This window comes from Schistocerca gregaria, chromosome 2 (assembly GCF_023897955.1).
Source record: "Schistocerca gregaria isolate iqSchGreg1 chromosome 2, iqSchGreg1.2, whole genome shotgun sequence".
Classification (NCBI taxonomy): domain Eukaryota; kingdom Metazoa; phylum Arthropoda; class Insecta; order Orthoptera; family Acrididae; genus Schistocerca; species Schistocerca gregaria.
Genome location: NC_064921.1, coordinates 146,659,041 through 146,731,129, shown reverse-complemented (window position 1 = coordinate 146,731,129; position 72,089 = coordinate 146,659,041). Strand labels below are relative to the sequence as shown.

General features: G+C 40.7%; 1 protein-coding gene across 1 annotated transcript; it reads left to right on the top strand.

Annotated features, from left to right (window-relative positions):
* Nucleotides 1-29,269: 29,269 nt before the first annotated feature.
* LOC126335605 (uncharacterized) lies at nt 29,270-62,123 on the top strand. The gene is made up of 3 exons (XM_049999058.1): nt 29,270-29,361; nt 44,113-44,274; nt 61,819-62,123. Exons 1-3 carry the CDS (start codon nt 29,307-29,309, stop codon nt 61,947-61,949), a joined length of 348 nt encoding a protein of 115 aa, XP_049855015.1. The 5' UTR covers nt 29,270-29,306; the 3' UTR covers nt 61,950-62,123.
* Nucleotides 62,124-72,089: the final 9,966 nt, after the last annotated feature.

Genomic DNA, 72,089 nt, shown 5'->3' with positions numbered 1-72,089 from the left:
GAGTGTTCATGTGAGCTATGTCATATCTTAAGTTGTTTGTGTAATCAATCACCTGTCACAAGAACATTCCCAGACTGGCTTAAATATGCTGAACTTACACCTCTCCATAAGAAAGGGGACAAAGAAATGCCGTCAAATTACCGACTGATCTCACTTTTGCCAGCTTTTTCAAAAATCCTTGAAAAGGTTGTGTTCAAGGGTTTACTTAACCACCTTAGTGAAAATAACATACTGTCAAAGTCACAGTTTGGGTTTCTTAAGGGTTCTGATATTGAGAAAGCTATTTACACTTACAGCAAAAATGTCCGTAATTCATTGGACAACAAATTAGAGGCAACTGGCATATTCTGTTACCTGTCAAAGGCGTTTGACTGTGTGAATCACAGCATTGTTTTAAGTAAATTAAAATATTATGGTGTCACTGGTAGTGCTCCAAAGTGGTTTGAGTCATATCTTACTAAGAGAAAACAGAGGATGTCATTACATAACACATCAGCAGTAGACAATCATTCATCATCTAACTGGGAAGAAATTACATGTGGTGTTGCTCAAGGTTCCATATTAGGTCCACTACTGTTTCTTGTGTATATTAATGACCTGTCATCTGTTACATTACCAAATGACAAGTTCGTCTTATTTCCAGATGATAAAAACATTGCAATAAATAGTAAATCAAATATAAATTTAGAAAGGGCAGCTAATCAAATTTTTACTGACATTAATTAGTGGTTCGTAGCCAATTCACTGTCATTAAACTTTGAAAAGGCCCACTACATGTAGTTCAGAACTTCCAAGGGATTTCCATCTGGTGTGTGTATAAAATATGACATTGAAATAGGAGAAGTTTAGAGTGTAAAATTCTTGGGATTACAACTTGACAATAAATTCAGTTGGGAGCAACATACTAACGAACTGCTAAAGCACCTAAACAAGTCTGTGTTTGCAATGCGAATGATGTCAGACATAGGAGATATAAATATAAAAAAAACTGGCATATTTTGCTTATTTTCAGTCTGTTATGTCATATGGTATCATATTTTGGGGTAACTCCACAAACAGAGAAAACATTTTTAGAGTAGTGAGTAGCGTAAATCCAAGAACATCATGTCGAAACCTATTCAGAGAATTGGGCATATTAACCACAGCTTCTCAGTACATTTATTCCTTAATGAAGTTTGTTGTAAATAATACATCTCTTTTTCCAACTAACTCTTTAGTACACAGTACCAATATTAGGAATAAGAACAATATACATAAAGATTTAAAATCACTTACTCTTGCCCAGAAAGGAGTTCAGTATTCAGCAAAGCATATTTTCAATAAGTTACCAGCAACCATTAAGAGTTTAGTTTCGTACAAGGCACAATTTAAACATAATTTAAAATAATTTTTGGTGGCCAATTCCTTCTACTTCATCCACGAGTTTCTCAACAAGTGCAGTAGACGATTTTAATGAAAATTTACTATACTTTAATTTTTGACAATACTTGGTTGTAACAGCCAAGTAATTACCCACTGTTTGGATGATGAATTATGGAAAGCAGATGGAAGTCTTAAGTCAGTAAATAGTGGAAGTTTAATTTTAAATCTTGTACATAATCTGACTGTTCTTAACTGAGGATCACAGAAATTAATAATTTACTTTAATTTTTGTCAATACTTAGTTGTAATAGCCAAGAAACTAGCAAATGTCTGAATGATGGATTTAATGATTGCAGATGTAAGTATTAAACATGTATTTAAATCGTGTACATAATTTTACTGTTTACTGACTGAGGATTATTTAAATTAATGAAACTCAAGTTTTTCTAATTACATTTTTGTAATGTGTTTATCTGACATGTTCTACACCCAGGAGGATTCCCTCTTTTATTGGTCTACGGAATGAATAATTAATCTAATCTAATATAATCTAAGGTCCATACGGAGGTGGTTTGCCATTGCCTTCCTCTGACCGTAATGGGGATGAATGATGATGATGAAGATGACACAACAACACCCAGTCATCTCGAGGCAGGGAAAATCCCTGGCCCCACTGGGAATCGAACCCGGGACCCCGTGCATGACAAAGACTTACCGCGTCTGTCCCAGTGCGAATGTCGATTATTGTCAAGTTCGCGCGCCTGGCGCTCTCTTGTTGCATCTCGTAAATGAAATAAATTATTTTCTTCAAAACCCGCTATCTGTGATTCTAAATTTCTTCTACTGTCTTTTCCTACGATTTCGCTTTCAATTTGTTTAACTTGCTTTCGTCATACCTCAAATTCCCTTTTAAAGCGTTCATTAAATTTTCCTGGATTTTCAACATGTTTATGTATGTTCTGGTACTATTCTGTTTCTGCAAATGGCAATGGAGCTGTATCATCTGAATCTCTGTCCCCATTTAAACTAAGATTTGTCAAGTTATCTGAAATCTCCTCCACTCTTTCCGATAAGTCACCTATTTGTTCTTTCTGTTTATTTACGTCTTCGGTAAGTGTCACGACTTGGGTTTCAGTATTGACACATTTAGTAGTTAACTGTTCATATTGTTGTGTTAGGTTATTTATTCTTTCATTTGGTACGGATTCCTCGATTATTTCAAATATTTCTTCCTTATCGTGTGCACGTTGTAAATTTAACTCTGAAAATTTTTGTACTATCACGTGATCTCTTTCTTCCTGTTCTCTATCCTGTTCCTTTTGTCTAATTTCTTTTTAAATTAATCTGTTATTGTGAGAACTGAAAATCGGTTTTACTTCTTCTCTAATTCCTTTCTTTAATTCATCTTTCATGTTTCTGAAACATGTCCCTATTCGTGAGTCTAACCGTGTTTCCATTAATCCCATATCAGTTTTACTTGTTCCTATTTGTGAATCTAACCATGTTGCCAATGTTCCCATCTCGGTTTTAATTGTTCCTGTTTGTGAGTTTAACCGTGTTGCCAATGTTCCCATATCAGTTTCTAACCGTGATCCCAAATTTAATATCGCACTCATTAACTGCTCCATATTAATTGGTTCGAAATTCGTTTTATTAACCACCGCTTACACAAGTTGTTCACTATGAGCTCCAGAGACTTCGACGAGGTACTGCATCTGTAAAACGATGTGATCAACAATTACTCACAGTAGTTCCGGTGCAATCTGAGCAACGTGTTTCTGTATAATAGCCTTCAAATCAAGCAGGTGGAACGTGTTCCTGTCAAACGCCTTCTTTTAGATATCACCAGAGCCAAAAGTCGAACAGATTCGCATCAGGTCATCTTGCAGGCCACACATCTGGAAAATGTCTATGGCGTAACACGTTCGTGGAAAGCTGCATGAAGCACATCTTTCAGTGGGCGAGCGACGTGAGGTGTTAACTCATCTTGCATGAAAACAGTGGTTTCCACACAGTTGTGCTCTTCCAAAGCACGAGTGACAATCTGTACAAGGAGGCTTCACTAACGTGCACACGTCACGATACGTCTCAAAGGCACTGTGTATGTATTCTTTTCAAAAGAGAACGGACCGAGAACAAAGGTGCTTCCGAATCCTCACCTCATCATACACGCCGACTGCACAACACGCGGTTTAGCATTACTCCAAATTCGGCAATTCCGTGTATTCTCTGCACCTTGTAATGTAAAATCTACCTTGTATACCCATAGAATATTACCTGATCACGTGTCATCAACTTCGACCATTGCCAGGAACTGAAGAATAAATGCAGAACGTTGCTGTGGATCATAATGTTTCAGTTGCTACACCGTCGGATTCTTACCAGTACCACTGTAAAATAGACCACAAAATTTTCCGTACTGTTGATCGTGTGATATACAATTCTCGTGACACTGCACGAGCTCTTACACTACCCGGGGCACACTCTGCTTGCTCAGTTGCAGCAACATCCTCAATTATTTCCATCGGGATAGGACACCTTCTTCTTTCAGGTACATGCTAAGTTCACCCGTGTTTTCGAATTTAATTATCATCTTCTTGTCCGCCCCCGGTAGCTGAACGACCAGCGTCGCGGATTGTCAATCCTCTGGGTCCGGGTTCGATTCCTGGCTGGGTCGGGGAATTTTCTCCGCCCAGGGACTGGGTATTGTGCTGTCCTCAGTATCATCCTACCATCCTTATCCACTACAGGTCGCCAAAGTGGCGTCAAATTGAAAGACCGGCACCCGGCGAGCGATCTGCCCGACGAGGGGCCCTAGCCATACGATTAAATAAATAAAATCATCTTCTTTAAACCATTAAATGACATCAGGCCTCTTCTCAGACATGTCAGTCGACGATATTCTATCAATGCCGCACTTTAATTGATGCCACTCCTATAAAACAGTTTCACAAAGAGGGTATGGTCTCTCTTCCCGACAGCCATATTGTTAACTCAGTTATGGCTTGTCAAATGACAGCGTGGATATTATACCATCACACAAATAACGTACAGCGCCAGATCTGCACCAGAGTAAATCGGTTCCACATTACCGCATTAGCAAATTTCGCTGTCATACGATAATTACAGCCCAGAACTGCATCTTCGTGAGTAGCAGCACTTCAATTATAACCACCCAGTTGAATAACAAATAACTGAGCACCTACGGTGCAAGTGCTACGACGAGGTGGTGTTGAAGAAGACGGCACAGGAGGAAAAATTCTTGGCGGATGCAGCAAACCTGTCTGAAATCAGATAAAAAAAAATGGATAGCTTCCAGTACTGTACTTTTTCCCACTAGTGTCTGTAGACCTTCTAACAACCCTACCACAACAAAGGTTAGAAATTAATTACGATTGTATGATGTGGAAGGTGTCATTAGAGCACAGTTAATAAAGTCATTTCATGAAATAATGGATAAACTAGGCACTCATCTTTTCGTGTTTCCCAAACTGGTCTCGTTGTGAATTCATGGCTCAATCGTCGGAATTCCAGGTGGTGATGATTCCAAGCTCGGATGCAAAGAGGCCTATGTGTTATTCTGCGATATTCAAAAGTATTATAGAAGTGTTTCATAAACCATTCTTGAAGATTAAACTTTTGCAAGTTAGCACAATGGTGATGTAAAAAAGTAATCAGCACTCCGAATTTAAGTTACACTTCTTTTTTATTACTTTTGTTGCAACATCACTTCACAATATAAAACATACTTGAAAATATCTTCCTCACTGTGAAAGTTCACATTTCATAAACTGACTACAATTTGCGTCTTTTCAACATGACGACCAAGACTTGACTCTCTAGTTTCCGCTTACGCGGTACGTCAAAGATCATAGTTACAAAAGAAAGAATACACATAAGAATAATATCATTGCAACATAAACTTCTCGATGTATCAAAGTACCTCTACATTAATGAAATCAAATCTGAATGTTGTCTCAGAAATATGTTAACTACTTCACAGAAACACAGTAGAATATTGCTGGTATCGAGAGGTTGAGGTGACGTGCCGCAATGGTTACGTAATTCAAGTACCATTACAACCTGTACATTGTAAACGTCGGCGAGTGGCAGTATATGGTGGAAGCAGCCTGATGAAAAATGGCAGGTCCTAAGGACCGGCTTCGGGACCTGAACTCACTCCTTTGTGGCAGCGAGGTCGCCACTTGCGGTGACCACCTGCGCCTCGGTTGCCTTCGCTTGCGTGCAGAGTGCCATTGTCCTTGGCGTCGCGCGGAGCAGATGTCGCACGAGCGCACCTGCCTCGGGCCCACCACGCCTGCGTCACCCGCCACCTGCCGTCGTCTCGTTGTTCGCGCTTCGAACAGCCACTCAGCTCCATCCAGGGCTGCCAGGTCCAAAAATAGAAAAGCCGGACTCGGCGATACACGCTGACGGAAAAAAAAATCACAACGGCAAGAAAGTTGATGGGCCCGTTTCTACCTCTGAAAGATGACCTCTATTCAAATTTCGCGCCAGTCGCATCAGAGCTGCGCTGGTAGCTCAACTATGAAGGTGCAAATAAGGCTTACATTAAATACGCGCTGTAACGGTTGTAAACGTCATATACTTTTGAGATTGGACGTGGTGAATTGATATTAGTGAAGAATACCTTTAAGGGGGGTAGGACGTCAAACGGGCCGACTTGTAGCAGGAGAGGCACCACACGACATTTTAATTTCCACTGTCTATACTTTTACAAATAAATTCATAAAACTTTGTCAACACGACCAGGAGGCATGCAGGAGTCAAACTCATAGCTATGTAAGTTCAAAAGTAAAACAAAATAAATTTTTTTTACGTGTGACATTTCTTAATTTTTTCACTTACTACTGGCTGCATTTGTTGCTATAGGTACACTTTTCTTCACAAGTAAGAGAAATTCTTCGATGAATTTTTCACAGCATACAAACCATACTTACAGGTGTATGAAATTCTAGAATTTATTTAATTAATGAAAAAATAAATGAGCTGTTACATTTTAAACTTCATGTTTAGAAAAAATTCAAATTTTATGGTTAATTATCTCTATTTTTAGCATAGTTTTTAATAGATTTGGAAAATTGTAGACTTTCCTACACTGTAAGTATGGTTTGTATGCTGTGCAAAATTCATCGAAGAATCTCCCTTACTTATGAAGAAAAGTGTACCTATAGCAACGAATGCAGCCAATAGTAAGTGATAAAATGATGATATTTCACATGTAAAAAAATATATTTTGCTATATTTTTGAACTTCCACTGCTATGAGCGTAGATCCTGAATCCTCCATGGTCATGTTGACAAAGTTTTATGAATTTATTTGTAAAAGTACAGACAGTGGAAATTAAAATATCCTGTGGTGCCTCTCCTGCTCCAAGTCTGCCCGTTTGACGTCCTACCCCCCTTAAGGCGACAAAGACGCCGTTATCAACACCTCACTGAGTTTGAACGAGGTCGTGTAATTAGGCTAAGATAAGCTCGGTGTTCCTTCTGCGATATTGTAAAAGGACTTGGTGGGAATGCAGCACCGCACATGATTGCTAGCACCGGTGGTCACGAGAACATATTGTCGCAAGAAGACTGGGCTGTGGACTCCCACGTGGCACTACCGAGAAGGAAGACCATCGTGTTCGGCTCTTTCGGATCGTACTGCATATGCAGCAGCAACATGAGCAGCAGTTAGCAATATAGTGAACCTCGTCGGTTACTTCAAGGACAGATCCGAGCCAAACGCCCTGTACAGTGCATTCCACTGACCCCAAACCACGGCCATTTGCCATTGCAGTGGTGTCAAGCGAGAGCTCATTGGAGGGCAGGGTGAAGGTCTGTTCAGTTTTCTAATTAAAGCTGGTACTGCCTTAGTGTCAGTGATGGCCGAGTGTTCATTAGGAGACAAGCTGAGGGTATGCAACGAATCTCTCTGGGTGCTGGGCGCACTGGTCCTTTACCTTACGTATTTACAGTGTCTGATTTCGTATAACAGCAGGAACAGGTTCGTGGTTATCTAACGAACGCTGACTCCAAAACTGTAAGTCAATCTGGTGATTTCGGCCTGCCGGAGTGGCCGAGCGGTTCTAGACGCTACAGTCTGGAACCGGGCGACCGCGACGGTTGCAGGTTCGAATCCTGCCTCGGGCATGGATGTGTGTGATGCCCTTAGGTTAGTTAGGTTTACGTAGTTCTAAGTTCTAGGCAACTGATGACCTCAGAAGTTAAGTCCCATAGTGCTCAGAGCAATTTGAACCATTTTTTTAAGTGATTCCACCTGTTGTGCGGCCATTCGTGAACAGCATTTCAGGTGGTGTTTTCCAACAGAATAATTCTCGCCCACAGACCGATGTTTAAACCAAACATACTCTAGAGTGTCGACGTATTGCCTTGCCACCTGTGCAACACAGTTCATGGACGTCTGCATGTTCGCATTCAACATTTCAGTAGGTACACCTGTTATTAATGAACCAGCGTTTTTACATTTGCAATGGCTTATGTTGCCCTCACATTAACCTCCGATCTTGCAATGTTATTTACTTAAATACGTTACCTAGGCAGATGTAATTCCGAAATTTCATTCCTCTACATTAACTATTTTTTCGTGTTTAAATTTTTTTCCGTCAGTGTGTTTAGTCGGACATTTTGCTCCAAAAGGAGGACTACCCATTTCGAGTCGAGTCCGCTGGATATTTTACTTTGTTTATTGATAATTAATTACTGTCAATGTTATTACAGAAACAACTTTAAAAGTGCTTAAACTAAAATGAGTCAGTAGACAGCTTTACAACTTGCCGAGTGTGATAACGACTTTTTAAATGCTCCTTTCTCTCCCCAAGAACATAATGTATCTAAATTAACTAAAATTTCTTCCTTACATGAATGGATATTTATTTATTTTTATAGGATGATAAACGCAAATTGTTCAATTACTCTGATCATTTCGATAAGACTTACATTAATAAACAATAAATGGTAAGTTATACAATGTAGAGCCGAAGAAACTGAGACACCCGCCTAATATCGTGTAGGGACCCCCCTAGCACGCAGAAGTGCCGCAACACGACGTGACATGGACTCGGCTATGTCTGAAGTATTGCTGGATGGAAGTGACACCGTGAATTCCACAGGGCTGTCCATAAATCCGTAAGAATATCTGGGGCTGAGATCTCTTCTGAACAGCACGTTGCAAGGCATCCCAGATATGCTCAATAATGTTCATGTCTGGGAAATTTCGTGGCCAGCAAAAGTGTTTAAACTAAGAGTGTTTCTGGAGTCACTCTGTAGCAATTCTTGACCTGTGGGGTGTCGCACTGTCCTGCTGGAAATGCTCAAGTCCGGCGGAATGCACAATTGACATAAATGGATGCAGGTGGTCAGACAGGAAGCTTACGTACGCGTAACCTGTTGTAAGTAGGCTGTTTAGGTTTCTTTATTGGTAACGCCAATTAGCGCTCTGTATGAAAATCGCTGGCTGTGCTGTGTGCAGTCTGTGGCTGGTTGGCATTGTTGTAATACTCGCCATTGTAGCGTTGGGCAGATGGATGTGAACAGCGCGTAGCGTTGCGCAATTGGAGGTGAGCCGCCAGCAGTGGCGGATGTGGGGAGAGAGATGGCGGAGTTTTGAAATTTGTAAGACTGGATGTCATGAAGTGCTATATATATTATGACTATTAAGGTAAATACATTGTTTATTCTCTATTAAAATCTTTCATTTGCTAACTATCCCTATCCGTAGTTAGTACCTTCCGTAGTTTGAATCTTTCATTTAGTTAGCAGCAGTGGCGCTCGCTGTATTGCAGTGTTCGAGTAACCAAGATTTTTGTGAGGTAAGTGACTTGTGAAACGTGTAGGTTAATGTTAGTCAGGGCCATTCTTTTGTAGGGATTTTTGAAAGTCAGATTGCGCTAAAACATATTGTGTGTCAGTTTAAGCACAGTTATGTATAATTGCACTTTTGATGACCCACCAATACCATTATTTCTACAAGGACTGCAGTGGGTCTGCACCTCTGGTGGCCCACCAATACCCTAATCGCTACCAGGACTACAGTGAGTCTGCTCTGTGATGACCTACCTACCAATATTCTTCAACTTCGACTGACTCTGCTGTGGGTTTGCTCTGTTGTGGCCCATTACCTGTCTGCATGTCAAGAGTCATCACTGTCTTTCCGTTGGAAGGACAACACTGCTTCTTCAAGACTGCTTAGAAATCCACTACATCCAAGTGCAATTTCTTTTATTGCTCAGACTTTGAGAAAAACACTGCAATTTTACTGTGATGAACGATCAGGACTCTCTTTATGCACTGTGAGAAAATTTTAGCTTTTGACCAACATTGTATTAATAAGTATGTGCATTTGATATCTTTGTTATTGTAATTATGAAAATTTTTTTCAAATCTGTATTGGCCACTGCCCAAACAATTTGTAAAATTTTTTGTGGGGAGCATGGGGGCTATGTAAGTAGGCTATTTAGGTTTTTTTTATTGGTAACGCCACTTAGCGCTCTGTATGAAGATCGCTGGCTATGCTGTGTGCAGTCTATGGCTGGTTGGCATTGTTGTAATACTCGCCATTGTAGCGTTGGGCAGATGGATCTGAACAGCGCGTAGCGTTACGCAGTTGGAGGTGAGCCGCCAGCAGTGGCGGATGTGGGGAGAGAGATGGCGGAGTTTTGAAATTTGTAAGACTGGATGTCATGAACTGCTATATATATATTATGACTATTAAGGTAAATACATTGTTTATTCTCTATTAAAATCTTTCATTTGCTAACTATCCCTATCCGTAGTTAGTACCTTCCGTAGTTTGAATCTTTTATTTAGCTAGCAGTAGTGGCGCTCGCTGTATTGCAGTAGTCCGAGTAACGAAGATTTTTGTGAGGTAAGTGACTTGTGAAACGTATAGGTTAATGTTAGTCAGGGCCATTCTTTCGTAGGGATTTTTGAAAGTCAGATTGCGTTGCGCTAAAAAATATTGTGTGTCAGTTTAAGCACAGTTATGTATAATTGTTCTAACGGGACGTTTCACTGTCACAGCCGTATATAGACGTATCAGGAGTCCCCCCAACTACACACGCTCCACACCATTATAGAGCGTCCACCAGCCAGTCCAATGTAGGTGTTTACAGGCCCAGGTGATACGTAAAGTTTTGCGTCGTGCATTCATCAGTGGTACACGAGTGGGCCTTCGGCTCCGAAAGCCCACACTGAGGTTTTGTCGAATGGTTCACATGCTGATACTTGCTGATTGCCCAGCATTGAAATCTGCAGCAGTTTGTGTGAAAGGGTTGTACTTTTGTCACATGGAACGATTCTCTTCGGTCGTCGTTAGTCCAGTTCTCGCATGATCTTTTTCTGGCTGTAGCGATGTCGATGATTTGATGTTTTACCGGATTCCTTATATTCACGGTACATTCGTGAAATGGTCGTATGTGAAAATCCCCACTTCATCGCTACCTCGGACATGCTGTGTTTCATAGCTCGTGCGCCGTCTAGAACACCACGGTGAAACTCGCTTAAATCTTAATAATCTGCCATTGTAGCAGCAGTAACAGATCTAACAACTACGCCAGACTGCAGCGCCGTATTGTGCCTGGTTACATGTCTCTGTTTTAGAATACTCATGCCTATAACAGTTTCTTCGGCGCTTTAGTGTATTTCAGTAGTCGATGTAGATACTGCTTTTTGTTACGTAATCAGAAGGTGGCCATTTTACAGGTTGAAACTAGATATCGAAATAACCTTCCCTGCGATCCTGGCAAATAATGTTGTCATAAATAAGACTAGAACACTAGATTTAACAAATTTACCAAAAAATGAATTCTTTTGTAATTTTATTCCCATTTACAGAACAGTAAGTCAGATTATGCAGTTTGATGCTACCTTCAAGAGACGTCGTTTGAAATTAACATTTTGTGATATTTTGAAAACCGTGATAAAAGACCTACTCCCAGTCTGAGCATTATTGAATCGTGTCATTCATTGTGCGAAATTATTATTTACGACATAAAACATGTAAATAATTCATTATTTCTATGAAAGAACATACTCGTCAGGTAAAGGTACTCTCTACACTGGCTGTGTTGAATAGTCTAATTTACAGTACGGTACCTACTTCATTCACACGGGACTGATCCACCATAGTACACAAAACACGTCAGAAGCTACAAAAAAAGCATGCCAAATTCAGAAGAACGCAAAATCCCCAAGACTGGCTAAGTTTCACGGAAGCTCGAAATTTAGTGCGGACGTCAATGCGAGATACTTTTAATAGTTTCCACAATGAAATATTGTCTCAAAATATGGTAGAAAACCTAAAGAGGTCCTGGTCGTATATGAAGTACACCAGTGGCAAAAAACAGTCAATACCGTCAATGCGCGATAGCGATGGAAATGTTACCGATGATGGTTCCACTAAAGCAGAGATACTAAATACAGTTTTCCGTAATTCCTTAACGAAAGAATTCGAAACCAGAACAGCTGATAGCATGAGTGACATAAAAGTAGATATCTTAGGTGTTGCGAAACAACTCAAATCATTAAAGAAAGGCAAGTCTTCCGGTCCAGATGGTCAGGTTCCTCTCAGAGTATGCAGACACAATGGCACCTTTCTTAGCAATCATATACAACCACTTACTTGAAAGGTCTGTTCCTAAAGACTGGAAAGTAGCACAGGTCACACCAATGTTCAAGAAAGGAAATAGGAGTAACCCATTGAATTACAGACCCATATCACTGACCTCAATTTGCAGGGGACCATATACTGTACTCGAACATCAGGAGTCACCTTGAAGCAAATGTTTTATTGATACATAACGAACACGGGTTCAGAAAATATCGTTCTTATGCAAAACAGCTATATCTTTATTCCCATGAAGTAATGAGTGCTGTCGACAAGGGACTCAGATCGATTCCAAGTTCCTAGATTTCCAGAAGGCTTTTGATACCGCTCCTCACAAGCGACTATTAATCAAATTGTGTGCATATGGAGTATCGTCTCAGTTGCGTGACTGGATTCGTGACTTTCTGTCAGAGAGGTCACAGTTCGTAGTGATAGACGGTAAATCATCGAGTTGAAGTGATATCTGGCGTTCCGCAAGATAGTGTCAGGCCCTCTGCTCTTCCTGATTTCTATAAATGATCTAGGTGATAATCTGAGCAATCCCCTTTGATTGTTTGCAGATGACGCTGTAATTTACCATATAGTAAAATCATCAGACGATCAATTCCAATTACAAAATGATCTAGAGAGAATTTCTGTATGGTGCGAAAAGTGGCAATTGGCACTAAACAAAGGAACGTGCCGGGTCATCCACATGGATACTGAAAGAAATCCGATAAATCGCACAAATCTAAGGGCTGTCAATTCGACTAAATAACTAGGAATTACAATTACGAGTAACTTAAATTGGAAAGACCATATGTATAATATTGTGGGGCAGGTGAAAAAAAGACTGCGCTTTGTTGGCAAAACACTTAGAAGATGCGACAAACCCACTAAAGAGACAGCCTACATTACACTTGTCCGTCCTCTACTGGAATATTGCTGCGCGGTATGGGATCCTTACCCGGTAGGATTGACGGAGCACATCGAAAAAGTGCAAAGAAGATCAGCTCGTTTCGTGTTATCGCGTAATAGGGGTGAGAGTGTCACTGATATTATACGCGAGTTGGGGTGGCAGTCACTGAAACGAAGGCGGCTTTCTTTGGGCCGAGATCTATTTACGAAATTTCAATCACCAACTTTCTTTTCCGAATGCATAAATATTTTGTCTACACCCAATTACGTAGGGAGAAATGTTCATCATAATAAAATAAGAGAAATCATAGCTGGAACGGAAAGATTTAGGTGTTCCTTTTTCCCACGCGCCATTCGAGAGTGGAATGGTAGAGAAGTTGTATGAAAATGGTTCGATGAACTCTCTGTCTGGCACTTAAGTGTGAATTTGCAGAGTACCCATGTAGATGTAGATGTAGATCTATCAGTATGCACTACTGTCAAAAATTTGAAAGGTTGACAACAATAACGGGCAACACCTGGATAATCTCCTGATAATGCAGCAGCGGGACCATATAAATACCACCACTTCGCGACCGTGACCTGAAGTCTCCAAAAGAGACCAAGGGGCTGTGAGGACACTAGTTGACATCCCTGTTTATCGTTCTGGTTTCTCTCTTTGCTACCCCAATCCTTTTGGGTTAAAAATAAACTGACCAATAACATGTGTAGACTTCTTTTCTGGTTTTCGACATGTCTAACACTTCAGGGATTGATATCAAGGAGTTTGTCCACCTGCCCGTAACAAGCATTCCTTATCACATCTCTTCACCAAATATCAAAAGCAGAAGTTTTTGACTTTCATGACTTTCGATTTTTATCACTGGGATGAGCTGAGAACAGTTGACAGATAAAAACTGTTGTGTATTCACGTTGCAGAATATTAATTAGCGTTCAGAATAATGATTTATGAGAAATGCACAGTCGAATTGCGAAGGGGAGTTGTGGGGTTGCACAGTAATGCGATAATCTGTTTGGCCGTGCGGTCTAACGCACGGCTTTCCGGGCGGGAAGGAGCGCTTGGTTCCCGGAACGAATCCGGCCGGCGGACTTGTGTCGAGGTCTGGTGAGCCGGCCAGTCTGTAGATGGTTTTTCGGCGGTTGTCCATCTGCCATGGCGAATACAGGCTGGTTTCCCTTATTCCGCCTCAGCTACACTACTTCGGCGATTGCTGCGCAAACAAGTTCTCCACGTACGCGTACACCACCATTACTCTACCACGCAAGCATAGAGGTTACACTCGTCTGGTGTGAGACTTTCCCTTTGAGGGATCCGAACCACCTAATACCCCTAGGTTCGGTGTGGGGCGGTGGAGGGGTGAAGTGGACTTCGGTAGCCGTCATGCAGTTGTGGACCAGTGCGGCTGCGGCGGAGACAGAGCCTCTCCGTCGTTTCTAGGCCTCCGGTTAACATACAACACAATACAATCTGTTACTTTTATCACCTCCGCCAAGAAGTGGCACTGTGCTATGGAAATTTTTACTCGTCTACAGCAAAGTGTAAATATACGGTATACTGTTGTGATGAACAACCATGAGTATCGCTTACGACATTGTCGGGCCGGGACCATGCATCCAGTAGGTAAATACTGAAAATTAGCTTCTCACCACTTCATGCAGTTACTACCAACAAGTCCACTTGCCTAAATTTGTTTACGGGTGCGGACATAGTCTGCCGTCAAAATGGCATGTAAAAGGCCTTAATATTACATATCGTGCCACATTTCAGTGCTGACATTGGTGCTCAGTTAACATTAAAAATGGTTCTGAGCACTATGGGACTTAATTGCAGTGGTCATCAGTCCCCTAGAACTTAGAACTACTTAAACCTAACTAACCTAAGAACAGCACACACATCCATGCCCGAGGCAGGATTCTTACCTGCGACTGTAGAACTTAGATACATAATGATGCAGGAAAAACTTGTGAATTTTTACAAAACGACTCCTCTTATTTTGTCTCAGCATCATCCCCACAAATATTAATACACTTCGCAAGCAATGAATTAATTTTTTATACCTTGAGCCACTTTACCCCAAAACACTGTTCCATGCTTTGTCTTCCGGTCTCTGGTTCAGAATGGTGAACCTAAGTTCCATCACACGCTAAAATCCTGTTTAGAAAAGTGTCACATTTCCTTTCATAGTCTTCCTTTAAGGTTGTGCACTTTGAATCTCGATTATTTGTGTTGTGGCTTGCGCTGATTTGCGAAATCGTAGGGAAAGACAGTAGAAGAAATTTGGAATCACCGATAGCAGCGGGTTTTGAAGAAAATAATTTCATTTACGAGATGCAACAAGAGAGCGCCAGGCGCGCGAACTTGACAATAATCGACATTCGGACTGGGACAGACGCGGTAGGTCTTTGTGGCCACGAGGCGAAAACTTTGACTATAAACACTTTTTAACTGTTCAGAAATTTAATATCTTTCGCAATTCTAAGAATGAAATACATCCATGTTCATGGTTGGATCAATTTATGTACGCACTTCCACCAAATTGGCCACTAAGTCATATACTGGAATGTATGTGCGGCTATTTATATCCTCAGGGGATTCGCTACACTAAGTGAATATTTGCCGTAGCGTGCACAGGGCCCCGAGCTGTAGTGGTGCTATTTCCCTTTTAGTTGTCTGCACCGCAGCCTACTCTTTTACTAATCTTTGTATCTATCAAAACAACTCTTCAACTATCAATCTATCTAGAGAGTCGGTAAAGAATAACCGGATATGACTATTTTACCCAAAAGTGATTTCGGAAATGACCGGTTGGACTTACCATATCTTCTGCAGCATTCATTCGTGGCTTAAACGAAATTTTACCTGTTTATCTTCGTGACAATATTACTTCATATGTTGACGATATTCTTATTGCTAAACGTTCTTGGAGTGAGCATAACAAAATTTTGGATTCATTATTACGCATTTTTGCCAGAGTTGGCATTACAGTGAACTTGGAAAAATCTGAATTTGGTCGTTCTCAGGTGAAATTTTTTGGTCATATTATTTCTACAGAAGCTATTCTTTCTGATCCAGAGAAACTAGACGCTATTCGTAATGATGCTGTTCCTACCACAAAACGTGATGTTCGTAGTTTCATTGGTGTCTGTAATTTTCTTAGACCCTTTGTTAGATTGGACAATTTGGCCACACCTCGTTTATGTGAACTATCTGGAAAGAATTCTAATTGGTGGTGGGATGAGGAAGCTCAATCAGAATTTGAGCATCTTCTTGATGCTTTAGTTGCTGCTCCACTTCTTTCACATCCGGATTTATCTAAAGATTTTTGTTTGGCGACGGACTCATCATACAAAGGCCTAGGTGCACACTTATTTCAAGAGGTAGAAGAAAACGGCGTTGTAGTACAGAAAACTATTGCATTTGGAAGTCGTGTTCTCTCTAAATCAGAAAAGAATTATTCGATTACAGAACTAGAAGCTCTGGCTGTTGTTTGGGCTTTCATAAAATTTCGCATATTTTTGTATGGCAGACATACTAAGGTTTACACCGATCATCGATCTCTGGAATTTCTTATGTCAACAAAATTAACACGTGGAAGATTGTCACGATGGGCGCTGTATCTACAGGAATTTGATTTTAGTATTGTTTACATATGTTGTTGTTGTTGTTGTTGTCTTCAGTCCTGAGACTGGTTTGATGCAGCTCTCCATGCTACTCTATCCTGTGCAAGCTGCTTCATCTCCCAGTACCTACTGCAACCTACATCCTTCTGAATCTGCTTAGTGTACTCATCTCTCGGTCTCCCTCTACGATTTTTACCCTCCACGCTGCCCTCCAATGCTAAATTTGTGATCCCTTGATGCCTCAAAACATGTCCTACCAACCGATCCCTTCTTCTAGTCAAGTTGTGCCACAAACTTCTCTTCTCCCCAATCCTATTCAATACCTCCTCATTAGTTACGTGGTCTATCCACCTTATCTTCAGTATTCTTCTGTAGCACCACATTTCGAAAGCTTCTATTCTCTTCTTGTCCAAACTAGTTATCGTCCATGTTTCACTTCCATACATGGCTACACTCCAAACAAATACTTTCAGAAACGACTTCCTGATACATAAATCTATATTCGATGTTAACAAATTTCTCTTCTTCAGAAATGCTTTCCTTGCCATTGCCAGTCTACATTTTATATCCTCTCTACTTCATATAGGGTTCTTCAAATACTATTGCTGATGCTTTATCACGTGCACCTATGGGTTTGAAACAAAGTGCTGAGGAGGACTGTAAAGAAAACAATTATTGTTTGATGTATATTCAAGGTGTTGCGTTTGAAAATTTTATTTCGTCTTCGCTCCAGGACATCGCTAAGGAGCAAAATAAGGATCCAATCTGGAAGGACATTAAGGAGAAGTGGAGGAGAAAGGAAAGCGTAGCGATTAGACAGTATTATTTAGTTCGCAATGATATTCTTTTTAAACGAAAATCGGTCCACAACTCTGTTTAGTTAGTTTGCATTCCTGATGAGTGGGTTAATAAATTGATTTGATATACACATTTCAGTTATGCACACTTTGGTCCTAGAAAATGCTTTCATAAATTACGAGAAAATTGCTTCTTCAGTAATATGGAAAAACCTATTCGATTGTTCTTGCCAAATGCAAATTATGTCAAAAGGATAAACTGCCAACTATTTCTCACAGAGCATCGTTGTTTCCTATCATTCCAGTGAAATTAAAGGAGATGGCTGCAGTCAATTTGTTCGGTCCAGTGGTTCGTTCTACTAATGGTTTTGCGTACATTTTGGTAGAAGTGGAATTGACATTAAAATATGTGTGTTTTACACCTTTACGCAAAGCAACAGCTGGTTCAGTGTCTAATGCTTTCATCAAACATTTTCTTTAAGAAGTGCGTCATGTTGATAAGGTTATATCAGATAATGGATCACATTTCGCTGTAAAATTTGGCTTCTTTCTCTACGGCGTCGTAAGATTAAACCAATTTTCATTTCACTTTTTCACCCTCAATCTAACGCTTCAGAGAAATGGATGAAGGAAATCGATAAATTGTGTCGACTTTATTGTCGTCAGAATCACAGAACGAGGGATCAGTATCTTCATATTTTTCAAAACATTCTAAATGAACTCCCTAATGATTCAACTTCTTTACCGCCTATATTGATATTAAAAAATAAAGCACCGACAAATCGCATTTCTGAAATCGTTCCTTTTCCGCCTTCGCGGAAACTGCGGCATACTGAAGTTGTCAACCTGGCTCTACAAAATATTGCATCTGCAACTGCTAGAAGAGAGAAATCAGCTAAACGTCCTGGTCGTTTAAAAACCTTGTCAGTTGGTCAAAAGGTGTTAATTAAATCTCGCCGTTTGTCTCACAAAGGAAAAGGCTTGTGTCGCAAATTTTTTCTGCTTTATAACGGTACATATAAAGTTCGCAAAGTTATTCATGATAACACTGTCGAAGTAGAAACTCTTAAATCCCGGCGCTCTAAGGGAATACATCATATATCGAACGTTAAAACTTTTGTCGAATGACATAGTTTTGAGAAACTAACAGTTATACGTAAACACGCAGAGAATACAAGGATACCGCGCCGTGTTCTGGCGGCGGCACATACTCAAAGCAACAGTCACGTCTGCGCGCCGCACAAGGCAGTCGTTGACCGCAAACAATTACTTCCTACGTCACGCCTACCTACAGCTGATCGATCGCTCAGTGCGAATGCACTGACAGCCATAAACAAATACACAGTCTAATTTCTCCTAATAAATTCAGTATAAAGCTATAGTGACTTTATAAATTATGTAATTAACGTTCAGTATATTTCAGGATACGGTTGTATAAAATATTTAAGAACTCCAGGTAAATTCTGTGTGTGTCCGACGTTAAGAGGACTTGCTATCGGGAAAATTTCAGGAAGAATGTAATTTCGCAGAAAAAGTAATAAACTAAAAAGGTAACTATTAATTGAGTTCGCTGCTCGCGATTGCGTGATTTGTACTTGTGTTAACTGATTTTGACAATGATTAGTTAATGAACAGGGTTGTTACTTATGTATATTATGCATCGCTTGTCTGCACTGCTTTTTCACTGATGTCACATTTTTTTAAATATCTGCCTGCTGTGCTTATTTATTTAAATTATAATTGTCACCTGATTAGTTGTGCTGATATGGTTATGTATGTAAGTTGTACTTTGTGATTTGTCTGCTTGCACCTTCATGTTTACTTATTAAGATTACATATGAACATTTATTTGCTTATGCTGATATGATGCTAATGACCTGTTTATTAAGTAAGATATAAATTTGCTGCTTTCCGTATGGATTGCATATTTACACATTTCTGTTTTGTTGTCATAACTACTCTTTAATTTGGTATATAGAAATGCTGATATACGATGTATGAACATGGAGTTTAGGCCACAGTATGGTATTAATTATAGCTTGTTCGCTTGGCAGAGCCTCGGTATTGTGCTACATCCATTTGTTAACATTCTGTTCTCTACTGGTATATTTACCCGCTATTGCATGTTTTGCTTACGCTCAGTGCCTTATATTTTAAGATAAGTAAATGAACTGCTATAATTCTACGAAAGACATTGGTACAAGAAACTTCATTGAGGTCACATGAGCTGGAGGTTTTACGGAAGCTGTACAAATTTATGCTAATAGGAAGGAAGCTAACGACATGACATACCAACACTAGGTTTAGACCATTGACAGTTATTACACTCCATTCTTCGTGAGCAATTGAAATAGCAAGTGACAGTTGACACAAGAAACACTCCACATGTTTGCTTCTGTTTTGCCATGATTCTTAAAGTGGTGTATACACTGTGAAATATTACTATCATTCACACTCCGTACTCGTACTTACTTACTGAAAGTTATTCAAACTTAAGGCTGTTAGAGGTGAAGTATGCATTTCTTTTATTTAATGATGGACAAGGTAACCAAAATGTATTTTATAATTCATAATGAGTAGAAGAATTGGGTCAGATGGATTACACAGAGGTTGTGTGTGGACATTGTGTCTTCGGATTGTATGAGATGATGAATTGAAGTTTGCACTATGATTTTATCTGTACTTGTTCGCGGAGACTGACTAGAAGAAAGAGTTGTTCTGGAAGTGAAATGATATTGGCAATAAGGTTTATATGTATTGACGTATTGAAGAGGTATTATTGAGGCATTGAGACTGTGTGAAGTTGATGATGATTGGAGTTTTGGTGGACAAGAGGTAAGGTAAATGATATTGATGATGAGGTTTATATGTATAGACGTAAGAGGTATTATTGAAGTATTGAGATTATGTGATGCTGATTATTGGAGTTTTGGTGGACAAGAGGTAAAGTAAGTGAGGAGCATATTTTTTTTGTTGGTTTATATGGAACAAGGAGGTTGAAGATGGCAGACTAGAAGACTCAAGTAGAAGGAAGATTGTCTACACATGCACTTTGTTAAATAAATAAACAGTATATACCTTTTTTTTGGAGAGTGGAAGTATTTGCATATCTTGGCTCACTGACAGTTGTTCAGCAACTGTACATTTAATTTGTCTTGGCAAACATTGGTCTTGACATGATGACTATGACGTTGATTAACTATTTTTGACTGTTATACACTGCTGCCACTACTAATTGATACACATGTTGAACATCAAATTTATGACAGAATTGCATTTACACAGTTAACTCTATTCAATTAGAAAGATGACTGTGTTTTTTGTGTTTTCCTTTCCTAATCCCAAATAATTGGTACCGACCTACCTCCTAAATATTATTTTACTTGTTTGTTGTGGCTTGCACTGGCACCTATAAATATTACAGGTTTACTGATATTGTGTATTTGTAATAGTTAATACGACAATTATTTGATATAATTTGTGTGTTTATTATAATTTGTATGTTTAGTGTAAGAGCATTGATAACAATTTTGTAAAAGCAATTGTTGGTGCATTAAAACTGTTGTTCGTGCTTACACGTATTAACATTGTTGGGTGCACTTGGAAATGTTTAATTTCTGCTGATAAACTCTGATGAACTGTCTGATTAGTGATAGTGAATATTATGGACTGTTACCTGCACCTGTTCAACATTGCTGGGTGCCACTGATGGGCTGCTTCTACTGAGATGATGTCACTTGTTGCTGTCTGCACCTGCTCAACATTGCTGGGTGCCACTGATGGGACTGTTTCTACTGAAATGATGTCACTTGTTGGTGACTGCATCTGTTCAACATTGCTGGATTCCGGAAACAGCGATCGTGTGAGACCCAACTCACTTTATTTGTTCATGAGACCCAGAAAACATTAGATACAAGGCTTCCAGGTAGATGCTATTTTCCTCGACTTCCGGAAGGCGTTCGATACAGTTCCGCACTGTCACCTGATAAACAATGTAAGAGCCTACGGAATATCAGACCAGCTGTGTGGCTGGACTGAAGAGTTTTTAGCAAACAGAACACAGCATGTTGTTATCAATGGAGAGACGTGTACAGACGTTAAAGTAACCTCTGGCGTGCCACAGGGGAGTGTTATGGGACCATTGCTTTTCACAATATATATATATATATATATATATATATATATATATATATATATATATATATATATATATATATATATATGACCTAGTAGATAGTGTCGGAAGTTCCATGCGGCTTTTCGCGGATGATGCTGTAGTATACAGAGAAGTTGCAGCATTAGAAAATGGTAGCGAAATGCTGGAAGATCTGCAGCGGATACGCACTTGGTGCAGGGAGTGGCAGATGACCCTTAAAATAGACAAATGTAATGTATTGCGAATACATAGAAAGAAGGATCCTTTACTGTATGATTATATGATAGCGGAACAAACACTGGTGGCAGTTACTTCTGTTACATATCTGGGAGTATGTTTGCGGAACGATTTGAAATGGAATGATCATATAAAATTAATTGTTGGTAAGGCGGGTACCAGGTTGAGATTCATTGGGAGAGTCCTTAGAAAATGTAGTCCATCAACAAAGGAGGTGGCTTACAAAACACTCGTTCGACCTATACTTGAGTATTGCTCATCAGTGTGGGATCCGTACCAGATTGGGTTGACGGAGGAGGTAGAGAAGATCCAAAGAAGAGCGGCGCGTTTCGTCACAGGGTTATTTGGTAACCGTGATAGCGTTACGGAGATGTTTAGTAAACTCAAGTGGCAGACTCTGCAAGAGAGGCGCTCTGCATCGCGGTGTAGCTTGCTCGCCAGGTTTCGAGAGGGTGCGTTTCTGGATGAGATATCGAATATATTGCTTCCCCCTACTTATACCTCCCGAGGAGATCACGAATGTATAATTAGAGAGATTCGAGCGCGCATTGAGGCTTTCAGACAGTCGTTCTTCCCGCGAACCATACGCGACTGGAACAGAAAAGGGAGGTAATGACAGTGGCACCTAAAGTGCCCTCCGCCACACACCGTTGGGTGGCTTGCGGAGTATAAATGTAGATGTAGATGTAGATGATGGAACTGCTTCTACTGAAATGACGTCACTTGTGGTGCCTGCACCTGTTCAACATTGCTGGGTGCCACTGGTGGAAATGCTTCTACTGAAATGATGTCACTTGTTGGTGTCTGCACCTGTTCAACATTGATGGGTGCCACTGATGGAACTTCTTCTCTACTTAAATGATGTCATTTGTTGCTGTCTGCACCCGTTCAACATTGCTGGGTGCCAATGATGGAACTGCTTCTACTGAAATGATGTCACTTGTTGCTGTCTGCACCCGTTCAACATTGCTGGGTGCCAATGATGGAACTGCTTCTACTGAGATCATGTCACTTCTTGGTGTCAGCACCTGTTAAACATTGCTGGGTGCCACTGATGGAATTACTGATATAATGTCACTTGTTGGTGTCTGCGCCTGCTCGTCATTTCTGGGTGCCACTGTTGGAGCTGGTTAAATACTGCTGATGAAATGTTATGAGACTGCTATTTGCACCTGTTGACCATTGCTGGGTGCTGCTGTTGGAACTATCAGCTACTGTGAGGAGTGCTACTTGTTTATTGAACAATTGAAAAGATTTTATGCGAATATTTGTATAAACAGATTTTTTTGTGTATTTACTGTTTATGAAATGTTATGAGACTTACCTACACCTATTCGTCATTGCTGGTGCCATTGATTGAATGATACTTGTGTAAACTATTATGTAAAAACACATGTATGCAAGCATTTGCATTCCTTACTGTATTTTATTTTTTAGGTTTTTGAGAGTTTAGTGCAAAACCAAAAGTTATTTAGTTATGTGATATTTACTTATTAATATTATCTTTTATTTTTGTCTGTATTTTTTTGGACGAATTTGGTGTTATTTTCACCACCAATACTGGAAAAAATACCATCAAATTCTAGCCGGTGGAGGTGGGGCATATGAAAGGTGGCTACACTGAGTCACAGCGCCAGAGATTGCGCCAAAGTGTATGACTGCGCCGCCTCCACTGAGTAGTTGTAGTTCAGAAGTTGCCGTGGGCAGTTGTAGTTCAGAGGTTGCCGTGGACAGTGCTTGTTGAGAGGATGTCGACAGGAGTACTAGTTGAGGGTAAGTCGTGTGCAGTTGTTCTGTTGGGCGAGACAGCAAATGTTGTTCGATTGGGGATGTTGCAATGATCACAGTGTATTTTTCGTCAATATATTGAAGGTAACAATGTTTTTTTTATTTCAAATTTCCTAAATAACAATCCCTCTTGGTCACAGGTTCAGTTAACAATGCATCTGGCTTGTGTTCATGTATTAGACTGTAATTCTGGTTTTTATATGCAATTATAGTATTTCTGTTTTTTTTAATTACTTCATTGTAAATAGTGTTTAAAATATCTTGTCGTATTGAGGAAGAACCGTGCCAGATGTGTACGTTGAATCACACTTCCACACACAGAACAGTTACACTTGTGGTTTGTTGTTTCGTATCTTTTATAGTTGCTGGGGACTTACTTAATTAATTGTGTTAACGCAAATTTCCTTTCATTCTTTATTGTTATTCTATGCAGTCAGATTGCGTACTAATACTACTCAGGGCCAGCCGGTTACGAGGCTTCGTAACCGGACATACAGCTTCTAAAATTATTTTTATTGTGTTATAATCAAGCCCCCATGCATTTGGTGCCCTTGAGCTTGTTATTAATAACGTTATGAACTATGCCAAGGGAGCGATTGCTTTTGTAGTCTGGTACCTTCAACCCCCACAAACCAACCAACCAACTATACCAACACCTATTGGAACTGATTTTGCTTTGGGTTCAACCGTAACACGTCGGATCATGTCATCAAAGCGGGTTTCAAGGGAAGGAGCTGACACTTCTACTGCCTAGCCAAGACCTTGCTCGTCAGTCACTGACGTTCGACAATTTGTGAATTGTTCTGCCCACTTACAATAATTTCAACGATTCATAAAACTTTCACCACAATACAGCAGCATTGGTGAATAGATTTTCTCCCTTAGAACGCAAAAAAATATCACTGAACGTTGTTCAACAAAAAATATGAAAGCTTAAGCGCCCAAGACATTGTACTGAGGTTATAAAAAGCAGTTTTTATCCTCTAACTGTTCTCAGCTCATACCAGTGATAAAAATCGAGTCATGAAAGTCAAAATCTCCTGATAAAAACTTTTTATGCGTCAGTTTTTCTCTTGAATTGTTGAATGTCCCTCGTATATGTCAGTATTAATCATCTTTTCTTGGCTACTGCCGTCGAGGAAAGAGAAGCTATGTGTGAAATCCTTTCAAATGATGTTGTGATAATGGCTACGTTCGAAACAAGTGAACAAATTTTTAAGAGTAAGGAGACCGTTATCATTAGCTACCGAATAAAGAACTGAAAAAAGATATACTCAGTATTAACTACTATAGCATGGGACAGTGCAGTGCTGATGCCGTTCACAAATTGTTGAGAAAGTTTGAGTAACCATTTGGCTGTACGGTGAACAATCTTAGTGACTTGGGGTATTTTAACATAGTACAGCTACAACTTACATAGTCTGTACACATTCTAACACCCACTGGGTATCCAATGTTTAGCATCCCCAGACATTGCTGTGGGTCGCTAATATGAATACGCTCATAATTTTGAGACTAAAGCAGAATCAAATTATGATAGCTACTAAGAGAAAGTCTGTCCGTTTCATTTCTCCAGCTCTTAATTTACGTTGCTTTTGTTGAATTACGTCCGTAATTCACGTATCTGTCAATTTGCGAGATGCTTCTTCTGTGTCTCTGATGCGCGAGCTTTACTCTTAGATTAGTAGCCTGCTAAAAAATTTCATCGGATGTGGAAACGTATTCCTTCCTTCTGCCAGGGTGATTGTCTGGCAACATTGTAGATCGTCTGGCAATCCTGTCATAGTCAAGGAACTTCCAGAAGTGACACTGAATTACCCCGTTAATTTCACTTGATATTGTGAAAGAGCACATTGTGGAAGAGCAGTTGAACGGAATGGACAATGTCTTGAAAGGAGGAAATAACATGAACATCAATAAAAGCAAAACGAGGATAATGGAATGTAGTCGAATTAAGTTGGGTGATGCTGAGGGAATTAGATTAGGAAATGATACACTTAAAGTAGTAAAGAAGTTTTGCTGCCTGGGGAGCAAAATAACTGATGATGGTCGAAGTAGAGAGGATATATAATGTAGACTGGCAATGGCAAGGAAAGTGTTTCTGAAGAAGAGAAATTTGTTAACATCTAGTTTAGTTTTAAATGTCAGGAAGTCGTTTCTGAAAGTATTTGTATGGAGTGTAGCCATGTATGGAAGTGAAACGTGGACGATAAATAGTTTAGACAAGAAGAGAATAGAAGCTTTCGAAATGTGGTGCTACAGAAGAATGCTGATGATTAGATGGGTAGATCACATAACTAATGAGAAGGTATTGAACAGAATTGGAGAGAAGTGGAATTTGTGGCTAAACTTGATTAGAAGAAGGGATCGGTTGGTAGAGTATATTCTGAGGCATCAAGGAATCATCAATTTAGTATTGGGGGGCAGCGTGGAGGGTAAAAATCGTAGGGATGAGTTCACTAAACAGATTCAGAAAGATGTAGGTTGCAGTAGGTACTGGGAGATGAAGAAGCTTGCGCAGGGTAGAGTAGCATGGAGAGCTGCATCAAACCCGTCTCTGGACTGAAGACCACAACAAAATTGTGAAAGGTTTTCACTTACAGTGTGTTATCTATCAAATGTATATTTTTAGAGTAGGTGGGAGTTGCGTTGCGGTTCTAGGCGCTACAGTCTGGAACCGGGTGACCGCTACGGTCGCAGGTTCGAACCCTGCCCCGGGCATGTATGTGTGTGATGTTAGGTTTAGTTCTAAGTTCTGGGCGACTGATGACCTCAGAAGTTAAGTCGCATAGTGCTCAGAGCCATATATTTTTAGTCCGGCAAGGGCATTCCACGCAGAAACTGCAACCAGTTTCGTCTTCGTTGTGATTTCTCTCTCTTAGCCATCACTAGCACTATGAGGGAGCACTCAATGCTGCAGTATGTCGCAAGGTCAGTGGAAACGATATCGCATTGCGAAACTGAAGTTGCATCGTTTCTAGGTTCTAACCTGACAACTCGCTAACATATTAATTGTACCTGTTATAGAGATACATGGTTTCGGATTGCTAAATGTGGCAAATAAGTGATGTTAAAATCATCCTACATGACACAACAAAGCTATTATCTGACTTCATTCCTTCGATAACGCTCATCCCGTATAGGGCACAAATGTTAGAGCTTCTTGCCTTCCCCGTTGTATTAAATCCGAAATCGCTACAAGCCTGTGCACCAAGCTCCTCCTCCATGGCAAATTTTGACCGCAATAGTAGATTACACACAGAGTGGTCCACACGTCATATGCTGGGGGAATACTAGATACAGTGTCGTTGTTACTGCATGGTTTACACAGAGTTTCCAGGAAATACACTACTGGCCATTAAAATTGCTACACGTCGAAGATGACGTGCTACAGACGGGAAATTTAACCGACAGGAAGAAGATACTGTGATATGCATCGATTAGCTTTTCAGAGCATTCACACAAGGTTGGCGCCGGTGGCGATACCTACAACGTGCTGACATGAGGAAAGTTTCCAACTTATTTCTCATACACACACAGTAATTAACCGGCCTTGCCTGGTGAAACGTTGTTGTGATGTCTCGTGTAAGGAGGAGAAATGCGTATCATCACGTTTCCGACTTTGATAAAGGTCGGATTGTAGCCTATCGCGATTGCGGTTTATCGTATAGCGACATTGCTGCTCGTGTTGGTCGAGATCCAATGGCTGTTAGCAGAATATGGAATCGGTGGGTTCATTCGGGTAATACGGAACGCCGTGCTGGATCCCAAGGGCCTGGTATCACTAGCAGTCGAGATGACAGGCATCTTATCCGCATGGCTGTAACGGATCGTGCAGCCACGTCTCGATCCCTGTGTCAACAGATGGGGACGTTTGCAAGGCAACAACCATCTGCACGAACAGTCCGACGACGTTTGCAGCAGCATGGACTATCAGCTCGGAGATCACGGCTGCGGTTACCCTTGACGCTGGCACTTTGAACAATGGACGTTACATTTCAGATGTGTTACGACCCGTGGCTCTGCCCTTCATTCGATCCCGCGAACCGCTACATTTCAGCAGGATAATGCACGACCGCATGTTGCAGGTCCTGTACGGGCCTTTCTGAATACAGAAAATGTTCGACTACATCCCTGGTCAGCATATTCTCCAGATCTCTCACCAATTGAAAACGTCTGGTCAATGGTGGCCGAGCAAGTGGCTCGTCACAATACGCCAGTCAGTACTCTTGATGAACTGTGGCATCGTGTTGAAGCTGCATGGGCAGCTGTACCTGTACACCCCATCGAAGCTTTGTTTGACTCAATGTCCAGCTGTATCAAGGCCGTTATTACGGCCTGAGGTGGTTGTTTTGAGTACTGATTTCTCAGGATATATGCACCCAAATTGCGTGAGAATGTAATCATATGTCAGTTCTTGTATAATACATTTGTCCAATGAATAACCGTTTATCATCTGCATTTTTTCTTGGTGAAGCAATTTTAAAGGCCAGTAGTGTATTTCACTCTGAAGATCAAACTACTGTATTAAATAATCGTATGCCTGTAGATCACAGGCTCAAGGCGCGATCCGTTGTGATCATCTGGACTGACGCCGGCTAGGGACAGGCGGCCGCCACGTCGGCAGAGCAGAAATTGTACTGATGAGGACAGGCAGCCAAGAGGTATTGACGTTTCCCCAAGGTTTAACTGTAACTGGCGCGTTGTAAAACGAGGTATACTATTTCTGAGCTTCCAATAGACTGAGACTGCCTGTAGACCGAGAGTAGTAGTTTACTGAATTACGTGAGAATCGTATTGAGTGAATCAGCTTTCCTTTTGCACTGTGCGACGTTACAACGGAGAGTAGCTTAAGAGGAAGGAGCACGCCCTGTGGAAACTCCGGCATCCTTCAGTGTTGGCAGTGTGCGTAAGTGGCCGTCATGTGATATTATTCCAGTGATTACAGACAAACAAAAAAAAATGGAGATTAACTCCAGCAAGGAATGAATGCATTGAACCGATTGTAATCTACTCCAGGGAGTCAGGAAGTCAGAATTCTCTCCAGTCTGCCCACCAGTGCTATGAGAAAATCATGAGCCAGCCATGAGACTCACATTCCCAACTCATGTGAGTCTCATGGGAAGCGGGCAAAGGATAAGTCCCTGCAGTCGCGCTATTCATCTGTGTACTCGGTGGCTCAGATGGATAGAGTGTCTGCCATGTAAGCACGAGATCCCGGGTTCGAGTCCCGACCGGGGCTCACATTTTCAGCTGTCCACATCGAGGTATATCAACAACACCTGTCGGAAGCTGAGGGTTTCAGTTAGTCATCATCTATTACAACTACTAGTATCTGAGTATTTGCTTCCTCTTTAACTAAAGTAATACAATCGCAGTAACAACACTGACAACAATGAAGATAACTGGATGCTGGAAGGTGCAGAACAGGGGAAAATTGCAGCGATGAACATTGATTTGAATATAAATAAGTGTTCTAGAAAGAAATGGGAATAATGGTTAGGTGGGGCTGAACAAATTTAGAAAAGGCTGGAAGAGATGGAGTTCATCTAACTAACTGACAGAATGACGACTTCAGAAAATTAGGCACTCCTGAGACCGGACAGAATAGTTATGCGAGTTCCAAAGCTGGCGACCTTGTCTGGCAGTCAGTGATAGCCAAGGAGGAAAGTAGCTGCTATCGGTCGGACGCAGGTGGCTGCTCTGTCTTGACTGGTGCAAGGCTATCAGCTATCAGTGTGAAGGGTCAAGGCTGGTCCCCAGTCGCCACAGCGTACGACAACCGTCTGCTGGCTGGTGAGGATTAGTCTTGCAAGATGCGCCGACTATTGCTGCTGGTTTTTTTCTCTGTCGCTGTGGCACGTGTGTTGGGTGAGTCGTAGGTTCCACTGGCGTATTTGACGGCTTCCTGCTCTTCGCAATGATGCCTGCGAGGATTCTTAAAAGCATTATAGAGGGTGGTGACATGGTGGTACAATCCACGATGTCTTCTCGAAGTCCCAGTGGACAAATACCATTCTCTGACACGAGAATGCTGCTCCAAATGTCGAACTTAGTTGTAAGAATGTAAGTAGCAATTATGCAATACATGCAATGTATTCGCAGTAGCGAATATGGACAGTGACCAGTTGTATAATGGAATGACAACAATGAAAACCTGTGCCTGGAAGGCCCCGCTTGTCGCGAGCGGTCACATTACCATTAGGCTGTCTGAGCACGATTCACGGCCAGACTCAAACCTCCATATGTAGTCACCTATATGTCTACATCTCGTACTTGTACATCCATTATGTATAACACATATAGGGGAGTCATTTTATGCAGTTATTTTTCCAATATTGTATCTCGTTTGTGTTGATATGTATGATTATGAAGATGTAACGAGGTGTTGTAACCAGGTGACAGAGTAACTAGTGTTGTCGAGCTTAAGGTATCAATCCGACAGACTTTGTACTCTACAGAGCCGACACCCGCCCACATTTCAATAGACGATAGGGAAAGGTATCAGGCTTAATCCAGGATAGAGATACACAATCTCTGGACTACGAACTACAGACCAACAACAATCCTCTTTCCTGCAAAATACGGATAGTGAAAAATTTTTCCAACGGCAGTATTACTGCCGGTTACCTTTTTGTTCGACGTTATAACGTTACCGTGTGTTCTGTTAATGACAGGAGCCGCAATCTATGTTTTTTTACCTGTTTTCAATCTGGGAGGCAGCTTCATTATCTCCACACAATGACAAACGGTAGAACATCTAAGCCCAACACTTTGTCTAGTTTCTTCAGGCTCCTGGAGACAATATATCTCATTTTGATGGATAATATCTGAAATAAATATTGTCTCACGAGCAGCGTTAAATTTGTGATGTAAGTTGAGGAGCTGTTGGTGAGTGTTATAAGCTGAGGATGAGTTCAGGTGATGGTGGTGATTTTGCCTGTCGGAGGGAAGTTCGTACTTCGCTGTGAGCTTGGTGTTTGTAGTAGCGAACACTTCTTCCAGCACTAAAACTTCTGCCATACCTTATCTCTCAGAATGTGTGCAATCAACCGATCACATTTTTCAATCACGTTGGGGAACAAATTTTTTGTATCTACAATTCTGTTCAGTATCTCCTGATCAGTAACGCGGTCTACCCATTTAGTATTCTGCATTCTTCTGTAGCACCGCATATAAAAAGCCTTTATTCTTTTTTTCTCTAAACTGTCTACTGCCAATGATTCACTTGCACACCTGGCTACACACCTAAGAAATACGTTCAGAAAAGAATTTCTTGTACCTATATTTATATTCAATGACAAAATATTTATCTCATTGAGAAACGGATTTCTTGCCACACCCAGTCCACATTTTTTATCCTCTGTACTTCGGTCATCAGTTATTTTGCTGTCCAAATAACAAAAAAAATTAATTTCGTCAGTATCACCTAATTCAATCCGACTACATTCCATTATACTTGCACTGCTTTAATTGATGTTCATATTATTGACTCCTTTCAAAACGCTGTCCATTGCATTTAACTGCTCTTCCAAATCCTTTGCGATCTCTCAAAGAATTACAATTTCATCTACAAACCTCAAAGTTTTTATTTCTTCTCCGGAATTTTAATTCATTCTACAAATTTTTTCTTGGTTACCTATGCTGGTTGCTCATTGTACAGATTGCATACATAGGCGATAGGCTACCAATCTGTCACACTCTCTTCTCAATCACAGCTTACCTTTAATGCCCCTCCACTATTGCAACTGCCGCCTGGTTTTAGTACAAGTTATAAAGAGCCTTCCGCTCCCGCCAATTTACCCTGCTACCCTCAGAATTTGAAAGAAGGTATTAAAGCTTTCTCTAAGTCTACAAATACTGTAAACGTTGGTTTTCCCTTTCCTTAACCCACAATTTAAAAAAAGACGTAGGGTCAGGAATGCCTCACGTGTCTGCCATTTTCTCCATTTTTAGGTAAAGAATTTTGTAACCATGATTTGTAAAACTGACAGCTCGATAATATTCACATTTGTCAGTGCTTGCTTTTTTTGGAATTTGGAATTATTACGTTCTTCTTGAAATCTGAAGTTATTTCGCCTGTCTCATACATCATACAACCAGATGGAATAGCTTTGTATGTCTGGCTACCCCCAAGGCTATCAGTATTTCTAAGGAAATGTCGTCTACTTCACGGACCCTGTTTCGAGTTAGGTCTTTCAGTGTAAACTGAGAAGTAGATGTGCCCTCCTAAAAGTGGGTATAACGTAATAATCTCTGTGCTATATGATTCACCTTTTCTTGCGAACTATTTGAACATTTGTCAGAGATATTCCTTCATTGTCGCATGTATTTTGACAAATGCAAAATATTTGTAACGACCTATTAGAAACTCCGACTGATACAGTATAAGGGTGCTGAATGTTTTTCGACTTGTTCTTTTTCATAACAAGCATCACACATGTAACATTGTGTTTTATGTACTTATTCATTTATTTCTCATTATCAGAGAGCTTAAATACCAAACAGTTCCAACGGGTTGAAAACTGATCTAAGTCTAGACCGCTTGCTGTGTGGTACGCAATTATTCTGTGGCTTCTGATCTGAGAAGGACAGAGAGTTGGAAATGTTCTCTGACTAGCTGAAAAGGAAAACGTAATACATGTAGAATGAAATTAGAGGGAAAGCATGAGAAAGTAATACCACTGTATTGCGTGTATGATACTTTTGTAAGGAAGGCAGTGATTTCACGGATATTGTTTGTAACTATGAAGTGTCCATAGGCATGGTAACACTGCCTAATTGACACGCACCACACACACACACACACACACACACACACACACACATACGCCCGCGCGCGTGAACACACACACATACAAACCACCAATTGTAGAGTGGAAATCAATAACGGGCTGAATACCAAAAGACTGATTACGAATTATTCAGTTTTTTTGTTTTGATAAAAATATTTAATGAAAAAACCTTAACATTATTTTGAATTTATTATCTACAGTAAGAGTAACAAAACTGTTGCCAATTTTTTTAAGGTTCCCTTCCTTTTATGAAACAAAATAAATATTCTATTCTCAAAAACACAGAACGTGCTACATTCCATAGATATATTGGCAAACACGAGGTAAGGGCCAACGAAAGAAATCTCAAGTATTTATCAGTTTTTTTGATAATAAACGTTTTTCAGATGCACTTTACAGATATACTACGCTGCGGTTAAATATTTTTAATCCTTCTTTTATAGAGCACAAAGCAATTTTATGTGATTAACTGTTCGCAAATTGTTATATTAGCTACTTTCAAATACGGCAGCATCTTTTACAAAACCTTTTTTCTTTTCAGCTGCCAAGTTATTTTTACTTTGTTGCGACGGTAAAACAATGTTCTTTATTATGTCTGTGGTAATCCCCTTCCTGTAAATCTTGTTCTCGTAGATGGTCCAGCCTTTGATTTCGTTAAACACTGTTCTCATCTTGAGAGCACCAGGTGCAATTTTTTCCACTTGAATCCAACTAAATTTGGAAATATTTATTTTCGTTGTTAATAAGTGTATGGGCTGCTTTTATAAAATAAAAAGATCCTCATGCTGGAACATAGTACCCACAAGTGGACTGTTAGGTGTCGCATTCTCCATACGTTTTACAAGTTCCTTAGGTACCAACAATGTAACATGATTCCAGCCTCTTACGTTTTTCAATTTGGGCAAAATCTGTGTCACTAACTGCAAACAATTACAAAGCTTTGTGACACTTAGCCCGCTATAGCCTCACCAGCGGTCCACATATACCGCTCATGTTGATTTTTTAGGGTCTAACTAAACAAAAACGTTTTTGACATTTAGGCCATTGTTGATTTCCACTCTACAATTATTCACGCATGAATGCATGCAGCGAAGGTAATATTTGGAAGGGAAAAGGAGTAACAAATGGACAAAGAGAGAGGGGGGAGGGGGAGGGGAAGAGAACGGGCCGGCCGCAAACCTTTTAAAACTCGCCCCTTCTCAAGTAAAGCGGTTCCTCTTTTCTTGTTAAGGGTATTTCCCGTGGCAGAAGGAAGATAGAAGGGACCTCTGCTAAAAGTAGATGCCTTAATTCCGAAAAATAGAAGAAACACCGAGTAATTACTTTCTTATTTCAACGTCCGTGTTACAACGAGATGACTTATATCACAGAACTATGGAGACGGTGGTGCGACGTAGTCCACGTGACACATTATCTCGCAAGACCGGTTCGAGAAAATGCTCTTCGGATGTACGCATAAGTTCTTAATTTTTTTGTTAGTGCCATTCTTCACCAATAATGTGAGCAATTTTCGAATACCTCACATAATGTGCTCCGGAAAAGGTGATGAATGGTGCTTACATTGTATTACAAAAATTAATATTTGTACTCGCGACTTCTAGCGATCTGTTTTCACACAATTCTAACAAATTTCTTAATCAACGACTTACATGTTACGCTGATGGAAATGGTCGAATGTGAGAAAGCCAAAGCTAGCCAAAGAATTAGATCGCGAATTATGGGATCGTATTTTCGTTTTACTTTGTATGACAATAAGAAGTGTTGTCAATGAGATTTATGATGAATGTATTGATTGCCTAACCATATGTGCTTTCTTTTCTACTCTTCTTTGGGTCACAGGTCTTACGACTGATTTAATGTGGATTACTGCAATTTCATCTCAGAGTAACATCTACATCGAAAATCCAAATTATTTGTCACATTTATTCCAGTCTCTGTTTTCACAATTGTTTCTTCTATGCTCTCTCTTGTACCACGTAAGTGATTGTGATTGGTTTAGTTAGGAGCAATGTTGTGAAGCTGAGTTATATAGCAATAGATACAGTAAAGGCTCCACTTTGTGCATCAGTATTGTAACGATGAGTTTAGACAAACCCCACAGTTGAGTTAATTAATGTCGATTTGATTCATAGTTCATAAGATAGGGGAAAGTGCAACATTTATAATTATTTTAATATACAGGATGTGGCGGTTATAAGTGCAGATACTTTTATGTACGGTACCTTATGTCTACCCATATCATGTTTTTTCTCTGTGTCAAACTGTCTTAACATAATTCACGACCTGATGTTTTCTGAACACTCGTAACAGCACCAATAAATAGGCTACGGCTGCAGTATAAACTAACCACTGTGCATCCAAATGTCCGCACTTCAACTGATGTACTCTTTCCACATGTACTTCGTGGTACTAACCAACCTAAAAACGTATTACTCCTAATAGCTAAAATTATTAGTCTGAAAATGATGTAAATACTGATGTAATGTTGTTTAGTACACTGTTCTGAGTCACCATTAAAAATATCTGCACTTAACGCCTGTTACACCCTATATGCAGAGTTTACGTACGTTAACAGCATTGTGTGAAATTATGGTATTGTATAAAATACCTAGGTAACGTATAGAAAGCCTAACTGTTATACGCAAACTGTGAATTACCAAGTTTTTTTGTGAAAGCGTTACATACTTTTCCTAGGCGTTCTATACAATTCCTTGGTATTATAAAGAATGACAAGCATCATTTACGCAAAGAGTTAAAAGGGCGCAAGACGAGAAGCCATTTTTAATTAACACACGTTTGATAGTGGAAGAAGAAAACTATGAAATAAAGCAACGGATATTCTTACCGGAAAACAATGAAAGTAGAACTGAGATTGATGTGCTTGTACTCACGTTCCGCCTTCCCCAAAAAAAAAAAAAAAAAAAAAAAAAAAAAAAAAAACTGTACGTTTTGGTAGTTTGATATAGTACATACATTTCACGACTTAACAGATGAGTGCGAAGAGAATGTCGGTATCAGCAAAACTACAAAGCAGATCTGATATGATCTACTTGTTGCAGCAGGGAAGGCTAGAGTGACATTTTGAACTGCACGTAATTTTCATTTTCATACAAAGGCGCCGCATATTTTAACATTTCGGGTCGCTCATTCATCTAAGGAACGCCTGGCTGGACTGAGAAATATCTGCATATTAGAGAGGAACTCGTGGTCAGGAACGTGTTTAATTCTTATTAAGTTTATTGGATATATGGTGATTTCTGATCTTGGACCGAGCGGCCTAAGGCGCTGCAGTCATGGACTGTGCGGCTGGTCCCGGCGGAGGTTGGAGTCCTCCCTCGGGCATGGGTGTGCGTGTTTGTCCTTAGGATAATTTAGGTTAAGTACTGTATAAGCTTAGGGACTGTTGATCTTAGCAGTTAAGTCCCATAAGATTTCACATACATATGAACTTTTTTTCTGATCTTGGATAGAGCCGCTTCAAGATTCCTTATGCAATTCCAAGTCAGTAAAAGCTATCTTCTGTCACGTTCATAACATTTGCCAACAGATTGTGTGAGTCACCCCACCCTTTGTCGACGCTCGCAGTCGAATCTCGCACAGTGCACTCAAAGGCACAGGAGCAATTTTTTGGCCCGAATCTCATGGTTCAGTTTAGATTCCGTTTTACTTTGGATAGCTTTCTCAATACTGAAGTAAAGACTGGGTGCCACCGCAAACAGTGGTGGAGAGAAAAAATTGCGGGGCAGCCATATTATATACTTTGCCAGCAGATAATCCGACTAAGTATACAATGCCTAGACAATGTATAAAATTTCATTATTTTCGTACTTTGACGTTCTATTTTAGCCATTCTATACATTACCAAGACGTTCTATAGAATTCCGGATTTTACACAATGCCGGAAACATATAAACCATCTACATAATTATAAATATAGTTTATTAGAATCACTTTATTTCCACAAAGTAAATATGTTTTTTTGCATCCAACCTATTTAATTCCATTTACCCTTTACAATATTTTTCCATCATTATGAGTAAAATAAGAAAACAAACTGTGTATTGTTGTTATTGTGATCTGTAGTCATAAAACTGGTTTGAAGCAGCACTAAATGCTAGCCTGTTCTATGCAAGCTTCTTCAACTATGAACTACTGTTAGAACATGCTTACTGTGTTAATGCCTAGGTCACCCTCAGAAATTTTTACCCGTCTTCCCCGACTTGATATTTATTGATGCCTCAGAATGTGCCCTGTCATCTGATCCCTTCTTTTGGTCATGTCATCTCATAAATTTATTTTTACCTCCTCATTAGCTATTTGATCTACACATCTTTAATATTCTTCTGTAGCGCCATATTTCAAAAAGTTCTATTCTCTTCTTGTCTGAACTGCTTACTGTTCACGTTTTGCTTTTGTACAAGGCTACATTACAGACAAATACCTTCCGAAGAGACTCCGAAGATAAATTTATATGAGACATAAAAATTCCTCTTTTTCTACATTTTTTATCCTCTCAGTTTCGACAATCATTGGTTATTTTGCTACCTAAACTGCAAACTCGTCTACTACTTTTAATGCCTCATTTTCTATTGCAATTAACCTCCCCCCTTCCCTCAATCGTCTTATTTGATTCGAGTGCATTCCAATACTCTTCCTTTACTCTTGTTGATGTTCATCTTATAATCTGATTTCAAGATCTATCCATTTCCTTAAACTATCCTTATAAGTCCATCGCTGCCTCTTACAGAACTACGTTGTCACTGACAAAGCTTGAACTTTTAGTTCCTGTTCCCCAACTTTAATTCCCTTTTCAGTTTTCGGCTTGGTTTCCCTTACCGATTGGCCAATGTACAAACTGAATAACACTAGCGATACGTTACGACTCCATCTTACTCCCTTGTCAACCACTTCTTCCATTTCATATTCTTCGTCTCTTACAACTGCAGTCTGTTTTCTGTATAAGCTGTGGAAAATATTTGGCTCCCTGTACATTATTCTTGCTCTCTTCAAAATGTCAAAGAGTTTTGTACTCCAATCAAAATTATCAAAAGCTTTCACCAAAATTTGCAGGTCTCTTCCTTCAGCCTATCTTCCATTATGTTAGCGAAAATAACTGGCTCGTGTTTCCTAGCTCATGTTAAAGTTACTGCTCTAAGCCATAACATGAAAATTAGTGATCACGAAGTAGATGAAGTTAAGGAATTTTGCTACCTAGGCAGCAAAATAACTCAAGACGGACTGGGAAAGTAGGACATAAAAAGCAGACTAGTACTGGCAAAAAACGCATGCCTGGTAAAAAGAATTCTACTACCGTCAAACATAGGCCTTAACTTGAAGAAGAAATTTCTGAACATGAACGTTTGGAGCGCAGCATTGTGTGATAGTGAAACATGGAACGTGGAAAACAAGAAAAGAAGAGAGTATTTGAGATGTGGCGCTACAGAAGAATGTTGAAAATTACGTGGACTGTTAAGGCAAGGAACGAGGAGGTTCTTCGCAGAATCGGCAAGGAAAGGAATATGTAGAAAACACTAACAAGAAGAAGGGACAAGATGACAGGACATCTATTAAGATATCACGTAACAACTAACAAGGTGCTTGAGAGAGCTGCAAAGAGTAGAAACTGTAGAGGAATACTGAGACTAGAATATGTTCAGCAAATAATTGAGGACATAGGTTTCAAGTGTTACTCTGAGGTGGCGAATTTGGCACAGGAGAAAAATTTATGGGGGGCTTATTAAACCAGTCAGTAGACTGATGACTCATAATTCTACCGCAGACGTCTTCAGACTGGAAACTGACCGGAGTAGAATTGTCTTCAGTTATGAGTCCCGTTTTGAACTGAACCCCGATGACTCGCGAAAACGTGTATGGAGACGCACCGGAAAGCAGGGTGGGGTAGCAACGTTACTGTCGCCAGCCATAAGGTCTGACAACCAGGAGTGACGGTCTTGGATGCCTGTTTTTTTCCACAGCTGAGTTACTTTGGTTGTCATTCGCGGCTCAACAGTATGTCAACGATATGTCATGTTCCGTTTTGTTGCCCGTGATGGCCAGCCATCCTTTGCTTGCATTTCAGCAAGACTGCGCCCACCCCCACACAGCGATAATTCCTTCTGCTCGTCTTAGTGCTTCCCAAACCACATCCTGGCATTTGAGAACGTTCGACATGTTGCGGGTAGGGTAATCCCACCAGCTCAGGATTTTGACTATCCAACCCTCCAGTTGGACCGAATCTGACACTACATCCCTCAGGAGGACAAACAACAACTCTGTCGATCAATGCCAAGCCGAATGGCTGGTTGAATAGCGGCCAGAGGTGGACCAGCGCGTTACTGAGGTGCTCAATATATGAAGCTCTTTCTCTTGAATAAATCATCCACATTGTCCCATTCGGATAGTTCCTTCGTGGTGTGTCATTTTTTAGTCTTAGAGTGTTTATTGATCTCTTTAGCAGCGAGGACATGGTTGAAATTGGTCTCCCAGTACAATATTCAGTATTTTAAAATTAGCACCTGGCTATGGGCGTAGGTGCCCTGGAAATTAAATGAAGCAATATATAGGAGTGGCATACACACACACACACACACACACACACACACACACACACACACATTTCACAGAAAACCTGGCAAGAGATCTTTTAAAGCTAGTCTCTCCAACGAGTAATTTAATAAGGGCAGAACCAGAACTGAGAGGATATGGCATACGGCAAGGAAGGCAATGATGAGACGGACTCCATCTTAGAAATAAACTGCTCACATTGGTGCGATCGACACGAAATGAGAGCGACTGCGTAACTGACCTAGTTACTAAAGACGATGGGTGATTTATAGCTTCGCCGTTCAAATTTCTCCGTCGAGCGGATCTCGCACCACCTAAGGATACTAACTGAAGGGTTCTGGCGTGAAGGAACTATCCCCGATAGTTAACTTGCACAAGCCAAGTGCAAGCACCTACCCCAGTTTTTCAAGACACGGTCATATTGTGCAGAAAGTGCAAATCTAACTTATGTGGTTTAACCACTAGTGCCGGGAAATGTGATATCCCTATGCTTTACGGCAACAACTGGTTCCTCTTTACCGCACCAAGAATTGTGAAGCAGCTTTCCAGCACCTTTTTGGGACCTAACTCTTGAATTAAAAAACTTAACACTGCATGTCACACTTATTGGGACAGAAGTAAAAAGTTCACAATTATTAAGTTTAGCTGGCCGATTAAGTTTTAGTTCTCCAAGAATAAAATATTTTTTGTCATTATTGCACCTGAACAGATTCTTTAGATGCCACCCGTTCAGTTCTGCAATTGACAATGTCCTATTAATGTGTATATTTACGTTATGTCCTTTAAAGATAAGAAGACAGCTGCAGTCTTTTGGAACTGTTTGGAAACTAAGTGATACAAAGCCAACGGCATTGCCGCGAATGTAACACCGGTTCCTGTCAGATCACCGAAGTTGAGCACTGTCGGACTTCTTCTTTCCATTTCACTTTACTTCCAATACAAATATATTGAGTCTTTGCGTTTCCCTTTTCAAATTTTCTAGATTCCCTCACACAGTAAAAATTCTGATTTTCCTCACTACGATTCGTAGTATGTTATCCTTTCGTTAGTTATTCAGTCCTTTTCTAATTTTTACCTTCCTCCTAGGCAGTCCCCTCTCAGAGATCCCAATAGGGGACGAATCCGAGTTCTTTTTTTCTGATTATTCCCCATCCCAAATGCAGGAGGTTGCCCTGAACTTCTGTCCGCTTCTTCGGCCTCTTTGACAAGGCCGTTGGCAGAACGCGGGTGAATTCTGATATCGCGAGTGTTCGGAAACGACTGCCGATGATCTTCATACGAAACTTAAGCAGTGGCTGGGAGCGAACCCGACACACTGGACGTTTTTATTATTAGTAAAAGACGCAACTCCTAGATCACGGTCCCCTACCGGATTTCTACGAGTAATTATAATTTCATAAACTGTTTTATTATTTCTGATTATTTCACAACATGCCTCCTCTCGAAATCGGATATGAAGTGATAATCTCTACGCTATTTGATTTACATTTTCTTCTAAACTGTGTGAGTATTTGTAAGAGTTATAGCCTCATCGTCGCACGTAGTTCGACAAACGCCAAAGAGGTAACTAATTATTAGGAACAGCGACTGACGCAATATGAGTGTACTGAATGTTTTTCTTCTTTTCCTTTTTTCACAGCTAACATTGTAGGTGTTTATTCCGTTTACCCGTGATTTTTATAGGTAACATGTTATTTATTGTTTCTTTTATTTCTCATGATTCTTAAGTATGTCAACTTTCCGTGTACTTAAATACTAAGTAATTCCGACGAGATGGAAACCGTTCTGAGTACTGGATCCTTACTGGATGGTCTGAACTGTTCTATGGCTTCTGACTTGGCGAAGGACAGAATATTGGAAATGTTCTGTCACTGACTAAAAACGAAAGCATCTTAAAGGGGGAATGAAATCATAGGAAATGGCTGAGAAAGTAGCACCACTCTATTTCGTATATGATACCTTCTTAACGCAGGCAGTGAACATAATTTAACGGCTTTTGTTTGCAAGTTGCAAATGTCAGGAAGTGATTTTAACCGGCCACATATTCAATCCTCCAAGTAACAGTATCTTATTAATATGTATACTTGCGTTATATCTTTCTAAAGAAAGGAGGGCAGCTGCAGTCTCTTGGATCTGTTTTGAAAACTAACAAAGTCATACTAAGCCAACGTTCTTGCTGCAGTGGTAACACCAGTTTCTGTCAGATCAAGTTAAGCTTTGTCGGGCTGGGCTAGCACCTGGATGGGTGACCGTCCGAGTCTAACGAGCGATGTTGGCAAGTAGGGTGCACTCAGCCCTTATTTGTGAGGCCAATTGAGGAGCTACTTGATTGAGAGGTAGAACCACTGGTCATGAAAACTGACAATGGCGATGAGAGCGGTGTGCTGACCAAATGTCCCTCTGTATCCGCCCCTGGTGACGTCTCATATCTGACGATGACACGGCGGCCGCTCAGTAACGTTGGGCCTTCCAAGGCCTGTTCGGACAGTCTTTGTTTTTTATGTGGTACAAAGCTGCCCGTTAATCAATGGAAAATCAATGATGGAATAATGACAGTATTTTGGAAACATTACATTGGTGCTCACTATATAATGAAGATGCTGAGTCGAAGGCAGACTCAACAAAAAGACAGCTAAACGAGTAAGCCTTCTTCTGGATTAGACGTCATACACACATGCATTCACGCAAACGCAACGCAGCCGTAGACACTGGTCTTGTGTGTGTGTGTGTGTGGGGGGGGGGGGGGGGGGGGAGGGGCACTGCATTTAGGGGAATATGTGTGTGCAATGTGGGTTTGGGTGAATGTGTATTTGTGTGGACTAATTCAGAAAAAACCTTTTTGGCTGAAAGCTTACTTGTTTAGCAATCTTCTTATAGTGAGTGTCTGCGACTTAACTCCTCATTATTAATTTTGTCTCCTCGAATTCGATTCTGTGCTTTCCTAGCTTTCCCTCTGTCCTATCCTGCCTTTCAGTGTGTACCACACTAGGCCAGGTGAACAGTATAAGCTCCAGTCAAAATACTGCAGGACAGGACAGCGTATCATGTATTCAGCAGTGATTCAATCATATCACTCTTTTTCAATGCGAAAATAACGTGACTTCTCCTAACAATCATGCTGTCTATTTAGATCAGCCATCACACAATACAAACGCGCTAGCACAGAATAGTGGATGTACTCTCGCCAAACGTAATCCAGTCTAAAACCTCTGTCCCCAGCCGACATCATTAAGGCTCTCTCGAGTGTGTAACACGTCTGTTATGAAATACACACTTACACAGGGTGTATCACAATCGTATTGTAGTTCTGAGCTCAGTTCCTGTGCTGGCAGAAAATAATAATGGATATTAAGGATGGGTTCGCTTTTTTTCAAGTAAACAAATTATAATTTTGCTGTAATAGTCAAACACGTTTCACCACTATCGTGGCATCCTCAGTTTGCTCTTTTCTTCATTTTGATGAAATATGTATGGATTATGTGACATTGCATTTTGTTGTTATTTAAGTTGTATATGTACTTAACCTTCCATGTTACTTACTGCGAATCGTGTGGCTGCTAACCGAAATTAGCACAGGTCTAAGTAAGTACACCAAGTCATCTGCAAATATGAGGAATATTAGTATCTGGTCAACAATGAAATTTTTTAAAATCTTATCTTTAAAATGAATGTTCAGGTAGAACTCGTGGTTTATGCTTGTTTTTCACCTTACCATTGTAGTAGTCCTGAGTTCTGATAGATTTGCTTTTGTGCGCCAAACGTGGTTTTGTATAATTGGACCGGGAGCACTTCTTTCTTTCAGGAGTGCTAGTTGTGCAAGGTTCGCAAGAGAGCTTCTGTAAAGTTTGGAAGGTAGGAGACGAGATATTGGCAGAAGTAAAGCTGTCAGGTAGGGGCGTGAGTCGTGCTTGGGTAGCTCAGTTGATAGAGCACTTGCCCGCGAAATGCAAAGGTCCTGAGTTCGGGTCTCGGTAATCTGCCAGGAAGTTTCATATCTGCGCGCACTCCACTGCAGAGTGAATTCTGGTTCTGGAATCGAAAAACTGTTACCTTGAGGTTCAATGTTCGACATTAACAACAGTACAAGTTCATCTGAAACTTCGCAAGCACTGTTCCTTCAAAATGTTGTTGAATGCTGTAGCTAAGGTCTAGTAATGGGGAAGAGCTCTTGCATCCTCGACTCCATATGGATCTCAGCGTGAGGACTGTGCTAAGCTGAGAGGGAAGGCATTGTCTTCAGGAGTGTCTCCCACACGTCGTTGTGGATTGCAGTGAGTTCTCGCTAATGTCTGTGGTATCGATTCTAGCTGTCGACTTTAGTGTGGTACCGCGATGTGTGTACAATACCGCAATTACAAACTCTATCGTCCCCTACAGCTCTTCCCCTCTACTGCTCCAGCCAATATCATGTAATTTTTTCCCTGATCTCTCATTTCCTACCATCTAGTCGCTTCTTCTTATCAGTGGTTCTTTACGTTCCTTTCCCATCCGATCCTATGGAGAACCTTCTCATTCCTTATCAGTTCATCGAATTCCTCAAATCCCACTATTCTTTTCGCTAGATTTCCCATAATCTGGTTCACTACCATACAATGCTGGCTCCAAACTTACACATTCAGAAATTTCTTTCTCAGATCAAATCCTACTTTTGATAGTAGGCTTCTTTTGGCAGTGAACGCCCTCTTTCCGTAAGCTCGTGTGCATTTTGTTTCCTCCTTGATCTGTCCTACATATATTATTTCGCTTCAGAGGTATCGGGACATCTAAACATCGCCTACTTCATGGACCTCAATGGATATGTTGCATTTATCGCTAATTTGATTTCAGCTACACTCCATTACTTTCGTCTTTCCACAGTTTGGTCCAGTCCATATTCTGAACCGATTGGACTTGTCTTTCTGTTCAGTAGTTCCTGCAATCGTTCTTCACTTACGACAGCAATGCCTGTATTAGAATTGGTAGCCCAATCTTGAATCTTTCGTGTATTTCCGTCACTGCTTCTTGAACAGTAGGTGTGGAAGAGCGCAATCTTCTTCATGTGAGTGCTATGTTCTTGGTCTTCCGTTCTTAGTGTTTGCACTTGTTTCTTGCACATTCATAATATTTTGTTTTAGACAAAACTTCAGAAGAATTCAATGACCAACCACTTCCATTAGGATCCAGCTGAGAAGAGCTGTGCAGAATTTGTGTATGGTCTCAAACGTTTAACATTTGAGTTGGAGATACTTGAAATATTTTACCAACCATCAGACATATTTGTCAGATGTTTCAGGTGAAGCAGATGAACCAGATGAACCCATCAAGTGCTACGTTTGCGATTCCACAAAAGATTCTCGCTGCGAAGACCCATTCAGCTATCCTGCAGACCTGCTGATGACGTGTCCAGGAGACAGGGCTGACAGCTGCATGAAGAAAAACTTCGAAGGTAAGACTCCCACCGGTCTGTTTCACTAAAAGGCCAAAACGCTCACATAGTCACAGCGGCAGGTTGCCTGTGTAATAGCTCGCAGGGGCTACAAAAAGTCGATTTTCATTATTTCACGTCATTATTGACTAAACTTCAGAATTTAAATTGTGTCATAATGTACTGTTGTAGCCTTACATTAAAGGTGTAACACTGAGATGGAACTGATTGTTCAGTTCCACTACGTCATCTCAAGGTGTCCAGTATTCCTTTGCTGGTAACAATAGAATGGCCTCTGTAACTATTTGCTTTGCTCTGTTTTTTTTGATCATGTATTAATGCACATCCTCTCCCCTCCCATGTTGTGTTGCTCTTGAACATCAGAATGAATGACTTGGGTGTGATTCTGTGAGAAGGACAGCTTTAACGGTGCGTATTTTGTTTGGTTTGTTGCTTACCTAACTCTCGTAGGTAGACAAACTGCGTATTGGCTTCTGTCTCGGGTTCTTCGGCCGACGTTCATCTGCTGATTTTCCTGACGTTTCGCCAGCACGGGTGGCTGGCACTGTCAAAGCTTCACCCTCCATTGCCGGTGGAGGGTGAAGCTTCGACAATGCCAGCCACTCGTGCTGGCGAAACGTCAGTAAAATCAGCAGATGAACGTCGGCTGAAGAACCCGAGACGGAAACCAAAAGGCGGTTTGTCAACAAGTGGCCACGAAAGCCTTAACAATTTAGTATCTCACAGGTACACTGGCAAAGATGCACTAGTAGTGGGAAAGTATACAGGGGATGGTGGCAGGTTTTTCCCCTCCGGTACAGGGATGAGCAGAGTGACCGTTATGGGTGCACCCCATTTTTCACCACTCAAGATTCCGGACGGCTGAGAGTATGGACGAAACTTATGCTGGCTTCCGTCAAGCATCTTGCAAGTTTAACGAAAGGATGAGGAATATCACACATTAAGTCACTAATCCGTTCTTTTCCAGCATCGTCACAGCTAGGCCTACATTACGACCATTTTTTAAAATTGTTTACCGAATACATCTCTAATTTTTCCGATTTTCTTGTGCTTTTCATTTCGCGAGATGTATATGGGATCAGTAGTGAGCCCCTCCGTGATGCACAACGCCTGTCTTGTAACCTCTACCAATGGAGTTTCCTGAGAATCAATGTAACGCTCTCGCGCCATCTAAACGATCACATGACGAAACGTGTTACTCTCCGTGGGATCTTCGCATCTCTTCTATCAGTCCTAGCTAGTAAGGATCCCAGCCTAACGAGCAATATTCAAGAATCGGTTGCACACACCAATTTATTCCCGTATGAGTTACATTTCCGTAAGATTCTTCCAATGAATGTGCCTGGTGTGTGATTTTCCTACTATTAGTTTTTTGTAGTTACTCCACTTAAGGGCACTCTGGATAGTTACTCCTAAATATTTTACTGTAGATACTATTTCCAGCAATTTGTCATAAGTATTATTGTTGTATGGAGTGAATTTCGTTTCCTATGTATGTGCAATATGTTACATTTATTTATGTTCGGGATCGACTACCAGAGCCTGCACCATTCATCAGACCTCTGCAGGTCACTTCGCAGAGGACTGATGAATGGTGTTGGCTATGGCAGTTGACTCTGAACATAAATAACTGCAACATATTGCACATACGTAGGAGAAGAAATCTACTAATGTACAGCTACACTACTGAGAACAAATTTGGTGTAAAGTAATACTCTATTTATTCAAATAATGCACTTTGGTAATTTTATACATTAAAAGCATAATTTAAAGTGCATATTTGCTTAATGATCTATAAATGTCGGGGAAATTTACCTTTAATTGTAAATAGCAACTGGAATTCTTATAGAAAATGCTATGACACCATTAAATTGCAGTAACTCATCCAGTGGGACAACATGCTGCTTCGAGTTTCCTCCATTTGTTCAATAACTCTCTGCAACATCGAAGTGGCTTATGTAATTTTGGATCCTAAATTAAGATAAAAATTTCTCACCATTTCAGGTAGGACAACTCTGAAACATCTATGACGATCCTTCCAGTAGAGAGTGCAGATCTCTAATGATTCCACTCAGACAATTGGAATAAACACAAAAGAGGTGGTGGTAGAGGGAACTTTACTTCCAACTCTGTTTAAGAAATCCTACTGGACTAGATATAAATGGTGGAGAGGAGGGGGAGGCGGAGTTTGACCTTCATTTTCCAATTTATCCTTACATGTTGTAAAGTGGCAGATTGAATGAACGTCAGTTTCGAGCCTTACATGAGAGATTTTATAGGTTGTAACAAGTATATGAGTATGTCACCTGATATACTTCGGCAATAATGAGCAGATTTGCCTATTAAAATGTACAGTATTTAATGCAAAGGGATGACACTCAATTCAACGGTATTAACTCACCGAACCCAAATCCTGCATGTCAATGAAAAAAAGTTGAACAAAGCTACTGGAGGAAACGTTTTAGTTTAGGGGCAGAAGCGAGTTGCGCCATCATCGCCCGAGTACAATGGAAAGCTTTTAAATAGGGGTTGGTGACCCATGGCGACGCTCCAGATGATACATCGAGGAGAGCAGGTAGTGGCCCAGCGCTGCTTGCTAAGGAGAAATTCTATAGAAAACTGTGTTGGGTTAATTTCCAGAAGGATACAAACAGACCAGCGATATATTTGATGACATGAAATGCCCGTGGTGCGCTTGTGATGTACATGTGTAACTTTTAGGTGCCAGGAGCGGGCACAGAATGTCATATTGGCTGGAATAAACTCGGAATGAGTAGAAAGAGGCAAAATGTCGACGCAGTTTGAAGGTAGGCCCTTTGTGATTGGCAGAGGTAGTTACAAGATGAAAGGAACGCTCCCATTGGTCTGCAAAAGCTGTGGCGTGAAACACGAAAGGACACAGCTGGGGGACGCTTTGCTACGAAAGACTCAAGACCAAAAACTTCGGGGACTCTCCTCTGAACCAGCGTCAACTGTAGAACAGGGCGTTCACTTCGGCTGACATTCAGCTAGAAATTAGCTGAAGAGTCCTTGAGCTCCAACAGCAGAGAAACGAAACAGCCAAGTAGTTAATTGTTCTTGCGAGAAATGAGAGGGCATTGTAGTATACATGCTGCTCCACCTATGCATGTGCATATCGCCATATTTCCAGACTAGGGATGAGTGCATGTTCTCTCGCCTAACAAGAAACATAGAGACAGTTTCTGTTGATAACATCAGTAAAGTAGTTTTTATAGGATTTTCAGAGGGTGAGAGGAGCCCTGCAGCCGACAGATCAACACAGCTATGATAAATGCCGCTTGCAGAGGCGTAAACATGTTGGTTCACTAGCTTGCGTCCACTGTGAACTCGAGCAACCGTGAGTAATCTTTTGCTCACCTTGTCACAAAAACTAACCATCCTCCATTGACTTGATTGTCATCCTAAATAGTACTGAACTTAGAACTGGAATTGTATAATTTGTAATAATATAGGCCAACTTCATCTTGTAGAGAACCTTCTACACTCCTGAAAATGGAAAAAAGAACACATTGACACCGGTGTGTCAGACCCACCATACTTGCACCGGACACTGCGAGAGGGCTGTACAAGCAATGGTCACACGCACGGCACAGCGGACACACCAGGAACCGCGGTGTTGGCCGTCGAATGGCGCTAGCTGCGCAGCATTTGTGCACCGCCGCCGTCAGTGTCAGCCAGTTTGCCGTGGCATACGGAGCTCCATCGCAGTCTTTAACACTGGTAGCATGCCGCGACAGCGTGGACGTGAACCGTATGTGCAATTGACGGACTTTGAGCGAGGGCGTATAGTGGGCATTCGGGAGGCCGGGTGGACGTACCGCCGAATTGCTCAACACGTGGGGCGTGAGGTCTCCACAGTACATCGATGTTGTCGCCAGTGGTCGGCGGAAGGTGCACGTGCCCGTCGACCTGGGACCGGACCGCAGCGACGCACGGATGCACGCCAAGACCGTAGGATCCTACGCAGTGCCGTAGGGGACCGCATCGCCACTTCCCAGCAAATTAGGGACACTGTTGCTCCTGGGGTATCGGTGAGGACCATTTGCAACCGTCTCCATGAAGCTGGGTTACGGTCCCGCACACCGTTAGGCCGTCTTCCGCTCACGCCCCAACATCGTGCAGCCCGCCTCCAGTGGTGTCGCGACAGGCGTGAATGGAGGGACGAATGGAGACGTGTCGTCTTCAGCGATGAGAGTCGCTTCTGCCTTGGTGCCAATGATGGTCGTATGCGTGTTTGGCGCCGTGCAGGTGAGCGCCACAATCAGGACTGCATACGACCGAGGCACACAGGGCCAACACCCGGCATCATGGTGTGGGGAGCGATCTCCTACACTGGCCGTACACCTCTGGTGATCGTCGAGGGGACACTGAATAGTGCACGGTACATCCAAACCGTCATCGAACCCATCGTTCTACCATTCCTAGACCGGCAAGGGAACTTGCTGTTCCAACAGGACAATGCACGTCCGCATGTATCCCGTGCCACCCAACGTGCTCTAGGAGGTGTAAGTCAACTACCCTGGCCAGCAAGATCTCCGGATCTGTCCCCCATTGAGCATGTTTGGGACTGGATGAAGCGTCGTCTCACGCGGTCTGCACGTCCAGCACGAACGCTGGTCCAACTGAGGCGCCAGGTGGAAATGGCATGGCAAGCCGTTCCACAGGACTACATCCAGCATCTCTACGATCGTCTCCATGGGAGAATAGCAGCCTGCATAGCTGCGAAAGGTGGATATACACTGTACTAGTGCCGACATTGTGCATGCTCTGTTGCCTGTGTCTATGTGCCTGTGGTTCTGTCAGTGTGATCATGTGATGTATCTGACTCCAGGAATGTGTCAATAAAGTTTCCCCTTCCTGGGACAATGAACTCACGGTGTTCTCATTTCAATTTCCAGGAGTGTATTTAAATTTGACATTGTTGTGTTCAGTGTAGACAACAGCAGGAAGAAAAAGATCACAAGTCACTGCCGTGCTCCTCGTTTGCCAGCAATTCCTCCAGAACAGTCTGACGATTCTCAGAACGCGATAGTGTTTAAGGTGCTTTTCGTCCACCATCTAAAACCTTTACACTACTAGGTCCAGCAAAGACGTATATAAATCTTACAAAACCTGGGGTCTGTCATGTTGGCTGCCATAGCGGCGAAACTGGAGACACTATACGCTTGGTATTTCATCCTTCTTCAGCAACTGTAGTCGTCTATCATTTGTGGTACGGTCTTATGGGACCAGACTACTAATGTCATCGGTCCCAAAGCTTACGCACTACTTAATCTAATTTAGTCTAACTTATGCTGAAGACAAGACACACACCCATGCCCGAGGGAGGACTCGAATCTCCGCCGGGGGGAGCCGCCCGAACCGTGACAAGACGCCTGAGACAGCGCTGCTACCACACGCGGCAGTCTATAATGAGATAATATGTAACCAGATACATAAAAGAAATTTAATTACTTTACCGGTTTTGGGCAGATAGTGCCCTTCGTCAGAATTTGATATCTATCGTATTATTTGCGAGTGTCCATAATAATGTGCATGCAGCAAAATGCAATGGTACTAAAAAATATGCAGGAGCAATAACTAATAAAATACTGAATCCATTAATACAGTAAGAGCTCTTACATGCCTACATGTAGTTCACAGTGTTTCTTATTTTTCTTTGTAGTTATCTTCCTGGCACATATGTTTTTCTCTCTACCTATTGTGAGTGTTCTTTTTAGAGATGTCCATGCTTCAATTGAATTGCCTACTGAGCTATTCATTATCGCGGCAGCTGTAGCCTCAGCGATCTTCAATCGTATGTCTCCAATCCTTATTACTCCCGTATCTCCTTTGCCTGTCGATTTTTTCTGACTAATCTGTTAAACTTAAGCCTGCTTTACATAATTACTAAATTTTTGATCGGAATCTGTGTCTGCTTCTGGGTATGTCATACAGTCCAATATCTGCTTTCGGAATTTCTACCTGACCGTGATGTAATTTATCTGAAATCTTCTCATAGATCCCGACCTTTATCGATTAAACCTCCTCCTCTTGTATTTCATGCATAGACTGGGATTTATTCCAGAACATAATTATTACTTCTTCTCTCTCATTCCCACTACGAAGCTCATTTGTTCCTGCAACCATTTCTTCTATTCGTTCCTCTAGAACCTAGTTCCAGTCCTCCACGACTCTTAGATTTTCATCTCCCTTTACATACTGATTTACCCTTTCGTTTTCCTCATATACTCTCTCTCTCTCTCTCTTCATACTCTGCTTGCGACATCGTCATATATACCTGAACTGTTGTCGTCGGTGTTGGTTTTTTGTCGATTCTGATGAGAAAAACCCTATCAGTGAACTGTTCACAGTAATTCAGTGTCTCCCAAGCCTTCCTTTTCATAACGAATCCTACTCCCGTTCTACCATTTTCTGCTACTGTTGATATTACCCTGTATTGATCTGACAAGAAATCGTTGTACTCCTTCCATTTCACTTCACTGACCCCCACCATATCTAGATTGAACTTTAGCATTTCCGTTTTCTGATTTTATAGCTTTCCTTACACATTCAAACTTCCGACATTCCACGTCCCGACTTGTAAAACATTACCCTTCTGTAGGTTATTCAATCTTTTTCTCATGAGCACCTCCCACTTGGCAGCTCCATCCCGGGGATCCGAAGTGGAAACTAGTCCGGAATCTTTTGCTAATGGAGATGACATCATTGCACTTTTTCAGTAACAGGCCACATATCCTGTGGATACTCATTATGTCTCTTTAATGCAGCGATTTGTATTGCCCCCTGCATCCTCATGTAACTGATCATTGCTGATTCTTCCGACTTTTAAGGCAGTTTGCCACCCCAAGGGCAAGAGAGTGCCCTGAACCACTGTCCGCTCTTCAGCCTTACTGGAACTGTTGATAATCTGTACAGGAGTAAGATTACGCCAGATGAGAACATCACCCCACACCCTCTGCAGCTACTTCTAAATTTGGGAGAATATCTTTTCTAGGGAACCTGTCGTACGCCTTCGCCAAAATCCTTCAAAAAAACGTTACAAACACTATATATTGGTCGGCTAACAGAGTGCAAAACGAGCGGCTATTTATGTAAGGCCTGCAACATTTCCTGTATGAAGACTGTAGACAGTGGAAGTTCACTGATACGGTGAACCATAGCGTTGAAGTAACGGAACGGGTGACAGGAGAAAGCATGTATCACGGAAGTACTCGTAATTCATCTGTGGTAGATATCATACATGATACTAAGTACATAGCGTTCTAACTGAAAATCTAAATAATTAAGTATGAAATGTTCATTCATCAATTCCTGGGAGAGTTCCATTTTGAGATAAAGTCTACTGAATCTTTCTACTAACCCTTTCACCTTTCCTGTTTATCCATTGAAGACAACAAAAATGTTGTCAAAATATCGATAGTAAAATAGGACTTGTTTGAAATTCTCTTTGCTATTATTGTAATAGCGACATTCAAGACAACTTACTGAAACGTCGACGATGAAACGTGCTAAAGAGTTACCCGTAGCCAGGTTGTCGGTTTATCTATAGCATCTGTCACTAAACGAAAAATAATTATGAGCCGTTAGCAGCTGTGGGATGCAACACATTCCATTAGTCTCGTATGAGAGCAATTGATTAGTTTATGGGAGCACTAGCTTCAAATTTTTTTCAATCAAAGATAGGAAAACACTGCTAGGTGGAAAAACGGCACTAGTGATTAAATCAACTAACTATTTTATGAGTTTTAATTTGGGCATGTAACAATGAGACTTTAGGATCAATATTTTCATTTTTGCCGCCTCATCAGGGCAGAATTAATCTCCTTTGACACTGGTTGTGTTGGGTCAGTTTCGATCTCACGATGTTGTTCTCGTTGTTGTTGTTGTGGTATTCAATCCTGAGACTGGTCTGATGCTGCCCTGCATGCTACTTTGTCCACTATAAGTTTCTTCATCTCCCAGTACCTGCTGCAACCTACTGTACATCCTTCTGAATCTGCTTCCCAAGGCTGTCAGTAGTTCTAGTGCAATGTTGTCTACTCCCGGAGCTTTGTTGCGACTCAGGTCTTTCAGTGCTCTGTCAAACTCTTCACGCAGTATCATATCTCTCATTTCATCTTCATCTACATACTCTTCCATTTCTATAATATTGTCCTCAAGAACATCGCCCTTGTATAGACCCTCTATATACTCCTTCCACCTTTCTGCTTTCCCTTCTTTGCTTAGGACTGGGTTTCCATCTCAACTCTTGATATTCGTACAAGTGGCTCTCTATTCTCCAAAGGTCTCTTTAATTTTCCTGTAGGCAGTATGTATCTTACCCCTAGTGAGATAAGCCTCTACATACTTACATTTGTCCTCTAGCCATCCCTGCTTAGCTATTTTGCATTTCCTATCGATCTCATTTTTGAGATGATTGTATTCCTTTTTGCCTGCTTCGTACCGCATTTTTATATTTTCTCCTTTCATCAATTAAATTCACTATTTCTTCTGTTACCCAAGGATTTCTACTAGCCCTCGTCTTTTTACCTACTTGATCGTCTGCTGCCTTCACCACTTCATCTCTCAAAGCTACCCATTCTTCTTATACTGTATTTCTGTCCACCATTCTTGTCAATTGTTCCCTTATACTCTCCCTGAAACTCTGTACAACCTCTGGTTTAGTCAAATTATCCAGGCCCCTTCTCCTTCAATTCCCACCTTTTTGCAGTTTCTTCAGTTTTAATCTACAGTTCATAACCAATATATTCTGGTCAGAATCCACATCTGCCCTTGGAAATGTCTTACAATTTAAAACCTGGTTCCTAAATCTCTGTCTTACCATTCTATAATCTATCTGAAACCTGTCAGTATCTCCAGGCTTCTTCCATGTATACATTCTCCTTTTATTATTCTTGAACCAAGTATTACCTATGATCAGGTTGTGCTCTGTGCAAAATTCTACCAGGCGGCTTCCTCTTTTATTTCTTACCCCAATTCCATATTCACCCACTACGTTTCCTTCTCTCCCTTTTCCTACTGACGAATTCCAGTCACCCATGACTATTAAATTTTTCATCTCCCTTCACTATCTGAATAATTTCTTTTATTTCATCATACATTTCTTCAATTTCTTCGTCATCTGCAGAGCTAGTTGGCATATAAACTTGTACTACTGTGGTAGGTGTGTGCTTCGTATCTATCATGGCCACAATAATGCGTTCAATATGCTGTTTGTAGTAGCTTACCCGCATTCCTATTTTCCTATTCATTATTAAACCTACTCCTGCATTACCCCTATTTAATTATGTGTTTATAACCCTGTAGTCACTTGACCAGAAGTCTTGTTCCTCCTGCCACCGAACTTCACTAATTCCCACTATATCTGTCTTTAACCTATCCATTTCCGTTTTTAAATTTTCTAACCTACCTGCCCGATTAAGGGATCTGACATTCCACGCTCCGATCCGTAGAACTCCAGTTATCTTTCTCCTGATAACGACGTCCTCTCGACTAGTCCCCGCCCGGACATGCGAATGGGGGACTATTTTACCTCCGGAACGTTTTACCCAAGAGGACGCCATCGTCATTTAACAATATAGTAAAGCTGCATGCCCTAGGGAAAAATTACAGCCGTAGTTTCCCCTTGCTTTCAGCTGTTCGCAGTACCAGCGCAGCAAGGCCGTTTTTTTTAGTGTTACAAGGCCAGATCAGTCAATCATCCAGACTGTTGCCCCTGCAACTACTGAAAAGGCTGCTGCCCATCTTCAGGAACCACACCTTAGTCTGGCCTCTCAACAGATACCCCTCCGTTGTGGTTGAACCTACGGTACGGCTATCTGTATCGCTGAGACACGCAAGCCTCCCCACCAACGGCAAGTTCCATGGTTCATAGGGGTAGGTTGTTCTTGTTAAAGAACTGTAATGTTTTGCGACACAGATAGTTTTGTATAGCAGTATGGAAGTAGTTTCTTTACCCATCCGTTACTTATCGTTAATACTTTTTAATGATAAGTGATGAACATTTTTTAGATTTCATACGAGAGGCTTTCTCTGTGAGCTCATTAGTTCTGCAAGCGATTTTAAACTTCTCGTCTCTAGTGCATGGGGAAACGGCCGTGGCGATTATCTGATCCAGAATTAGGAATGTCGCTAGTTTTCTGTCTAGATTACTTTGGATGCAGTGTTTCAGACCCTTATTTAACAATTGAATTTCTTTTTGGTCAAAGTCTGTGATAGAGAGATTAAGCACTCTCTCAGGAAGCAAAAAAGACTTTCAATATGAACAGTCTTTCTTAGGTGTAGGGCAGTAAATATATCTGTAATTATTTAACTTAAGAGAGTAGGTGAGAGCGATCAGTTGGGCAGTATCTTAAACAGCATGGTTGACAACTTTCGTTAAAACCCCCAGTTGGTAGTAACAGACAAGCTAAACTGCCGATAAATAAACTTCTCGCGAAAGTAGGTTATCTTTTTCTTTATATAAACACCTAATGTGGCTTGAAATGAGGAATCTAAGACACTTAAGAAAGTCTTTATTCGGACGTTAGTCCTTAGATTTGCGTACAAGTAGAAGGTAATGAGATAATCACAAAGACAGTTTGTTGAAAATTATGTTCATCGTAGTTTTCATTACTTTTAACTTACATTTAAATGCTGTGATTAATCGCATTAGTTACCTCCCATTATCTGTGGTATACTTAGAGAAAGAGGTGAGTGGTCTTAGATATACCACCACTCGTAACAACTAAAGCCCGGTGATTTTTGATAACCGGTGCAGGTACAAGACTACACAAGGTTTCAAATGTTCGGCAAAAGCCAAGTGGCGTATGACCTGTCCTTTTTGTTCAATAAATGTTCACGGAGTCTCGTCTTAAACATACAGTCCAACAGCCTCATCAGCTATTTCTGAATTCTTACGAAGTCTTTCGTTCGATTTAGCCAAACTGCTTCAAAACTTCAATATAGACGCTGTCTATTCGTCGGCTAACAAGGTGCAAAATCGCTATATTCATAATGAATAGCCACACACGTAAAAATGTAATGGTTATGAGATATATACGAGTGACTGCAAAGAATATGATGCTGCATACATTAGACGAACAGGCAGTGTGTTTAAGACAAGATTCCGCTAAAATTTATTGAACAAAATCTCAGGTCACACACCACTTGGCTTTTGCTGAACATTTGAAAGCTAACCACCACCATCCCTCGACTTTAAATAATTTGAAAGTACTTCATTCGCGAAAACTGGTCACAAACGAAAATTAAGACTTTGCTGCAATTTAAAACTGTATTAGTTTTCAAAATATGGAAGACTTTAAGCACAAGTCACACACCTTATTACTGTTATAATGCAATTGTTCTATAATATTTTTAGAAGAATACACTTGGCTTGCATATTGGCACTACTGATAAAATCGGTATGTTAAGCAGCACTTGTTAAGTTCACAACTGTATTCCTTCAGTTTCGTCTGTAATATGTTATAATGATATTAGCTCAATAAACTAAACTATACAGAAAGAGAGGAAATTTACTTTGGGATTCAAGTGAGTGAGATGGGGCAGCTACTTGGAGTGTGTCAGCTTCCCGAGAAAAATGTAATCCTTTCATCCGCTCAGTAGTACTTTGTAAGGTTTTTGCCTCATTAAAGTAACCATTACAGAGAGAGAGAAACATAACTTTGATGTGTGAATCAGAGAGATGGTGCCATCCACTAGGGATGTCTGTTACTGGAGGAGGTGCCATGTACTAGGGAAAGTAGCCTTCGTTTCATTCCATCTGCAATATATTACCATAAAATCAGAGAGAAAGCATACCAGGTGAAAATGACAATAATGTAAGCTGCTCTGAAACTATCATAGTGCCTCTACAGGTTATTGCTTTTAAATTCAGAGGAAAGACCTAACTGCGCGAATCCATTCTGTAACTGAAATGCTCATATCAGTACCGAAATCACACTACCGAAATTGGAAAATGTTAGCCTATGAGGTACCTATCAGATGTTTACCAAACTTCGTGGAGGTGTTCATCACAAAACGGGTGTTTCTTGATTGAATTTCCATTCGAAACTGTTGCTGGCTGCAGCAGTCAGTTCAGAGTCGCAGAGCTACATAAAGTTAGGTTGTTGATGCACAAGCTAATACGTGTCACAGTACCAATATGAACTTGTTTGTGTTAATATCACTATTTTTCATGTTAAAAAAATTGGTCACACGTATATATATCTAAATAACGCTCGTGTCCAAAGTAAGGTTAAAGTGTCTCCGTTTCTCCAGCATTATTATACGTCACGTAGTGCACTCAATAAAAGACAAGGTCTCTAGACTACGCAGACAATCCACATAGAATGTAGTCAGCACTGTAAGGTTGTAAGTCTTGAACGCTGAAGCTCAAAATAAATCAAACTTCGTTAAACCACAAAATAAATGGAATATCAGAGCGAGGATAAGTCACAAAAAACAGTACATGTTCTCACAACAGCGCGTGAGGAAGCTGACAGAGTTCGGAAAACCACGGAAGTTCGAACTGCAACTCAACGCCGAAAAAATTCTGAAGTGCAGAAAGCACACACACATAAAACTAAACTGAAACAGGCAGGCGAGGCCAAATAGGTGCGTAGACTGACATAAATCCTACCTCATTCACGGTCCCAAATTCAGTCATTCCACCCATGTCTCTAAACGTCTTTATACAGCCGTAAGTTGCACTCTCTATCATTCGGCCCAGATTATACACCAGTACAGTGTCCCAAATTCTATAATCATAAAAACACGAAATTGCAAGTACACACGCACACTTTTGCGCTGCTTAAAATTAAGTATTGCCGGGGGTTGTACGGTTAATAGTGCACTCACAGTTTACAAAAAGGTAATTACGATGGCAGGACAATTTCACCAAGTGCTTAATATTTTGAAAGAAACATGGCACTCGATCTTTTTTGAAATGAACTGTTCGTTCCGTTAGTGCAATTAGTTTTATCATAGATTCAATACAATTTGAATTAAGGCCGATTTTGGTAGTGTATATAATCACTGACTGGAATTAACCTGGTAAATGACGAAAAAATTACATTGTAAATACTGTGATTTGTGAATCAAAAGGTATAGTTACTATGACTGTAGCAGGCTTCCCTTGTCAAATAACTTCGTTTTAGGATGAAATTTTCACTGTGCAGGAGAGTGTGAGCTGATATGAAACTTCCTGGCAGATTGAAACGGTGTGCCAGACCGAGACTCGAACTCGCGACCTTTTGCTTTTCACGTGCAAGTGTTCTACCGACCGAGCTACCGAAGCACGATTCACGACCCTTCTCGCAGCTTCAGTTCTGCCAGTACCTCGTCTCCTACTTTCCATTTTTCACAGACGCTTTCCTGCGAAATTTGCAGAACTAGCACTTATGGAAGAAAGGATATTGCGAGGACATGGCTTAACCACAGCCTGGGGGATGTTTCCAGAATGAAGTTTAGAAAGCAGGAGTCGAGGTACTGGCAGAATTAAAGCTGTGAGGATTGGTCGTGGGTCGTGCTTGAGTAGTTCAGTCGGCTGCCGGCACGGTAGCTCAGCGTGTTCGGTCAAAGGGTTAGCTACCCTCTGCAATAGAAAAACTGAGTGGACGGGTGTCATCGGACGTACGCCCCAAACAATTTCAACAAACAGTATAGAACAAAATGAGATAAAAAAGGTTCGGTAGATAACTTGCCGGTGAAAGGCAGAAGGTCCCGAGTTCGAGTCTCGGTCACAGTTTTAACCTGCCAGGAAGTTTCAGCTTAGTTTGATACTGATTCTGCATGTATTCGACATTTCTCAGTGAGTTGTTTAATTAGTGACAAAGATTCTTGTATCTCCACATGTGTTTTGATGAGATCCTTAAAGTTGACATTATGATTAATACTGTACCATTTTTTATCAAATTAATGAATTCGTAACGATTTCCGTGTTACATTTTTATTCGACCTCATCTATCTTTAGTGATCTGTACAAAAGCTGTATAAACGTGCGCTTATTGAATAGCACGTCACGCTTTTTGATATGAGATGCTATGGATCACTGTAAATTTTTTGGTGTTCTGAACCTGAGCATAATTATGTTGAAATTACAATAGCCAGGACGCCATCTTCCTTGGTGGTAGCTCCCCAAGGGTATTACCCCCAACTTCTGGCACTAAATGTACTTGACAGGCCCATATGCACTGACAGTTTCCTCCTTGGAGTTTCGCAGATTAAGGGACACGTTGCACTTAGGTGCGAGCATTCTGTGCGTAATGTTACACCCTGTGTATTGCGCAGTATCAATCGTCATTCTTTTTGCTGTTTCCTCAAGTACATATGAACTTCAGCAAACAATGGGGGATCTCATAAGAATATGTTTTGGAATGAAAGGCGTAAAATGTGTTATAATGAAACAAGATCAATGTGTCAAAAAATATGAAAAGAAATTTGTGGGAAGGTTAACACTGAATTCATAAACCCAGTTCTGAATCTATTAAGAACTCGAAGACAAAACTGCATGGAGAAGGGAAGAAATAAACAGAAGTGTTCTGATTCTCTGAAGTGCTTCTTTCAAAATACCAGACGACTGAAACAATACCCCTCCGGTATTTCTGAAAACTGAAGTTTACTTTCGGCGTATATATTACCAATTTTGATTTATAGCAGTGGAAGACGGACTTTAAATGACAAAAGCATTAGAAAAACTATGGTGATCAGGCCGGCTGCTGTGGTCGAGCGATTCTAGGCGCTTTAGTCCGGAACCGCACTACTGCTACGGTCGCAGGTTCGATTCCTGCCTCGGGCATGGATGTGTGTGATGCCCGTAGGTTAGATAGGTTTAAGTAGTTCTAAGTCTAGGGGACTGACGACCTGAGATGTTTAAGTCCCACTGTGCTCAGAGCCATTTGAACCATCTGAACCAGTGATCAGTACACAGCTCCATAGGCAGTGGTTGGACATTAGGAGGCAGAAATGGGGTAGGGGACAGTTTTACGAAGACGGTCGTGGTATGAAGAAGATATGAATAAAGAAAATGGGGATGCAGAGGAAAAACCCTTGTGGGGTAACGTGTAATAGTCCAAATTGTCGTTACTCCGTTACGTCGTTAGGGAAAGACACTTAAATTATCAGTGCATGCTTTACACTTGCGATCGCCTTTTACAAGAGCCTGAAAACTATTTTTACGGATAGTCAGAAAGGGGCGGAGAACCTACTGACCATGATTTCCAATCTCGAAGTCCACATCACTTTTTGTGCTCACTAAGAAAATGTTCCTACTTGCTATTTACTCACAAAGATAATTATCTATGACTATAAATAAAAGTTTTGAGTTTTAACTGGTAGCTGTATGCTGTAAATGTTTTCTCGCAAAAAATGTAAGTCTTAGTATTCTATCCGATATACCTAAAGGAAGTAATACAATTAACAGTTCAGAGGCGACCACACGACAAGTTCCACGTAAAATGGTCTATCGCCCTGGCTTATTACCAAAAGTTAATTGCTCCCCTTAAAAGTGTAGAATAATCTCTCTACTTGCCACGCGGTTTTGTGAACATGACTAACGGCACACTGCGGAATCTAAGTGATCCAGAACGGTGTACAGTCCTCTCGAGTTCACTTCCTACTTTTATCGAAAACGAATTCAAATTTGCCCAGCTCTATCGTCATACAAAGCACAATGGACGCAGGCCTTTGGCTGACGCGAGCAGATTGACATCTCGGTGGAAGTGCCCCTTCTCACTGACCCTCTGGCCGAATTTACGTTATGTGCGCTGTGGACCGCTAAACAGAACATCAGCTATCAACCATGTTAGGCACAGGTGGCAGAATCTAAATGATCCCCTCTCAGACACATATAATATCTCTGTCGTTTTACAATTAACAATCTTAATTTTTAAATAAATAGAGTTCAGTTTGCTTTAGTTATTGAGAAAGTTGTAGCTCGATTGGATTAAAACTTTGCCAGCTACAATTTTTAGAACAAAACCGACAGTAGAACATGACCTCTGAACTGCCTCTTTAAGATTTTAAAAAAATGGCTCTGAGCACTATGGGACTTAACACCTGTGGTCATCAGCCCCCTAGAACTTAGAACTACTTAAACCTAACTAACCTAAGGACATCACACACATCCATGCCCAAGGCAGGTTTCGAACCTGCGACCGCAGCGGTCACGCGGCTCCAGAGTGAAGCGCCTAGAACTGCTCGGCCACACCGGCTGGCTTTAAGATTTCTTGTAATTATTATTATTATTATTATTATTATTATTTACAACACAGTCTTGAAACTTGTTCAGGCTGTATTATTACATGAATGTAATCGAGTGCCAGAAGTAGAATTTTCTATTAGAAATACAAATCATACTTAATCTATCATAAAGGACATTTTCGTTCGAAATTTGGCTTTTGGTAAATGACTTGAAAACTAATGTAGGTAGCTTATTGGTATCACATATATAATGTTTTTGCAAGTAACTGATCTCACATACCAATTTTCATCTTTCTGAGTCTAATTTTTAGCGCGTTTTTTCGTAAAAAGACGTCAGTTTTGACCAAAATGTTGCTCTGATCAAGTATAGATTTGTATCTTTCAATTGCAACACAGATTTGCATATTATGGACAGTTTTTAGCATTGTACTCTTATTATTCAGCGCCACTCATTTTTTCTTAAGATCGTATATTTTGCTTAACATGTTCATTTGATCATTCTGACACCTTACAATGTTAACATTAATGTATTGAAGTATACACTCACGAAGTTTGGAAAAAGTCCTTTGTATGTTAAGCACAGGTGCGTTATTAAGACGTGGCGCTGGAAGCTGTGAACTGGCGTTAGCCCCGTCATACTCGCTCGCCTCTGTACCGCTCACAATGACACAGCGCTTGTTTCGCCCCACGCTGACAGAGGGTAGCATAGGGAAGAAAGCGGTAGAACTTGTAGGAAGGTTAAATACTGGTGCAAATTCATATACCTAGGAGAAGGATTGAATTCCAGTTTCGTTGGTAGTATCCATGGCGTATGTATAAGGGTTGATGAAAAAAAGTATGTCTGGCTTCCAGTTTCCATTGCTAATAGAAAAGTTATAAGTGTACATTCTGTTTAACGGTTTTTCATCCAGAGGGATTATGTAATGAAACTTTATATTGCTCTTATGTTTGTGACAGTATTGGTTCCATATGACTCACAGTAAACTTGTACATGCACGGACAGCACCTCCACTCCGCAGGGTAGTGTATCGTGTGGAGCAGGGCAAAATGGTCATATACTCAATCTTGCTAACGCTCTTTGTATTAGAGTTTGTGTTGCTTTCAGGTGGCAAATGGCAATAGTGCACAAACAGTGACAATGCATCGCCCTTTAGTGTTGCGACTTGTGTGACACAGGGTAGGAGAGAGTGCATAGTAAACATTTGTAATGATGTAGTGTTTTTGTTTGTTTTGGACCCAGATGGCAGGCAATGCACAGCAAACTTCGGCGACTTGCGTGACAGAATGCTTACGTAATGAGCCTTTCTAACGGTCCTGTGTTTGTGTTTTCTTTGATTCCAGGTGGCACGGAGCGGTGTTGCCTATGTAGCAACAATGACACCACTCCGGGGTGCTGTGGCAAGCATGGCCCAGGCAGGATCGTGTCCACTGTCAGCCTCTGCTTTGCAGATGGCTGCAATGGCTCCGCCTAGTAAAGAGAAACGGATGCTGATGATATCTGAAGTATGTCAGTGTGTCACTTCTGTTATCTGTTACCTGTTCCATCGACACACGTATGCTTGCTAAACTGAAATATATTTTGGCATGTCAAGTAACGTACTTAAAAACATTTACTATATGATAAATAAACAGCAGAATGAATTTTACCTCGATTTAATTTCACATATATTTACAGCCTTTAACTAGTCATCATCAGCATTCTCTGCAGATTCAGTACCAACTCTAGGACATGGTGAAAACCTGGAATGTAGAAGTACGAGACTGTCATGCAAACAAATTACATATTTATTCGCAATAAATAAATAAATGATTTCTGTAATATGAGAGAGATTATGACAAGTATTTATGCAGTGGAATATTGCTGCCGTAATTCCCTCAAATTTATCACAGCGACACTCCTCAGTTGACATCGACCTGAAGAATTACTGTCTTTATTCCTAACATGTACGGAGGTTAAGTATATTTGATTATTTCCGAAGTCCATAGTTGTTCACAAAATAATAAGTAATGCAGATTCGCTTCCTTGCCAAACATAGCATTGTTTGATGTTACAACAGTCATATAAAAGATAGGTATGACAGTGAAATTGGGTGATCCATATAATTTTACTTAAATGTTGCCAGTGTACGCTAGACCTGAGAAGACAGGTAAGGGCATTGTTTCATTTTTATAAGAGCCTTAGATTTTGCTAGGCCATCTCATATCTTGTAGGCTTTTTTCATATTCTACTAACAAACTCTCATAGATTTACTAACTGAATTTTCCGTCGGAGCTTGGCAGAACTTCATAGTAAAATTCTTCCTAATGTTCTGCAAAAGTATACTTATTTGGTCACGAACTGGCATTCGACTTCTTAGACCATCTCTCGGTGATAACTGAATGTCGCAAACACTGTAAAAATGATGTGTGACTTGCGCAGATATTAACCGTTCAGAAGATACAAAAATGATGTACAGTGCTTAAATAGGAACACATTAAAATTTTATTTCACGTAAAAATAATTACATATACTAAAAAAAACATCATATCTGAAACCAACAGCAATATGCTTGTTTATATGAGTTCTATGGCTCCTAGATTATTTGGCTTACCTAAATTACATAAAGATTGCATTCCAGTATGCCCTTTAGTTTAATGCTTTTCTGTACCTTGTTATTTACTTGCGAAAGAGTTACATTATAGCACTAAAAAGAAAACAAATTTTAAATCCAATTTTTGTACCAAGAAATCTATGGCTATTATTGACATAATTATCGACATGTAAGTCCCACAGAGTTCTAAACTAGTATCGTTTGATATCTACATCTACATCTACATCCATACTCCGCAAGCCACCTGCCAGTGTGTGGCGGAGGGTACCTTGAGTACTTCTATCGGTTCTCCCTTCTCTGTCTATTTTTGTTCGTGGAAAGAAGGATTGTCGTTATGCTTCTGTGTGGGCTCTAATCTCTCTGATTTTATCCTAATGGTCTCTTCGCGAGATATACGTAGGAGGGAGCAATATACTGCTTGACTCTTCGGTGAAGGTAAGTTCTCGAAACTTTAGCAAAAGCCCGTACCGAGCTACTAAGCGTCTCTGCTGCAGAGTCCTCCACTGGAGTTTATCTATCATCTCCGTAACGCTCTCGCGATTACTAAATGATCCTGTAACGAAGCGCGCTGCTCTCCGTTGGATCTTCTCTATCTCTTCTATCAACCCTATCTGGTACGGATCCCACACTGCTGAGCAGTATTCAAGCAGTGGGCGAACAACCGTACTGTAACCTACTTCCTTTGTTTTCGGATTGCATTTCCTTAGGATTCTTCCAGTGAATCTCAGTCTGGCATCTGCTTTACCGACGATCAACTTTATATGATCATTCCATTTTAAATCACTACTAAAGCGTACTCCCAGATGATTTATGGAATTAACTGCTTCCAGTTGTTGACCTGCTATTTTGTAGCTAAATGATAAGGGACCTATCTTTCTATGTATTCGTAGCACATTACACTTGTGTAGATTGAGATTCAATTGCCATTCCCTGCACCATGCGTCAATTCGCTGCAGATCCTCCTGCATTTCAGTACAATTTTCCATTGTTACAACCTCTTGATACACCACAGCATCATCTGCAAAAAGCCTTAGTGAACTTCCGATGTCATCCACAAGGTCATTTATGTATATTGTGAATAACAACGGTCCTATTACACTCCCCTGCGGCACACCTGAAATCACTCTTACTTCGGAAGACTTCTCTCCTTTGAGAATGACATGCTGCGTTCTGTTACCTAGGAACTACTCAATCCAATCACACAATTGGTCTGATAGTCCATATGCTCTTACTTTGTTCATTAAACGACTGTGGGAAACTGTATCGAACGCCTTGCGGAAGTCAAGAAACACGACATCTACCTGGGCCCTCTGAGTCTCGTGGACGAATAGCGCGAGCTGGGTTTCACACGACCGTCTTTTTCGAAACCCATGCTGATTCCTACAGAGTAGATTTCTAGTCTCCAGAAAAGTCATACTCGAACATAATACGTGTTCCAAAATTATACAACTGATCGACGTTAGAGATATACGTCTATAGTCCTGCACATCTGTTCGTCGTCCCTTCTTGAAAACGGGGATGTCCTGTGCCCTTTTCCAATTCCTTGAAACGCTACGCTCTTCTAGAGACCTACGGTACACCGCTGCAAGAAGGGGGGCAAGTTCCTTCGCGCACTCTGTGTAAAATCGAACTGGTATCCCACCAGGTCCAGCGGCCTTTCCTCTTTTGAGTGATTTTAATTGTTTCTCTGTCCCTATGTCGTCTATTTCGATGTCTAACATTTTGTCATCTGTGCGACAATCTAGAGAAGGAACTACAGTGCAGTCTTCCTCTGTGAAACAGTTTTGGAAAAAGACATTTAGTGTTTCGGCCTTTAGTCTGCTTATTTCAGAATGTTCCTACTGATAAATATGTAAACATAATAACAGATCTGACACACAGATCGAAAGTGAATCCTTTAGAATTACGAAACGTAATCATTGCTGCTCAAATATGTTTAAAGCAAATTTACTTCCAATTTGAGAACCAGTACTATAGTCAGACTATTGACCTAACAAGGGGCTCATCTATTAGTCCTATACGATCTGAAATTTTCATGGACAATTCGGAACACATTTTCTTACAGAAACAGCCACTGAATTGGAAAGTAAAGTAATGATTCGGATATGTGAACCAGTACCACTAGACAATTAAATACATTACCGCAACATTTAAACTCGTAACAAAAGAAAGAACGGAGCTGGGAGTATCTATTATAAATTAATTGGACCTGTGCCACAAGAAGTCACTTAATCTGCATTTACCGAAAAAAACATAGCTACATATACGGAAGTCCTTGCAAGCTCCGATGACATATACAGCCACAACCATGCAGCTTTCCATTCACTGGAGCATCAGCTAATATCTGTTCCATTATCCTAACATTCTGTTAAAGAATACTACAGACTACCAAAAATAACATCCTGCGATGGTAATAATTCTGTCCTGATTAGTACAAAAAAAGGAAATGCGTAAAAATATACCACATTTGTACTCCGACCAGTAACAATTCCTCAGCAGTTGTAAAAGCGCGTGCATAATCTCGTATTTTGGCAACGTTTCAGATAACTTTGCAAAAAAGTTAAAGTCTCGCTATGACAGATCTGAGTTTATAGTACCTTTGACATACAAAAGTAGTAAAGTCAAATTACAATCCTTGGCTCAAAGTAGTATTCATAAGATCACTTGCAATCAATGCAGGGTTAGTGTAAACTGTTCAGTCAGGCAGAGCACTGGCAATGATCAGGCTGAATTTTCTTTTTCCTCTCTTTTAGGTTACGTTTGTGTTGCGTTTTTAGTTAATGTCATTACTTCCATGGCACAAAAAATGTGGCTTTGTCCTATGTAAACACTGTACATCATTTTCGTTTCTTCAGTACAAATAATATCTTTGTAAGTCACACATGATTTTTATCTGTGTTTGCTTCATTCAGGTGTCACCTGAAGACGTTATGAGAAGCCGATATCCAGTTCGTGACCAGATAAATATAATTTATTAGAACATTACTAAGTATTTTCATATTTAATATTTCTAAAGTTAGTCGGTTGCTTGATTTAAGAAACCCTTGGCCTTACCTGTTTCTACACAAAGTAATTTGTGTTATGTATTACCTAAAATACTTTAAGGCTATATTGCACTACCTACACAACATACTCGAGCAAACACGTGTACAATGAAACGTATAAGATGTTTTGTGAGGAAATATTTCCATAGAGTCATATCACATATTATTCACAACACATTGTTACATATGTTGTTTTAGTATTTTGATAACATCACAAGAGCGTTTCAGAATGCTATAACTCAATTAGACTAACCATTCCTCATATTCTGACTAAGCGGTGGCTTTATGTCCCTATAATGGGAATACTTCGTCATCATTTAGAAACGAATGCAAAGAAACAAAATTAGCACTGCAATTGTATATTGAATAGAATAATTCCTTACAGTTCTTTAACTACCTACAATAGAGTGATTTGCGATGACTGATATTCGTAATCAACAACAATAGTTAGTTGCAGGTAGGTGTAGAGCAAGGTACGGCATTTTTTATATGTTCTTATTTAAGATAACACCATTTTCAAGATTTCATTCGTCTTGAATTAGCGTAACATGTATCTGGATCGTCTGTAGGTGCATCGTTAAAACATCGACAACAAACTGAGTGTTGCAACTACTTTTCTATTCTGCTTGTCGGTATTCCAATTATAGCGTTTGAAGAACGGCACAAACACTTCCCTCTTCTGTATTGTACAAAAACAGACAAAAACAGCCCAGTATGCGCCATGTCGCCGACTACACATGGCAGAAGGCTGAGTTGATAACATGACGAGTACTGGCCTGGTTTTGTGCAAGACTGAAGTGAAAAGTGTCACATCTATAAACGCGAAAATTGGAATACCATCAAGCAGAGTAGAAAGGCAGCTGCAGCATTAATCTATGTTTTAACGATGAACCTAATGAAGATCCAGTTATACATTACGGTAAATGAAGACTGGGTGAAAGCCTGGAAAGCGTATTAGCTTATATAAAAATACATAAAATGTGGATGGTTGCTGTACTTCTTAAATTAAAATAATCCAAAAACCACAGAACTCAACAACAAATAGAGTGAATACATTATTAATAGAAATAAATAGTATAGTAATCACTGTAACATGCCAAAATTACTAAACAGCATTAGCTAAGTACTGGAATATTTTATTCAGTTATAAGCATTCTTTCAGTTTAAGAAATATAAATAAAACAATCAAAGTACACCATTGAAGCCCATTTAAAGTGTCACATTCATGAACAAGAATTGAAATAAAGTGATGTAAATTATTTGTTCTATGAAAGAGGTTTTCGCTTTTGTGCTACTTCATTGAATACTAACCATTCCTGCCACTATTATATACGATACTCTTGTATTTGAACACAGCCAGAAAATTACAATACAATACTTCGAGTATGTGCAATATTCACATATGGCATTACATTTCGTTCATTATGTATGTGTGTAACTTTAGTATTTTTAAATCTATTCACTAGCGTGTGTAAGATGCACGCTTACACATGGAACTTCATGGGATACATTTTACACTACTCGCCATTAAAATTTCTACACCAAGAAGAAATGCAGATGATAAATGGGTATTCATTGAACAAATATATTATACTAGAACTGACATGTGGTTACATTTTCATGCAGTTTGGGTGCATAGATCCTGAGAAATCAGTACCCAGAACAACGACCTCTGGCCGTAATAACGGTCTTGATACGTCTGGGCATTGAGTCAAACAGAGCTTGGATGGCATGTACAGGTACAGCTGCCCATGACCAAACGTTTTCAGTTGGTGAGATATCTGGAGAATGTGCTGTCCAGGGCAGCAGTCGAACGTTTTCTGTATCTAGAAAGGCCCGTACAGGAGCTGCATTATCCTGCTGAAATGTAGGGTTTCGCAGGGATCGAATGAAAGGTAGAGCCGCGGGTAGTGATACATCTGAAATGTAACGTCCACTGTTCAAAGTGCCGTCAATGCGAACATGAGGTGATCGAAACGTGTAAACATACGCACCCCATACCCTCACGCTGGGTTATACGCCATGGCTATGACGAATACACGCTTCCAATATGCATTAAACGCGATGTCGCCAAACACGGATGCGACCACCATAATGCTGTAAACAGAACCTGGATTCATCCGAAAAAATGACGTTTTGCCATTCGTGCACCCAGGTTCGTCGTCGAGTACACCATCACAGGCGCTCCTATCTGTGATGCAAACGTCCCCATCTGTTGTCTCAGGGATCGAGACGTGGTTGCACGATCCATTACAGCCATGCAGATAAGATGCCTGCCATCTCGACAGTTAGTGATACGAGGCCGTTGGGATCCAGCACGGCGTTCCGTATTACCCTCCTGAAACCACCGATTCCATTATTCTGCTAACAATCATTGGATCTCGACCAACGCGAGCAGCAATGTCGCGATACGATAAACCGCAATCGCGATAGGCTACAATGACCTTTATCAACGTCGGAAACGTGATGGTACGCATTTCTCCTCCTTACACGAGGCATCGCAACAACGTTTCACCAGGTAACGCCGGTCAACTGCTGTTTGTGTATGAGAAATCGGTTGGAAACTTTCCTCACGTCAGCACGTTGTGGGTGTCGCCACCGGCGCCAGCCTTGCGTGAAAGCTCTGAAAAGCTAATCATTTGCATATCGTAGTACCTTCTTCCTGTCGGTTAAATTTCGCGTCTGTAGCACGCCTTCTTCGTGGTGTAATGGCCAGTAGTGTAAAAATACTCGTACTGAATACTCGCAAGATATAGTCATTGTGGACTTGCAACAAAATTAAAATATTAAAGTATTTGTGTTAAAATTCTGCCCAGTCTACTGACGCCAGATCTTAGTAAACAGACAAAAAAATTTTGTAAATCCATATGCCATGAACATACATATTAAAAGGTCTCTGCTTCTAAAGGCATGTATTTTCATATTCTTCGGCATTTAGTGACTTCTTAAGTGCAATAAGGGGATCACATCCTACCACATTCTGTAACACTGCCTCCTCCACTATTCGCTGTTGACACGACACATGGTTCCAGGTAGCTTCTTCCAGGTATTCTCCAAAGCAGACCCTTCCGTTGGTTGCCGCAGGGTACAGCAAGACTCATCACTCGTTTCCAGCCATCAGCTTTCCAATGGCGACGATGTTTACACCACCTCAAGAGTCGCTTGTACTGACCACATAAATGTGTAGCTTGTGAGGAGCTGCTCGGCCATTTACCCCTAGATTTTTGACGCCCTACACACAGTTATTGTGCTAGATGGAGTGCTAGTAGCACTTCGTAACCCAAAAGTGATTACTTCCGCTGACTTCGTCCAATGTTTTACAGCCACCTTTCGTAATGCCCAACGGTCCATGCCCATCAGTACCTGAGGTCTGCTGGTATTGATGTACTATGTTTGTTCTTCCTCGTGTCCATTTCACTATGAGGTCAGCTTGAACGGCTTTAGAATCTTTTAAATATCCCTGGTGAGATCGTTACTAATGTGACTTCCAATGACGGGTCCACGTTCGAAGCTACTGACTCTCCTGACCGAGCTGTTCTGCTGTTTCTACGTCTCTGCTGACAACACGATATTTCCCACCTCCTTTTATACCGGCGTGTCCGCTTCTCCTGGTATCCAGGGTTCAGTCTTGCGTTAGATAAAGGTGTCTGGATGTTTTTGATGAGACATTGTGAAATGTAGGCGGGAAGGACAAATAGCCAGGCAGATTGACTGGAAATTCCCAAATGAAGTCTTTCGCTGGATATTACCATATCAGAATGCACCGAGGCGACATCATCATGAAACACGAGTAGGCTACATTAGGCAACATCAAGGAACGAATGGATGCATTTATTGGAAGATTGCAATGAAGGGAGCAGTCCATAGCAGTCCTTTACCCAACAATGGATGTCAAATGGCTGTTGCTGGTGATGATATTCTTCTCTAATAAACACCAGTCTACCGAAATGGTGATTATTACGTAAACCATAATGTACAGTGGTCATTAAATGATAACACAGCCAAGCAAAAAAATTTATTTCCTTTGTGTAGTATCTTGTTATACTAACTACTTATCGAACTTAATGTTTTTCCCCTTCACATATGTAACGTTCTGGTCTCGCTGAAAACGAGAAAATTGGCAAAACACGCCTAAATCGAATGAAAAATAAATTAATATCTCAGTATCAGACAGGTTTTAATGAAATGTAACCACGTAAAGATCACTTTATTGCATCCGAATGAAGTCTCTGCCCTCTCTTCTCCTCAAAAGGTCTAATATTTATCCAACAGTTTCTCACTATGTGGATAGCTTCTCTACTGTTGTGCCTCTATCACTTTAATGATCTCGTGAAACCACTCACGTTTTTAGAATGAGATTTTCACTCTGCAGCGGAGAGTTCGAGTTTTGGTCCGTCACACAGTTTTAATCTGCCAGGAAGTTTCACTCACGTTATTCCTGGCTGACATCATACAGATTTTCGCGGAAGTAATCACAGTAAATGTTCAAAACGTCAATTTGAGGATCATCAGACCAGAATACCGCTTTGAACTTTTTCAACAGAATAAAAGATGAATTACTTTCACTGTCCCGGAACTGGCCAACAACCTCCATGAACGATGCCCAAACATCCCTGTCATTCACAGTCACTTTTGAGTTGAAGTAGGAATGTGTAATGTGATGGTCTGGTTCAGATCGGCTACTAGAAAGTCACAATGTTCTGATGACTCAGGTATGGTGAAATGTGGGTCTGTATATAAGACTCGCGATCTCTAACGCGATTTACCTTTGTCCAACAGTAATTACTCCCTTTCAGTCGTATGAGTCGCGGTTTGTCTTCATGCTCTGTTCCTATTTGAGCCAGGATAATCAGGTAAAAGGTTTTTTGTTTAGTCCGGACCATTGGTCATTTGTATATCCCTTCGAACATCTGTCTACGTTGGAGTACAGGAAGCAATGAATCATGACGAACCGCAGATGGTGCGCAGGCAAACATGCGGACCGATTACTTCCTTTTGCAAAGGATTTTAATTGGGCTGAAACTAATGCACAGCTAATGCCACCATTTGTGTGGTGCACTCTTCGGATTTTACGTGCAAAAATAGTAACCCTCTTTCGGATTTTACGTGCAGTCACCCTTAAATAACTCCCGACTGGAGCGTGACTGATGGTTCACATTTGGTCCACCCGTGTACTGGTCTCATCAAACTTCTCTGATCTCAGAGAAGTTTGAAAGAAATCTTCCTGCATTTGGATTTTACGTGCAAAAAACGGGTTTTACTGGGAGGTGTTTGAAACGTACCACTTCTATACTTCAGACTTATACGAACTTTGCACGAAGGTGGACAAATGGATAAAGTGAAAACGAAATTTTTTTATATGATAATCTTTACCCATTGTCGATATAACCATGGTTTAAAGACGAGCTACACCTGACATCTGAATTCAGGTTTACGTGAATTGAATGTCGGTAACTATTTGAAGTGAATAAAATAAATTAAAAAACGCAGTCCTACAATAGATTTGAGAACTTGCTTTATAATAAAGCTATCTTCATTTGGGATTTACATTTTTCCTTTTTTTTGTGCTTGCCCCTTCTTTATTTCAGACTTGTGCGAATTAGTTCAACTTTAGTGAGAAGGTAGACAAATATATATTATTAATGGTCGTCCTGTTGTTTTGTGAAAGCCTGATCCTTTGCCACGATGTAGCTGTCTAAATTTGCAAAAAAATGGTTCAAATGGCTCTGAGCACTATGCGACTTAACTCCTTAGGTCATCAGTCGCCTGTAACTTAGAACTAATTAACCCTAACTAACCTAAGGACATCACACACATCCATGCCCGAGGCAGGATTCGAACCTGCGACCGTAGCGATCCTAAATTTGCACATAAAACGCACTTACAATCCCGTTTTAGGCGAATCGCACGCGCTGAGACGGTTTAAATTTTTATTATTGCGTTGTTTAAATAAGCAATGACAAGAATTTTAAAATGA

Coding starts and splice junctions, on each gene's coding strand:
- LOC126335605 (XM_049999058.1), top strand. CDS start 29,307: ATGCGCCGACTATTGCTGCTGGTTTTTTTCTCTGTCGCTGTGGCACGT. Junction 29,362..44,112: donor CGCTGTGGCACGTGTGTTGG/GTGAGTCGTAGG, acceptor CATATTTGTCAG/ATGTTTCAGGTGAAGCAGAT. Junction 44,275..61,818: donor CATGAAGAAAAACTTCGAAG/GTAAGACTCCCA, acceptor CTTTGATTCCAG/GTGGCACGGAGCGGTGTTGC.